This window comes from Glandiceps talaboti, chromosome 10 (genome assembly GCF_964340395.1).
Source record: "Glandiceps talaboti chromosome 10, keGlaTala1.1, whole genome shotgun sequence".
NCBI classification, from domain to species: Eukaryota; Metazoa; Hemichordata; class Enteropneusta; family Spengelidae; genus Glandiceps; species Glandiceps talaboti.
Genome location: NC_135558.1, coordinates 4139925 through 4203702, shown reverse-complemented (window position 1 = coordinate 4203702; position 63778 = coordinate 4139925). Strand labels below are relative to the sequence as shown.

At 35.6% G+C, this 63778-nt stretch overlaps 5 protein-coding genes and 2 long non-coding RNA genes across 8 annotated transcripts; 5 read left to right on the top strand and 2 right to left on the bottom strand.

Annotated features, from left to right (window-relative positions):
- Window positions 1-3220: 3220 nt before the first annotated feature.
- On the top strand, window positions 3221-6120 carry LOC144441276 (histamine N-methyltransferase A-like). Its single transcript, XM_078130835.1, has 3 exons — window positions 3221-3404; window positions 5008-5355; window positions 5768-6120. The coding sequence occupies exons 1-3, from the start codon at window positions 3221-3223 to the stop codon at window positions 6118-6120; spliced, it is 885 nt and encodes a 294-aa protein (XP_077986961.1).
- A 3388-nt stretch (window positions 6121-9508) lies between these two features.
- Window positions 9509-19360, top strand: LOC144440888 (TNF receptor-associated factor 2-like). Its single transcript, XM_078130332.1, has 8 exons — window positions 9509-9604; window positions 11896-12474; window positions 13344-13425; window positions 13916-14014; window positions 16261-16425; window positions 16852-16923; window positions 17181-17267; window positions 17969-19360. Exons 2-8 carry the CDS (start codon window positions 12329-12331, stop codon window positions 18983-18985), a joined length of 1668 nt encoding a protein of 555 aa, XP_077986458.1. The 5' UTR covers window positions 9509-9604; window positions 11896-12328; the 3' UTR covers window positions 18986-19360.
- Window positions 19361-21373: 2013 nt separating this feature from the next.
- LOC144441191 (uncharacterized) lies at window positions 21374-26533 on the bottom strand. The gene is made up of 3 exons (XR_013481231.1): window positions 26341-26533; window positions 22631-22734; window positions 21374-21701 (listed from the first exon to the last, which is right to left on the bottom strand). It is a non-coding gene; the product is annotated as an uncharacterized LOC144441191 (long non-coding RNA).
- A 673-nt stretch (window positions 26534-27206) lies between these two features.
- LOC144441274 (TNF receptor-associated factor 1-like) lies at window positions 27207-28397 on the top strand. Its single transcript, XM_078130834.1, has 2 exons — window positions 27207-27761; window positions 28161-28397. The coding sequence occupies exons 1-2, from the start codon at window positions 27207-27209 to the stop codon at window positions 28395-28397; spliced, it is 792 nt and encodes a 263-aa protein (XP_077986960.1).
- A 7487-nt stretch (window positions 28398-35884) lies between these two features.
- LOC144441383 (uncharacterized) lies at window positions 35885-51926 on the bottom strand. 2 transcript variants are annotated; one of them, XR_013481236.1, is made up of 2 exons: window positions 51597-51926; window positions 35885-36051 (listed from the first exon to the last, which is right to left on the bottom strand). It is a non-coding gene; the product is annotated as an uncharacterized LOC144441383 (long non-coding RNA). The 2 variants fall into 2 exon arrangements; XR_013481235.1 differs by lacking the exon at window positions 51597-51926 and adding an exon at window positions 48099-48232.
- On the top strand, window positions 46951-47760 carry LOC144441382 (TNF receptor-associated factor 1-like). The gene is made up of 2 exons (XM_078130947.1): window positions 46951-47020; window positions 47388-47760. Exons 1-2 carry the CDS (start codon window positions 46952-46954, stop codon window positions 47601-47603), a joined length of 285 nt encoding a protein of 94 aa, XP_077987073.1. The 5' UTR covers window position 46951; the 3' UTR covers window positions 47604-47760.
- A 5900-nt stretch (window positions 51927-57826) lies between the features above and the next one.
- Window positions 57827-63753, top strand: LOC144441273 (CMP-N-acetylneuraminate-poly-alpha-2,8-sialyltransferase-like). The gene is made up of 7 exons (XM_078130833.1): window positions 57827-58003; window positions 59548-59679; window positions 60570-60708; window positions 61060-61175; window positions 61456-61545; window positions 62189-62418; window positions 63521-63753. The coding sequence occupies exons 1-7, from the start codon at window positions 57999-58001 to the stop codon at window positions 63751-63753; spliced, it is 945 nt and encodes a 314-aa protein (XP_077986959.1). The 5' UTR covers window positions 57827-57998.
- Window positions 63754-63778: the final 25 nt, after the last annotated feature.

The following is a 63778-nucleotide window of genomic DNA, read 5'->3' as shown; positions in this document are numbered from 1 at the left end:
GTCTCAACCATCCTCCATTTGTTTTGGTGTTGTTGTTGTAATGTTTGTTTCGAATTGCTCGTTTAATTAGTCCGTTTGCTGTCGGTCGATAAATTTTATCTTGATATGGACAGATCTGAATTTACTGAAACCTAACTACAGACGGATTATCAAAGGTGTAACAAGGTTGTGACCTTGTTAGTGAAATTTAATGACCTGATATCGACTTTAGGGTGACCCTGGTCAAACTTGCTTAATTTTCCACATCCTGAGGTCAGTAATTGTAAAATGTGTTATTATAGATTTATTCACAATTCAGTAAAGTTTTGTTGTACAAATTCATTGTTGTTATGATTTAGTATACTAAGACCAGTTTGAGTAAAACCTGTGACCTATTGTGTGTGTCTGTATCTATCTATCTATCTATCTATCTATCTATCTATCTATCTATCTATCTATCTATCTATCTATCTATCTATCTATCTATCTATCTATCTATCTATCTATCTATCTATCTATCTATCTATCTGTGTGTGTCTGTCTGTCTGTCTGTCTGTCTCTGTATGTGTCTGCTGTGTCTGCTTGTGTCTATCTCTGTGTCTATGTCTGTCTGTGTGTCTGTGTCTGTGTTTGTGTTCTTTCCGATTTCTCCAATGCTTGTGGTACCCGGCCATTCCTGTAAGGGAGTCTTCAGTATTTACAAGGGGAGAGGGTTGGGGGAATTATGGGGGGGGTTTACTTTTTTAGAAAATGGGATTAAGGGACGGGTCACATTTTACTTTGACTCATTGTATTGTCTTTTTGTCATTCCATTGATCGCCAACGGCTCCATATCCCATTGCTGTCATTCGGGTTAGGATTACGGTAAGGGTTAGGGTTTAGGTTAGAGTTAGGGTTAGGTACACATAATATCAGTGTATTTCTGCTGACAACCAATGTAATGAATTAATTGTCAGTTGTGGTGCGAGGAGAGGAGTGGGTCTATAAAGTGTTACACGGGAACAGTTGGGTAAGATAGTACGGATAATGTTGTGGAAATGATGACCTCAATGTCGGGAGTGTGCCAATAAAATCATTGGGCATTGAATTGTGGCCTTCAGCTCAACCAATGAGATCCAAACACATGTATTTATTAATGCAGTGCCTTCACACATATCCAGATGGTGATTGTAGTGGGAAATTATCCAATGCCGTTAAAACTTTAAACATTGGTGGCAGTGGTGGGATTAAATCCTTACCTATGATTCTGGGACTTGTATCCTTTTACATTTCTGACAGCACTTTAACCAACATTTTTAACTACTTTAATAGGGGGAGGGTCATGTTTTAGAGAAAGAAAGTTGAGGGTGGGCCACTTTTTAGCACGACGGAGTCTAGTCGGGAAGGATCACATTTTACGCGACAATCTGATCTTGATTATTCCCCGTCCTTCCCCTTGTTTATTTGTTTGACGACCGACATTTGCTCTAAGTGCGATGCCTTATCATAAAAACCTACTATCTTTGACATTTCATTAAAATGAAACGTCAACTTCAAGATCGATATACAAAGATTTATTGGCATATAATCTCGAGTTGCCATTTCGGACAATGGTGGACAGATGAGATTTACCATGGAAACGGTGACATTGTCCTTGACTGATTATGTACAAAATATAGGCAACTGTGATTCGTATACATACATACTTTTTCGAACTATATATATATAAAACAGTAAACGTGAAACACTGTGTAACGGCTCCTGCGTATCTTACTTGATATTGTTTATTTATACCGCTCTACATAGATATGTATTGGACACTTTTTACTCCAGTATAGACATATTACATATACTGAGTTTATATATACATATATGGATAGTACTCGCCACAACAAAAGTTCCACAGTTCATTAAAAGACAGCTGCAGCTTATGCCAGGTGAAATTGTATTGTTCTGCTGTAGTGACTGGAACACTGTGACAAGTGTTACTCTAACATACCTATATTTATAATTAAAAGTAAATTTCACACTTTTCGCCAAATATTGATTTACTTCACTTTAAAGGTCATTACGCAGTCACGTTCATGACCCGGAGGTCACTATTTATCTTGTGTTATCGTCATTTCAAGTGGGTATATTAAGGTTGTTGTACAGGCTATTTTTCATCCCCATTCTTTACTTAGTAGAAATGTCAAACCTTTGTTAAAAATAAAGATATTGACTCCATATTTTCACAGTTTGTTCTTTATATATTTAACATGTCAGCAAAAACATTAATATATTGTTTGTTTATGTTATGATGAAATTTGATACGTGTGTATATTAATATGTCATATTTTTCTTATTTTTCAATTTTTACAAGGCAATTGTTTTTTTCGGGGTTTTTTTCACCGGTCATCGTAAATAAAAATGTAAAATTCGTATTGTTTAGCTTTGCTGAAATTTAATTCCATTTGGTTGCTATTATCTGTCAAAATTGCAATTTTTGTAAACCTGTATCCCATTCACAATGAAGCGGTGTTCCCTGGCCGTTCAACTGTGGGGAAATTCCAACCTTACGTTTCTTGTCCTTGACCTAATTTATCCAATAAAGAAAACCCGAATTCCCTAGCTTGTATAATAAGCAAATACAATGATTAAGAAAATGAGCACAAAACAGTAAAAAAACCAGAAGAAATGCGCTGTTTTTACAACATTTCACAAACCCTCCGCGCCGTATATAGGAACGCTAGTTGAAAGCATGGCTGTGAATTAGTTTCTTTGGACCCTCTTGTATGTATGGTAATCGTCATATGGTCCATGTCCACCTTTAGACTACTGTAGAGACGCTCTATATAACACACGTCGTACCGTAATAAAGCTTGCTTACTATTTCGAAGCTAGGGAGACAACAAACCGTGAGTATTGCGTATGCGTAGCGTTCTATACGCTCTCAAGGTCAAACAGTCCAATTTGGTCTGTGCAGCCATATATCATCACAGTAACTTAATTCCAAAGGGTTTGTAAGTGAACAAGACACGGTTTCTACTGTTAAGATCTTTATTTCAACGTTTCGGATTCACCCAGGGGGAGAGCACGACTGTCGTGGTGTTAGAGTCCAGCCAGTGAATTTCAACTTGAAGAATACTGAACAACTTGTTTCAAAGACCTTCAAATCTTACAAACGCATCCACTTTTTTCCTTTGTCACGTGTTCAGACCTTATTTGTTGTATGTGTAAACCTTAAATAATATTTGTGTTTCAATTAACAGAACCAAGAGTGATGGAGGAAATGCCAGACATTATCATCAACAACGGTGCATACATTGACAATCACGAAGCCTTGTATGCCAGTGAATTTGAAGAAAGGTGTCATATATATGAACCAGATATGAAGAAATTATTCAAAAATCTGAACACGAGCAAAGAGAAAGAACTACGGGTTCTCGCGGTTGGTACAGGCTGTGGTAAGCAATCATGCGTTATTTACGATACACACATTCACTAATCACGTGGTAAACATACGTTTCATTGAAGAACTATGCTGGGGGGGGGGGTACTCCCGCCTATTGGGTATACTTATGAGTGCCGCCCTTTTGGGTGGGGTTTTTCGCCATTTGGTCTAAAATGGATACTGTGTTTTTAGATAAGGAGTCTAAAATGGGGTCCACTTTACACAATTTTCGATTTTGTTTGGTCTAACATGGAGTCCTGGAAGAACCACATAGTAAATTCTCGATTAGTTCGGAATTTTCCCCAGCTAATTCGCTGGTTGACATTTTCATATCAGTGATTATGTATTTTGGTCTGCAATGGGGTCTTCTAAAAATTTGAATGGTCTAAAATGAGATATTGGTTTTTGCTCAAAATGGGTAGGCTAAAATGGGGTCTGGAGGTTGACAGCATTGGCCGCACACCCCTAGAAGACCTGGCCAGTGGTATCCCCCCGGGACTATGGGCCGCCATCAGAAATTTAACTATTTCCACGTGAGGGTGCCGGAGGGACATAGTCTAGCATCCATGGTATCGGGGTGACCCACACCCAGTGGATGGAATGGATTGAAATTGATGAAGTGTGAACTACAAACGGAATTAATGCATTTTGATATATCGATATACAACTACATTCTGCTATTAGCAGAACGTCTTTGCATGCTTGAAATTTATTTGTAACAGCGAGAGCGCTCTCACTGAGTAGATAAGTCAACAGTCAGAGTTACTATAGTTCTACCATAGAGGGCGTCTTCGAAGGTTGAAGTTGGAAAACAGTGTTAATACTAGTTCTGCAAAATTCTATCCCACCCAACTCCAGTTTATGTATTTAACAACACATTGTAAAAGTTTCACTTTTCAGCCAATTGACATATAAAAGAGCTTAGTTAAAAGAGATGGGGGGGGGGAAGGGTTGTCAGATAGTTTTGTTAGGTGAACGAAGTAAAACATTGGCAGCCGAGATCAGGCCATAATAGTTTATCATCAAATAATCGACCAGAAACCGTTCACCATCTACCATTTGTTAAATCGCCCATATTATGTGAATGTGTAGATATTATGGCCAGGGGCGATCAAAAACTTGAAAACCATCGTTGATGGTCGATTATAACGTAATACAGTCTTAATCTTGCATTAATAATGATAATAATGATAATAATAATCTTTATTTATACTGGATAGTTCTTTAAGTATATAAACACTTATCTCCCTAGAAGTCCAGTGAGGTCCATCCCTCATGGATTCAGTGTTAATACAGGAGGAAATCGGAGTACCTGGGGAAAACCTGCGTTGTTCGGTAGAGTCAAACTGAACGACACTCTTCTTACTTACAGCGTGGTAAATTTAATCAAACCCTGAATGGGTTTGAACCCCGCAGTGATAAGAGGCAAGTGGTTTAACCACTCGGCCACCGACAACGTACCCAATTAAACAGAGTTAGTGTATTTGTGCTAAATACTGCGAGGATCTATACTTCATCATATACTTTGTAAACCCTGTGATGACAACTAAATTTGAAGTATACAGATAATTAGATTTATAGACCACGTGACTGATCTCAATTAATTCTATTTTTAGGAAGCAACGATATTCCGATTCTAAATGTGCTGAGTGGTCTAAATCAAAAGATATCATACACAGTGGTAGATCCTCTAGACCGTCAAATAGAGAGATTCAAGTCAATGGTACAGAGACAAGGTGACAAGTGGAAAGGAGTAACTTATGATTACCACGTCAAAACTATTCAGGATTATGTAAATGAAAGAAAGCAGAGAAATATCGACCAGGATGAAAAGTTTGACATCATACATGCTCTTCACTGTGTTTATTATTTCCCTAAAGATGGGGAGATATTTCGTGAATTGTATGATCTACTTCGTAATCCGGGTACTTTGCTGTTGAGACAGGAATCGCATGGTGAACGAGGTAAAGTATCAATGCTGAATTTGTCTCTGATAGCGTACAATGCTCAGACAATGTTCGGTCGATGCTTAGCCCCCATAGAAAGCTGGATGGTTGACAAGTTGCCAAATGTTCTCTCTGTTCTCCAAGAAAACTTGGAACTCTGCTTGGTACATGTACTATGTATATTCTTAGCCAAGCCTCATTACCGAGTTTGTTACAAATCGCTTCCTTACAATAATAAGAAACCATTTTCAGGTTTTTTGCAAGTAAGAAACACGAACTAGGATTTGTTTAACTATCCAAATAGAAAAAAACAAACAGTAAAGTCGTTTTTATTAATTAAATCTCCTAAGTAAACACCCTTTTCTCATCGACGTGACGACGTGACCACCTTAGTTATTGCTAACAAATACAATCTATTTTGATATTACAGGTGGATGGGTTAAACTATGGTCTTATTATAACCAATTCTACAAGAATTCCATCTATCCATATCTAGACATTGACGTATTGCTTACAAGTATAAGACAACAGCTACATGGCATCGAAATAAACACGTCATACAGAGAGAACAGCCCTATAAATATCACGGAATGTTTCATCGAGGATTCAGAGATTGGTAACAAGATGTTGAGTTGCTTCTTTCAGTGCGAAGATTTCCGCAAAGAAATACGACAGGAAACAGCAAAGTCCTTGCTGAAATATTTGAAAGAAGAATGCAGCATTATCGATGGTGATAAAGTTATACTTCCTGGTTATGAAGTTGATATCATAATTAAGAAATGATGGTGTGCAATGTTTCAGTTTGGTACCCGAGAACTGTGAAACATGGACTAAATTAATCTGTATCATGAACAATGAATGATTAAATTATGGAAAAGATACAGCTTCTCCTATGCTTGGCAATTTGTTGGCATATTGCAGATTATTATAGTAGCATTAGTTTATATTAAAATTGGAATATATATATTATATATATGGGGGTGTATGAGTGTGAGTGAGTGAGTGAGTGGGTGGGTGGGTGGGTGGGTGGGTGAGTGAGTGAGTGAGTGAGTGGGTGGATGGGTGGGTGGGTTCGTGAGTGAGAGGGTGGCTGGGTCGGTGAATAGTGTCTCTAAGTACAACACTTCTAATGTTATTCAGCAATTCCTTATTTGAACTTGAAGGTCAAGGTCAAAATTCAAGATGTACTAACAAAGATTAACTCTGATAATATGGGTGTGGACACTTGAATAACAGCCATGTATTCAACTTTTTGTGTAAGGATTAAAAGAGAATTTAGGTTGTTTGACTTTAAAGATGGCGGACAAGGTCAAAGATCAAACTTATCATTAGAAATCTCATTAATAATTTCGGGGTAGGTACTTCTATTGTCTGTATTATTACTAAACCTTTTGAGGTGTGGGGCCATGTGTGTGCATATTTACCACAAATATGGCAGCCATTTTGCCATAAAAAGTGAAGGTCACAAAATTAAGTGATGTACAAATGATCGTGTAGTGCTTGACATGAGTGCCAGGTTTTGTTGAAATTGAATAATGGGTATCTGAGATATGGTTGTCCACAGACGCTCACACGCACGCACGCACGGACATGGGCTATTTCTATAGCCCCCTTTTCGTTCGGGAGGTGTCAGTTTGGGGATTACTACACTGTGTGTTACATAGAATTCTAGTGAATTTATATAGCATCTTATACTTACTAATGCAATAAATCTGATAAAAATGAATACAAACTTTTCTGGTTAATAATGGCCTTCGAATTGTATAACCTGGTTTAATGTGATTAGTACTATCAATATACAAGGGATTCAATGTGTTTTAAAAAGGAACTAACAAACAAAAAATACTTTTAAGTCATTGCCAGTCTAAATAATGGACTATTGTTGTTGTTGTTATTGTTGGCACACTGTCAACTTATGGCCGACAGGTAAATATTGCTTATAGTTCCTCTTTTCGCGCTACATTCAGGCGTCATATACCTACCAGGTGCAGTTGTACATTACAAATTTGGGTAAGATAATTCACTAATTCACGATTGACATTTAGCGTTAATTTTGCTAACTATCTTAATAGTAATCACAAGTGTTCTGATATATGTGTTATAGAGTCTGTCTTAGCACGGTATGGATAAACTCACTAATCATGACAGCGCTGATATTTAGACAAGCTTTCTGAGACACAGTCAAGCGAGATATGCACTTAAATACCAACAACGAAAGGCAACGCGTTCACACTGTAGTATGAAAATGGTACACAATGAACAAGTATTCGTGAATATTTTCAGTAAGTAAGATATAAAGCACTGTGGTTGATATTTTTTTTAATCACTTTTTGGATCAAGACATTTATCATATTCATAGATCACCGATATAACATTACGACAAACTGCAAATATTTAAATTCTGGGACAACTATATGTCGATATCTGACTGCATACATACATACATACATACATACATACATACATACATACATACATACATACATACATACACAAGAAGTGAGCATGTCCACATTTGCATTGCATTTAGCATTTTGTGAAAGTACACTTTTGATAGTTTTAAACCTTTGTCATCCACTCACTCGTACACTTTACAACAGTGTTTTTAACAGTGTTGAATACTTACTAAGACCCAACGAATCATATCTATATTCTGTGAATTCTGTAAACCTAATAAATTCAACAGATGATAATGTAAGATATGCCAAATGGTGTTTGCATATTGTAGTAGAGGGCGCCCTGTCGTATATGAGAGCCCCATTATGACCACCAAGTGAAGCTGGCAAATATATCATAACTTAGGGAACATAAAACATTGGTTCATGAAATGACGATAAATATATACAAAAATGTAGGGAAAATTATATTAAAATGAAAAAAATTAATTATCTTCATTGTATGAAACCATTGTTTTACAAAATTCAACGCAAAGATTAGAGGTCTATTCGTCAGTGTATTTTTATGCTCTAACCCATGTGCATATTGACCCTCTCATTGCGTCCAGAGACAATGCTGAAAATGAGGGCGCTGTATAGCGCGAACTAACAGTTTCCATAGTTATTTGATCATATATTTTTCTCATCAACTATCACACTTTGTCAAAGAATAATTTCAATATATTATCCTCAGGGTCAGATTTTTTGTCCCCAAGAAACAATTGTCCTCAAGGCGTCCTTTTGTTTTCCAGCCACGCTATCTTTTAAAATACTAAACATGTAGTGTCATGACATTCTTCCGTCATGTCTAAAATGTGATGCCCTCATCACTAAAGTCTCTTATTCTCAGGAAAAATGATAGCAATACCTAGATTGAAACGATATGGCGTAAATTTATAAAAGCACGTCTAAATTCATGATGGGTGAATGGTTAGCGTTAGCTTGGAATCTACAGGTTGCAGGTTCAAGCCCTGTCGCTGCCTGCTGTTTGTTTCTGAGTGGCTAAAGTCCTTGGGCAAGATTTGAACCACAACTGTGCTTCAGTCAACCCAGCTGTATAAATGGGGACCTGGTAGGATGTAGGTTGCAATGTGAAGGCTTTAATCCTATGCGCTTAAACGGCTGCAATGGCTTGTATGCTCCCCGGGGAGCATACGTAGAGGAAGACTAAAGGGCCGTTGTGCCGTTCTGATCCGAGCCAGGGGTAGTAATTGTAAAGTGCTTTGAGCACGGTGTGGGAAAGCGCTATATAAGAACCCAACATTATTATTATTATTGAATTATTGTCTTGACACCCATGTCAGCTATTGCAACAACATTTTCATGTATAAACAGCGTCATGTCTGAACCCAAACACGGTAATGACAAATTCATGACAGCAACAGAAAACAGAGCAAACTATGGTTAAAGATTACCAGGTATAAAGCTGATACTGAGTAAAGCATAAAGCGGAAGCCGGATCCGCGACAGAAAGGTCAGAGCGCAAAGAAACCATCTGAGGGTCAACCACTTTAAAAAGGTTGTAGAGCCTGAGGGTCTGTGTTTGGAGTTCATGGACATGTTTTTATTTTCGAACAGGCCCCTTCTGTTCCTATGAGTCACGCCATAGCCCCTCCCATTAAAGATAACATTTTCCAGATCGAGACACACACAGAGACACACACCAACTCAACCCGATAAAACCCCGCCCCAATCTTGATAGACGTTGCTATAGACCAACCCAAATTCACCAGAACAATCACTTCCCTTTATTTCGTGAGATGTACAATGGTGTATATGTCCATGGACCTGAGGGTTTTACCAGAATGTTAAAATATTACACATGTGCCAATGTGAGTATTCGGATTCCAATTTCTTGATGTATTAAGAAATAGTCCCTCTATCACAGGGACTGTGATTTAGATTACCACAGTACATATGTCCAAATTTCTGTGCCATTACAGCAACAATAACCATAGTTAAATTCAATGTCGTATTCATTTTATTGGTTTTGTTGATGTAAATATATGCATGTACATTGATTCTGATTACTGCGAATTTACCTACAGAAAAGCGAATCATAGTTTAGAAATCGTTGTGTGATTACTGTGCGCTTTTAGGGCCATTGCCAGACAACATGCCATCTCAGACCAGTCATAAAGTAAGCTGATAGGAAATCTCTCTTAGTCTCTGAACTATGCCTACGCAACGGACCATGTGTCGGAATGTCGATCAATAAACAAACGTGTCAGGCGTTCAAAGTACACCTTGGTACACTATGGTACAAGTTGCGGTGCTACAGTGATCTATTAGTCAACCGGTGCCAAAAACGTTGACGTAATCGCCAAACAATTCTGAATGCAATACTTGCTGCTACTGTAATCGTTGGCGAAGAAGTTATAAATGCCAGTTTATAACATGACACTACATAGTTTACAAACATTACTAAGAAAATTACACTTTCGGTTGTAAGATCACAGCGAACAACCACAACGCGCGACTTCCACAATTCCACAACAGAAGGAAACGAGATACCATAAAGTTCCTCATATCTATTTAAGCTTTGCGTCTGGTTTCGGGTCGCCTTAGTTATCTCCTCTAATTGTGCAACTAAATGTTTATATCCGGAATGTTGCATATATTGAAACACGTATTGTGTGTATGATTTCATTACATGTTGTACATTACTCCACAGACAAGCAGGCTGACCCTTGGCCTCATTCCAACACGGCACCGCCTTTAAGCTTTATCCACTGTACATGTGTGTAAATTCAATTGCTAAAATGAAAGTCTGCATGACTTCAATAAAGTGAATGACATATGGTCGTTTATGGAAATATGAACCATTCACAATCCCTCTTGACAAAACAATTGCCATTTATCAAATCTAAAAAATGACATCAAAATAAAAACATTGTGCCGTCGGATTGGGAAACTTTAAAATCCCAAAGCGATACCAAAGTTTGCGATATTTTATTCACTATTAGACGATCACCTTCCAGCGTATCAATTGGTAATTTTGAGCCAAATACGTCATCATATAGTGCAGCCTTATCAGTTGTCAGAAATATATGGCAATTAAAATCAATCTATTATTAAGATTACGGACAATGTTTCAAGTGCGTGATCATGATCAGGCGATAGCTTTATAATATTTCACGCTTGACGAAGACTCTTTGAAGTGTGTGTGTAAATTTTGGCAAACTTTGGAAAAAAAGGCAGGTTGTCAATTCTATCTTTGAATTTGAAAATAATCGTGACTAAAGTGCAGGCTCCGAGTCTTCCAAGCCCTTCCACTCCCGCCACACACTTACTGCACACTAGAGCAGATGGAAGTCAGTTGTTGTTGATTCTGTGTCTGGCTTTCTCAGCTTACTCACATTACTCTAATTAAAGATCAATCATTAAGTTAGCAATTAGAATTATGGAAAATAGTGCTCCATGGGATACAAATAGACACGTTTGATAATAAAGTGCCCCATACATAATCCATAGATTTTAAAACGAAAATTGATTGAATTTTGGAATGTATACTAAATAAACTTTATTTTCCATCAAAGACGATGTGATTTATATTATAACTGTAACAGAACATAAAGATGCAACACGTAATCGAACCCCTCGTATAAGGCGACCCTTCCTCTTGGTCAGTTGTAAATCCTCCCAACCCCTGATCCTCATAAACACTGATCTGAAGGGTCATAAATACACTGAGTTTGGTTGGTTGAAACCTAGGAAAATGTATGTAGAACTTTGCGCTTGTGCGACGCATGAGTTTGGTAAAGCTTTTGTGACGACATACATGTAGACCTATCAGTTGGTCCATCATTATATGAGTGGTTTTATTTCCTTGTGATTTTGGTTTCTCATATTAAATATGATATATATTTTGATTATGACTTCTTAGGTTTCAAATCTTGTTATTTATACATTTATGACAGTAAGTTCTACATACACTTTAATCCCTAGTTTAGTAGTTATACCGCCTTCACATTCTATTGTCACATTTCACGCCTTCACATTCTATTGTCATATTTCACGCCTTCACATTCTATTGTCATATTTCATATGTGATACTGTCTTTCACATATACAATAGCTTACATTACTGACTTGTGAATGATACATCTTATTGCCTATTGCAGGTATAAATGGTTTAATTGGAATTTATGGTCCAAAAGTTGTAATTGTGTCATCGTGGATATTTTGAAAGACTTGGCGAATCTAGAGATATTTTGCTCAACACTATTTTCAACCACGGAAGTGTGCATTCTTTGTGTTTGGACTGATCTCCATTTATTCAACATACTCACGGAAAGAGAAGGTGTCCTACTTAAGCAAAGGACGAAACGGTTACACTTCACGCTATATACTCACATACATATACAAACGGCCACTACAGATACTGACAACAGGAGAATAATTTCATCATTTCAGATTGTTTTTAAAGCATTACAGACGTTTATTCAATCGTATTCCTTTATTTTATTATTATATTCACTGCCGCAAAAAGTGAAGAAGAAAAACAGAACTATTTTCTCGTTTTTTTATAACTCATATAATTGCTAGTGAACGACGATGCCCGGATATTCCAAATCAATTCTATCAACTGGAGATCAGGACAATAAATATAACTGCATTCATTGCAATCTTCTCTTGAGAGACCCACATCAAAGTTATTGCGGTCACAGGCTTTGTATGACGTGCATCGATGAACTAATGAGGTACAGTAAATCTTACTACATGTACATTTGTATATTCATTTTTGCCTCTCCACTCGTTCTGGCGTTGTCCGATTGGGGCTACAAGTACAGGACAACAGGTTATTAACATTCATCCGTCAGCTGTTTATACATCACTTCGACAATTTGCTACGTACTGAAGTCCCAACCCAAATTACGCCCTCATCGGTTTCTTAAGACTAAACACTTGCAGTGAACTTGCAATTTTGTTTGTTCACTAGTTTTGCATTGAATGGTCCCCGTGGGGGATTAGTCTTCTATACAGTATAATAGCAAATTATCAAAGTGATATGTTAACAGACAATTTAGGGAAGTCAGACTGTGAGAGATACTATGGCCGAGTTATTCCAAATCTTACACAAATATGAATACTATAGGGATAATGTGCACGAAAATTTGTTTTACAACATTATCGAATTTAATCGAATGATGGCCATATTTATATATATCATGTTTTACTACAGCCCAAAAATTGTAACACATAGACTCCGTTTGAATGTCTATCCTTATATTACCAGTTACAAACTTTCTTCTAAAATCTTGACCGTAACCGAAACCATCATGATCAATCATCGAAATTGTGCCATTGCATGAATAATGTACACTTTGTAATATGTAATTATTATGTAATATCACTGTCTATATTGAAAGATATTTGTGAAGGAGCCCGTCAACGTCAGGGCAGAGATTAGACTTGAAGTCAAACGTTCTCATCAAGATGGCAACTGACTGACACAATTAATGTCTACCGGGCTATTTGAAACTAGGGATAATGTAGTGTTACTCTTACTGGTATATGGCAGACATAATTACTTTCTTTAATATACTGTTGTTGTTTTTTAATATATCAGGGGAACTGGAGTTCATGAATGTCCAATATGTGGCCCGGATGAAGAAATTAGTACGGAAGACAGTATGATTGCAATAGAGAGGGTATTAAAAATCATTATTCATTTGTTTATACTCGCAAGTAGTTCTTAAAACTATTATCCTGCCTCCTATTACCAAAGCCTGTATGCTGTTCCTGCTCCCTTTTAACACAACTGAATACATTTGAATAATTTAGGCAATACATACCTATCTACCCACCTGCCTGGCTTTATTATGTCTGTAAGACTGTCATAAACCCAGGAAACTATGGACAGATTGCGATATTGGTGAGGTTGTGCACTGGTGGATCTAGATAGGAGAAACTCAATCCATTATGATATTCTCTGCGATGTTAAAATTTATACGAAGAACTCGAAATGGTCTAACAAGATAACTAGGTGTTAGTTGGAATATCACAATATAAACAGGTAGACACAGGGTTGATGGAACTAAAGAATGTCGATAACACAAGACTCTAAATAATAACACAGACAACCATGAAGCGCTTACTTGGGATTTATTGAAATTAAGCAAATCTTTGAATTCTTTTCAGATATTCAGAGATAACGGAATTAAGAGAGAGATGAGAACGTTGAAGACGAAGTGTGCCAATGTCGGTTGTACATGGAAAGGTGTTTTCCATGAATATGAGGTAATTAAAACCCATTCATTACCATACCCGTTGGTATATTTGAAACAAATATTGTGTGAAACTGGTCTGAAGTTGAAACACGTTCTATTCGCGAATAAAAACAAGTGTATAACATTAAGAATTCCGATACGCATATCATTTTCTTTAGTCGACAGATAAAATATGAAAGTAAAAGTTAATAATTTGCTCTTAAAAGGGGGAATAAATGTACCCAGCGAGGTGATGTATGGGTGCATATGGACCTTGAAAGTGAATTTGCAAATCTGCTTCAAAATAGTGACAGAACACACAATAGCTACCAAATTGCATGCAGATACTGTATATTGGACATGTATTTATTTGTAATATAATATTTTATTGTTTAGGTGAATTTAAAAATTAACCAATCGAGAAAATATCTTGAAATCGATATTTGCAGATCTCCATACCAATCCATACAAAGTTCAGTCTGATGACTTTTCATATGATTATCTTACAACAAGTCATAAAACTTGATATAGAGCCTATAGACATACTTAAACTATTTGACATCGACTTGTTTAAAAATATTCGTACTTTGTAACGGTCACATGAAATTCTACACCTACTCGTACAATGTACTCGTGCGTTATTGTCTAATGGTCTATCGCATGACCTGCAAATGTCTGCCATGGATTGGCAACTGACGACACTAAATATTTTCATTTTTTATAAGTTTTGTAAATATTGAATGCATTTTAGTCTTTTCCAATTTCTGAGTATCTGTAAATGGGGTAATCATGTAGACATCTCAAATAAATAAATAAATAAATCTCAAATAAATAAACAATACACAAAACCATTAATTTCAAAGATTATACAATTGAATTTGACAATAACTCGTCAAGTATCGATTACATTTTTAGAGGCTGAACCGATTAAAACTCTCAAATTTGTGGGTACCACGCCAGACATGCCAATAATGTCTCACATCGCTATAAGTTCCGCTGACTCACTATCAAAAGATTAAAATATCAAAGTTCTATTATCGTACCACCAAATGTCAGTGTGTTGACGTGGACACTACATTAATTTTGTTAATGTTAGTCAGGTGGTCACTAACAATCAATAAATAGTTTACTATTAGACGTTGTTCGTTTGTAAAGTGACCAAAGTTTTAAAATTTCAGATAACTGTGCAACTTAAACATTACGTCAGTTCAATACTTGATGATTTGTCGGTCAAAGTGTTAAACAGACTTTATGTGTGCTAAAATTGAAATCATCTCGTCAGTAAAATTCACCACAGAAAACTTAGTTAGTTTAACGTATAGGTAGTTAAAACAGTTGAGTTTCGATAAAAACACTTGGTCATAAACAATTTACTTCAAAATGCTCATATAACAAATGTGTACATGAAGTTCTAAACTAGATGTAAACTTTCAAATATAGAATTACTTTGTGGTGTTTACTAGACTAGTATACAACATATTTTAGGATAGGAAAGAGCGATCAATGATAAACTCTTATTTATGTTAAGGAGAGCTTGCATACCAAACTGCTGACAAATGAATATTAATATACACTAGTCTTGCATCATGCACAGACACATCAAGACCAACACATGGACTTGTATAGAGTGTAAATGCGTAAATTACACTTTTCTCTAACAAAACTTTAGGAGAACTTACAGAACGTAAACAAATCTAAAATGTGGGTCCAACTCAGCACGAAAACTGCCAATCAACACTTTCACCACAAACACTTCTAGACACAATCAACACTTTCGTCATCCACAAAGACTTCTAGACATAGACTTTCTCAAGTCTATTTTGAGTCCTCTACGTATTGTTTCATGAACTATTTTAATATGATGTGTGTTTTTTGTAAAATTTGTCATTCCATTTAAGGAATTCTTTTAGTGGTCTGAGTCAATACGCATGATGTGGTGGTGTGGCTGTGTCTGCACACGTAACGTTTAAAGTCTAAAGTTTTCTGCTAAGTCACATAAGACAGGCTAATTAGATGTTATTCCCCAATATTTGCTTCTTTCAGCCAAGGATTATATGTTAATTGTGATTATCTGTTAATTAGTGTGTAGAGCCAAGACCATGAACCTTTGTATATTTAAGCTTGTTAAAAAGAACACGCAGACAAAACACCATAATATGGATGAATATAAAGCAAAATCTCTCTCTCTCTCTCTCTCTCTCTCTCTCTCTCTCTCTCTCTCTCTCTCTCTCTCTCTCTCTCTCTCTCTCTCTCTCTCTCTCTCTCTCTCTCATACAGAAACACGAAGTGAAATGTGACTACGCTTTAATACAGTGTTCTAATAAAGGATGTGAAGAAAAGGCACGACGGTGTGATCTTGACTATCACCTAAAGATTAGTTGCTGTGTAAGAGAAGTGGAATGTAGTCATTGTCGTAGACGTCTACAATTCAAAAACATGGAGGTAAGAATATCATTTACTAGTTCATTTAGTTATCCTGTGTTGTACATTCACTGTCACATTGGTTGTATGAACATAGTAATAAATAGAATATAAAATATTTTTCGGTGGTGGCGCTACAATAAACAACGGTTATGGTTGTATAATTCAGTCTTTGCAATCTGACATACCGTTGCACTATTTATTTGACGTACTTCGAAATAAAATAGAAGCGAATTTAAGAACTATGTATGGTTGAGAAGCTTAGGTGAGAATCTAAGATGGATTAATGAGGGTTAATTTTGAAATCTACATTATTATCTAGAAGTGAAGAATGTTTAATTGATTCAAATTAAAAGTACAGTTTTATGAAGTTCAGGATGCTAAACACATTTTATTTTTGCCTTCGGTACGCTACTATAATAACACTTATGAATCCTTGTATTACAGAATCATCTTGTTGAGTGTCCAATGGCACCAACGCCATGTGGTTTCTGTGGGAAGAAGATCATACGCGAGAAGGTAATAAACTGTGTAGAGCACGTGACACAGACAAACAGACAGAGACACAGCACGTGACACAGACACAGACAAACAGACAGAGACACAGAGAGACACATGCACTCACACACACGCCCGCACGCACGCACACGCACACACACACACACACATGAATGTCATTTATTTCTTGATTTACTCATCTTTTTCCATTAGCAGTTTTTTATCCATTTGTTGTAAGTGAAGTTATTCACGACTCTTGTTCTCTTTTATGAGCACAGATGAAAGAACACACCGACTTCAGGAGAGGTGACTGTCCACGGAAAATGGCGCCTTGTAAATATGATATGATTGGTTGTACTACCTTGGTAAGTGTTATCAGCAAAACAATATAAACCAAAGTTTTATCCGCATAATGCTGATATTTACGGTGAACACATTTACCTAATTGCTAATAAGTGTCGGTATACATTGTAATTAACTTACCTTCTCTTTTATTATGAATTTTAATATTAAATTGTCATTTTAAATTCCTTAAATCCATTATCGCTATTCGAGCAAACATATCGAAAAATTGATAGATTATGATCTATATGAAAAAGGCGTTAGGTATCCATGTCTGTTATTAATTTCTTGATTCGATATATTTTCCATATACCAACACGTGATAGGCCCTGTAATGTGCAACATTAATTCTGTGTAATCATTTTCTTCGAAGCAACTATCTCGCCGCATATCGTGTATAGTAGAGTGGTCTTCGGCGGTCCTGACCGTGAATCGGTAGTCATAACGCGCTTGATAGAAGAATCACTTGTAACGTTCCACTTGTTCAAAATAAAGCAAGAGTTTTGAAAGTGGTTATAGATCAAGATAAATAACCCTACAAAGTAGTGAAAACGCAACGCTGCCTTGTTGTGACGTCACAGTCTTACTGCAATGTTTGATTTCAAGCATTTCATGATAAATTTTAAGGAGACACACTCGGTAAATGTGTAGATAATACCCTGAAGGGTGAAATTTGCATGCAGACATACTGTCAATTATGACCTCTGTTTCTATCTATTTGCAGGTTGAGCTCGGGAAAGAGGATATCCATGCATCTGATGATATAGGACATCATCTTGAATTGATCTTCCAAGAGGTCTCCAAATTTAACACTTTCCGTGAGTCGATTGAATCCAACTTGGGTGGAATAAAGCGACTTACAGTAACGGTTCATCACCAAGCAGAAATGCTCAACACATTGCAGCGACAAATAAGCATGTTGGAAAAAGATCTAAAGGAACGATCCCAGGTAGCAACAAATCAATCACCCAATGGTTTACATTTGCAAAGATATGAACACTTACTCAAGAAGCTGACCCAATCAAACGGAGAATTGCAAAATAAAAGCGTGGTCCTTGAAAAGAAGGTATCGACCTATGAAGAAATAGTCGCAGTGTTAAACACAGAAGTCGAAAGAAGTGCTGAAATTGTGCAAGCCATGAAGAATGATGATAGGAAAATACGGGAATGGTTGGAAGCCCTGGAGAAAAAAACTAAGGCCCAGGATAGAATCATAGCTCTAAAAGACGTCACTCTGGCTGAGCAAGATCTTCGAATTCAATCTCTTGAGATGACTAGCTACGACGGTATCCTCAATTGGAAGATCTCTCAATTCGGAAGGAAGAGACGTGATGCAATATCCGGTAGGACGCTATCTATCTACTCACCTTACTTCTTTACTGGTCGCTATGGTTACAAGATGTGTGCCCGAATTTACCTAAATGGTGATGGAATGGGTAAAGGCAACCATGTGTCACTGTTTTTTGTCATCATGAAGGGAGAATACGACGCTGTCCTTAAATGGCCATTTAAACAGAAGGTCACCTTTATGTGGATAGACCAGAACAACAGGGAACATATGATAGATGCGTTCAGACCAGACCCTACATCGTCTTCATTCAAACGTCCAACTGGGGATATGAACATCGCGTCTGGGTGTCCACTTTTCATGCCTCTCAACATTATCGAAAGTGGAAGACAAGCTCTGGTGAAAGATGACACTGCTTTCATACGTATTAGTGTTGATACAAGTGACTTGTAGGAATCAGGACAATCAGGACAACGACAAAGCCTTCTTCACATCCTGGCTCCTCGTGCCGAAGGTGGGCAACGGCTGAAGTGTTGATACAATGAGGCGTATTCATCGCTGTGATATATTATCAAGTGAGGTTTCCTGACATACCACACGTTTACGTCTGCAGGACGATTGCCATGCTACCAAATACGTACAGTTGTTACAGAGCAGCGTACGTTGAGTAACACGTAGGCTGTCAAGCAGAAAATGATGACGTTTTGAAGGTATAAACGGTCGCCACTGATTTACAATATATCACTTACTTCGCCACAATACGGTTCATTGTTTAGCTGAAGCTGGCTAAATGGATGTAGACGATGACAGCGACGACAGTAGTCCCGCCCCCCCCCCCCCCCCCCGTAGAAATCCATAACGAATAGTAGAGACATAAATGTATATCCATTTTCAGGTACTATTAACGCCACCCTATGTCTGTCCGAATGAGATGGCTTTGTACCACCAGCCCATGTCTGCTCAAATGAGATGGCTTTATAATATTACCCCCACCCCATGTGTGCTCAAATGAGATGGCTTTGTACTATTACCTCCACCCCATATCTACCCAAGGCCAAATGAGATAGCTTTGTAGGATTACCCCACCCCAAAAGGACCTGCTTCCATTTTCAGTTATCGTAATTTGTTTTAATATATGAAGATGCATGTCGTTTTGTTTTAGAGTTATAAAGGTCAACATTATACACATTATAAATTTAAACGCAAGAACTGATATTCAGACAGTAATCGTTAACAATATTAATGTTATAGTTAGCAATTGCACTAGGTTATACTTCGTTTTAGTCGCTTAGCTAATTATTGTAGTGAGTATATGAATAGAACTTTCTATAGCCAAAACCATGAATGTGCTTGGCTTGGCCTGTCAGAATTTAATGTAAACTGATTTGCTTTGAGCATACCATCATTACAGACTGATAGAACGAAGTAAGTGTGCCAATCATTCGACACCATTCATAATAAAGTAAAGTGAGCAGCGTAAATGTTCTACCTATTATATGTATGTTAATATTACAAATCCATCTTCTAGAACGTTTACACCTTGAAGTATTCCCAACTTGTCTTTAATTTACCAGTATGTTTTCGACAGTTAATCTGCTAATAAAGAAACCAGCATGTTAGCATCAACATGATCTGATTGTGTCTTTGTCTTGTTAAGTCGTTTTGCTTTTGAGTAGTATGTACTTCAGATTGCATTTCTTCTGTAGGCTATTAATGGTTTGTCATGCAATAATGATTTGAGGACAGTTACTTTCTTAGTATTTCACGGACTTTTAGTCTGTAGATAATGTCCTTTCAAAATGTTCGATCGCAATCAATCATTATTTAGATGTTTTCATTTCGTTTAGTTTTCACGTCCTTTTTGTGATACTTGACGAGCGTTAGAGAGGACGAACAGACATACTAATTATAGAAAGAAAACGGACCATCTATTCATATTTTCCAACACAAACACACACACACACACACACATACATACATACATACATACATACATACATACATACATACATACATACATACATACATACATACATACCTACCTACCTACCTACCTACCTACCTACCTACATACCTACATACATACATACATACATACATACATACATACATACATACATACATACATACATGTAAACATACATACATGCACATATCCATGCATGCATGCATGTATATGGATGGATGGATGGATGGACGGATGGATGCATGAAATCCGATATCTCTATTTCCTGCCTGGCCGATGGTTGGCGCTCTTTACTGTTGTGGTCAGTGAATTACGAATTTTGCTTCGATATGTGAATACCTTCCTATTCATTTCTGTAACGATTTTGTTGTTATTATTCTTTCAGATATGACATTGAAATTTGCTATTCTAAGTTTACTTCCGCTGTGTATAACATGAATTTCTTTCTTTTTTCCATCTATGAGTAGGTGGACGTAATGTCAACGAAAATGTCTATGGAGACCAAAGCATGAACAGTCGTGACGTAGATATTGCCTGAAAGCTCAATATATAGCATCGTCAATAAAGTAGGCATAATGTACATATTCACTTTTGTGAAATTATTTGAAGACTCGATATTATACTACTCTCATCACAGAAAGCTGAGAGCTCTCGGTATAGTATTTGGTGTTGCTGGTTGTATGAAATTGGTTTACAAAAAATCAGCATGATCTCATCAAGTACATGCACCAAGTATGATTCTTGTATATATGTTTCTGTATTGTTCTCTAGTGTTCTGACAACGAAAGGAACTATTTTCATCACATCTATTGTGCAATGATTCACACACTCAAGATTTAAACAGGACAAACTATTTCACAGAAAATAACTGCTTGTCTTTATTGAAATGTGCTAATTTAGTTTTTGTCTTCTTTTTATTGATATACAGGTATAAATTGAACATCAAGTGGGAAAGGTTGTTCCAGCCACCAGTTTCAGTATGGACATATACAAATACAAAACTACTAACTGTTTGTCATCTTCAATGATTTCAATGTTATATCAGTTACAAGATACATGCTCACAGTCAATTAAAAATTAATGTTGTTTAACGTTACATGCCAATTTTTAATAAAGTTCTCTGAAAAGTTATAAAATATCATCCCCTCCACCGAGACTGGTTGACGTGGGATACTACTTCGAACCATTTGCGTCATTGCCAACCTGGAGAAAAGAAATAACCAAGTATAAACTTTGTGCCTCTCATTATGAAAGAGAAGAGAAACTTTTGAATGTTGTTGATGAAATGCAATTTCATTGAAAAATGAAGGAAATAAGATAGTGTCTTCGCTTCATAAACATACTAACTCATACTAAAATGAGAAACCAAGATGTAAATAAATAAATAAATGTTATTTATTGTAATGGTTCATCTACCTGATCCAATATATGAAATACTATTATATTTGTATTTTGATTTGACAGACAGACAGACAGGCAGGCAGGCAGGCAGGCAGGCAGGCAGGCAGGCAGGCAGGCAGGCAGGCAGGCAGGCAGACAGACAGACAGACAGACAGACAGACAGACAGACAGACAGACAGACAGGCAGGCATGCATACATACATACATACATACATACATACATACATACATACATACATACATACATACATACATACATACATACATACATACATACGAAGACGACTTTCTCCTTAGAGTTAGTAAACAGTTAGTTTCAGACTTTAAATGTGGTACATACTTTCGAATTTAAAAAATTATATCTAGAGCCATCATTTGTAGAACTCCCAAGGGAAACGTCACTACTGCAAATCTTTCATTTTATATTACACACTTCTCTTATCGTGATTGATCGCTATTGTACAGTTACTGCAGTAACACATCCTGATTGTCATATGTGCCCACATCTCATTAAAGTTCATGGTGTGTATTTTGATGAGAATATATGGGTAGACATTTAGGGTGGTGTAGACACTGGCCTTGGATGAATGGCTTTAATTGTACCGAGAGATCTGAGAAAACATATGACTACAAATAAAAATCAATTGGAATAATTCCCTGTAAATCTTTTAAGCATCGTAATTATTTGGACGCATATCGTCTTCCCTTAACCCTTCCACGTGATGACTTACCTGAATATCACGTGATGACAAGTAGCTCTCATCTTCAGAATGATATTAATTAGACATTGCATGTGATGGATTTCTTGTCTCACTCACTGGGTCAAGAAAGTATACTGAAATTAAGTGAATAATAAAGAACTAATAAGTAATCAGGACAGAATTTTGCTTTGCTTTCATTGACTGTTGTTATTGACTTGTTTTTTGTCGATCAGGATGAACCTCGACACTCTAGTGTAACTCTATTCAAGTCAGGGGGCAGATATTCTTTCCCTCAAAATTATTCACAAAGATGGTTGCAGCTGAATACTACTTTTGGCAAAATTAACTCGTTTCAAATTTCATCGTTAGTTTGTATTTAGATATCTTGTCGAGCTAGGCAATTTGAAATGGTTTGGGACATATTTCTGATTCTGTACTCATATGAGTTAGCTTGAACAGATATGAACAGATAAAGTACTTCACTCGTCAGAAGCATGCATACATAAAGGAAGAGGAAAATATTGTGTTGACATTTGATGCATCATAACCCCTAATACTTGTAAATCTCCATGGCAACTGAAATGGACACGAGAATACAGTTACATTTTTTCTCAAGTAAGACTTTGAATTCGGGTGTTTCAGTATGGTCAAATCCGGTAGGTTGCAGAGTCTGAATGTAAAATTAAAAACTGTGATAAATATGGACCGTGGAGAATTTTAGGGAAGTGTGTCAACGTGATTCGGTGTTTTTAATAAAGTAGCGAAAAAGAAAAGATTTGGAAGTTCAGAAAATGATTCCTCCAGTGTTCATAAAAAATAGATGTTTGAAATTGAATTCATTTACATACCAATTGAATACATCGACATACATCTAATCATTTTAACTGATATTTTGCTCATAGCATGTACTAGACTGTATAAAATGACATTCCTTGACTTGATCTGAATTAACAATAGTTACAGATAAAGAGTGTTCTCGGCTGATACATTTATTCTCTATTTCAATTTAAATAGCATATCAGGTGACTGCAAAGCGGCACAATCAGTCTATCAGGTGACTGCTAAGCGGCATAATGTGCCTATCAAGTGACTGCCAAGCGGCACAATGTGCCTATCAAGTGACTGCAAAGCGGCACAATGTTTCATGATATGTCTCAGCAGCGCAATAAAAATTAATACCAGGGACTTGTTCATTTATTTTGACATAGAGCTCAGAGACCATTATAAACAATTTAATATCACTTTAATTTACTAAAAATCTAAAGATTGAAGACGTTAGCTCTTGGCATGAATTTTAAAATTTACAGATATTGACGAGTTGAAAATTTAGCATTCTCAAGATATTATCCATACACTCGCATCTGTCTTTATCCATGATAGATTTATTCACGTGACATCCTATGTAAAGGTGTATACATGTAAACAAGGACCAGCAGCGTTTCAGCTGATTTGTCACATACGTTTAATAGTCAAAACAAAGACAAATCACCAATATATACAAGAATAAATACGACCTTCAATGGTAGACTTGGGAGAGTATGACACTTGAAAAATAAACAACCCATTGTGAATGGAAATCCAGCTGCCGAAGGGTGTATATAATAGTTTGTTATCAAACGTTTATAATCATTTCTCTCTATTTTTTTCTAATTCAACACAGACTCAACATCAGACTATCTAAAATTAAAACAACAATGACGTTCATGGTTTGTTCCATTTTGCTATAGGGGCATAGGCTGGCTTACGAAAATGGTTCAATAAAAGCTGCAGTTGTTCAATACTTTCAATACGAACTATGTTTTGATTCATAAATATAATTTTGTACCATATATTGATTTGAAAATTACCCTCGTCTTTATTTGTATGATACAAATATCTGAGTTGCAGCCCCCCTCCCCCTCCCACCACCACTACCACGAACAAACAGTTGAACGAACCTCTCTTTACAATATGTCTACCAGACTGATTTGATGCCTTCAGTTGTTTCTGAACAAATTTCGGCTATATTGGACATATTTGCACTCTCAATATCTAGGGTAAATAAACAGGTAGGAAAAACATTTTGGCTAGATATTAATTGTTTACTAAAATACAAGAACATGTCGTTAAATGTGTAGTATTTGATGATTTTCGGATGAAATTTGCGACGCTGCAAATAGGCGACTGTTTTCACGATGGCGATGTAGGCAATCATTCTCTAATCTACGAAGAATTACCGACTTACATATTTATGAAATTAACACAAAAACAACAAGACAATTGATAATTTCAGATGGCTATTCGAATTGATATTGAAATAATGGGAATCTAATTTTCACATACGAGTGAATATTGTTCATGTATCCGACCCGCCCATGGAAATTCCCATCATGTTATGTCTTTGTGACATTTATTGACTGTCGAGCCACAATTCCAACCAGCTGAGTCTAATGACACGACAACATACTCGACTTGTGTCTTGTGATTACTGAATCATACCGGTAAGAATAATTTAATTTGTATTTGAAATAGAAAACAAACGTGTGTTACGTTTGACTATAACTTATAAATTGACCGTCAGCCGAACCTAATCTCGATGCGGCAAGCAGTAATCGAATAATCATTAATTTAAGGAAAACAACATATTTATTAGTTATCATAAACTAACATACATTTAGGTCATACATTTCAGTTTGGTCATTTAGTATATATGTCAACAAAAAACGACAAAAATCACCGAAAAACTAAACATATTTATGGCTATCTAGGTTTGCTTATAGCAAAATAATGGGGACTTCCCCATCACGTGACCAATCAGGTGATCGTACGCAAATTAGTGAACTTTGGAAGAGGTCATTGACATTAGTACTTCAGACCACAACGTTGGTATTCAAGACGTGTCGTCATTTTACCCTTAAAGGACTAAATAATAATCACAAGTATTGAAATGTAAGTTCCTCGTACCAAAACGACAACTAAACAATTCTAAGTACGCTACAATAGACATCGTTCGACCTAACCTCACCTTACTAAGGTATTATTCTCATCATAATAAATCAACTGTCTACAATTAGAATTCTTATCACATGAACGAAACTATTGTCAAAAACCGTCTTTTGTTGATATTCTATGTTATTTGACGTATTGTCGGAAAGGGTCAGTTAAGCCACCTTGTCGACAATACAAATTTTCGATTACTTAATCACAGTCATGGGATATCATGTCATATTTAGAAGGCTGTCAAAGAATCGAAATCTTAGTATATTTGGATTGACAATTACCTTCCTGATTTACACGGATTTGATATTCAATTTTAGTTTTGTTTAGACGCTTTGGGCCAACATGTGTGGTCTACAGTCTAAGTTGTTACACAGGTATCTCATCGATGTTTTGGTATGAAATCAATAATAGTTAAACAATTATAGATTTACATGGTCTGAACAAGGTGTACATGAGATTTATTACACAGTCTACCCAAATGAATTTCAAAGTCCGGTGAAACATACTGTGAAGACAGGAGTACATGTCGTCGTATTCTATATCTCTTCACATGCTACATAACAGTTCATTACACTTTATTTTACTTTCAGAAGTTTGACATTGAAATCTAAACAATATATCTATTATGTAAACCTAAACAACGAACACCACAATTGCGTATTTACCGAAAATAGTTTACATTATCAGTAATTTTAACATGTACAATGTATAATTAGGCCCATTGGTATTTGAAACCCGAGATTGGCTTGTGGAGTACGTACCTTACAACTTCATTTTGACGGTGGTGAAATGTTACAATGTTACGGAACATTGCAACAGTCATGTCTTCAGACCACGTACGGTTGTGTCTTTATCAACATGTACCAAACGATAAGAAAAAATAAAACTGAGGCGTACTTGTACTTGCTTCAAGTGTTTGACGTCAGTCTGTAATATAACCCGATGTATTACGACGCAGATTTAACAAATGTCAGAGGTGTCTATATGGTGATTTAATGACGTCAAGCATCGGTGCTAGCTCGGGACGCTTTTATAAGTATGTGATCGAATATACAATGTAGGGTCACCTATTGTAAACATAAAACACGCCACAAGGACACGACTTATTGTTATGTACATAATAAAAACGTTCACTTGTACATGTAGGACTTTGCCTGAAGATAAGTCTTTCATTGCAGGCCTATAGTGGTCTGAGATATGATATATTACACACTGTGAACTCTTGCAATGTCAATTAAGTTTAGTGAAACTTCGCGTCAAAGTCACGATTATTCGTCTTCTAGAATAGTGTCATCTCTCACATTGCATAACAGCGAGATAGATCTGTTCAATATACTATTTTTAAAAAAGTCGCAGAATATATCCGGTCACTGAGCTGGCAATCAGATTTAAATTCATTCTAGTTTTCAAAGGAAATACAAAGTTAGTAAGACAGTCTGTAAACTTATTGAGAAATTTTGATATTGAGGTTAATTTGTAAATAATTGTTGAAAAACATATGTAAATTATTTTGCTAAGTCTCGGGAAATGATAACTATTATCATTTAGTTAATCAACACCTAAACACAATTAAAGTGTTCGTTTTAAAATCTATTTTTTTCTTCTTCGTTTCTTTGCAGATAGAAAGATGGATGACAAAGCTCAAAAAGGTTTACAAAATGGTCTTGTCTCAAATGATGATGTCCTGCAAACTGCAGAATCCAGAGTAAACGATTTAATGCATCGATCAAGTGCACTTGTTGACGAATCTATGGTTATGAAGGCTAAAGCTGATAGAAATACCGAAAGATCGAAATCATTACGGGATGAGTTCTGTGATGACAGGGAAACAATAAAGGCGTTGGAAAAGAAGATAAACTGTCGCTGGCCCATAATTGCAGTCCAAACCATTAAACGAGCGAAAATCGGAATGCGTTTGGAATCTCTGGAAACGGCATCATATGATGGCACAATGATATGGCCTGTTACGTCGTTTGCTGAACGCCGTCAAGAGGCTATCGATGGTTTAACGTCATCTATCTTGTCACCTTGTTTCTTCACCAAACAAAGTGGTTACAAGATGTGTCTGATGTTACATATAAATGGAGATGATATCGGTAGAGACATCTACGTTTCACTTCATTTAGTAGTAATGAGAGGAGATTATGACCCACTGCTAAAATGGCCATTTGTTCCAAAAGAGGTGAGATTTTGTTAGTACTCCTTCCAAAATGATTACAGCTTTGTCAAATCAAACGTTACTTGTCTTAATAGTTCTAAATACTGTGGTGTTGACATACTGATAAATATTAGTTGTTTTTATCATTTCGCTATATACATGCATGAAGGAAGTGTCGCCACATTTATTTAGAGTGTACGTTAAAGTGAAGAACTCCGATATTCGGTAGCTAAGATCAATTTGATTTAGTGTCATTTCATTGAGCAATGTAAAGGGACATTTAATACATTTCATCGCAATTGTTCATGAATGCTCGATAAATGTGGCAATGAATAGAAAAGACGTTTCAATTAATATCATTACGAGTTGAACAATTTAAACAGAAGCAAGTTTTTATCCATCCGGACTTTTATTTGTTTATAGGTCACTTTTACCCTCTTGAACCAGGTGAAGAAAGACGGTAACATCAGAAAAATATGTGTACCAGGTGATGCTGAGTTTAAACATGATGGTGGTGATGGGATTCGTCGTCCACCGAAGGATAGACGGGTCGTTTGCGGTTTCCCGCTTTTTTATCCATTGTCCTGGCTGGACGACAAAATACAGGAGTTCGTCGTTGAAGATAGCATGTTTTTAAAAGTTAGAGTTGATATGGAGTAGTAATGATATATATGAATAGGAATAGGTAAATTGAAATGTACCAGACAGACAGACAGACAGACAGACAGACAGACAGACAGACAGACAGACAGACAGACAGACAGACAGACAGACAGACAGACAGACAGACAGACAGACAGACAGACAGACAGACAGACAGACAGACATATTATTCAAGCATATTAGTTTGTTTTGAAGTAGGATTCCTTCTTGTTTTGTATACAGTTTTCATTATATCTGTGAAGATGCACTAGCTCCAGCTGGAACGACTTTTTCAAACGGGGTTTTGTTAGTTATAATGACTTACTCGTAATATCGTACACCCTACAACAATACGCATTCACTTTTGTGCAGCTGTACATATAATATAATACAATAAATCCAATCTAATAGATTTTCTGAGTCATGAGTAACTTAAATCGTAAAGGTTCCATGATATTACGTCATCATTATTGAAGGATTATGGGTAAACTCTGTATTGGGTTTAATCATTTATACCGTTGTATTGTGTAATCATGGGGCATGGTGTAGGCATTTTCGTGTATTGCCCCAAGTATGGAAGGTTTATCCCACCCACAGGGGCGTGTAATATTTCAAAGATTGTTGTTTTCCAGGTCTACAGACTAAATATAACAACCTTTTGATTAATATATATTCCTACATGTAATATTTCTTCGTAGTATAGACATTGATACATTTGTAGCAGCAAGATTCGTACGATATTTTCCTAAGAAAACGACATTCTAAGCAATAAGAAAACAACAATTTATGAAATATTACACGCCCCTGTGATCTCACCCTATCCCACGGACGCACGTAGTGCAATTGTACCATGAAATCAACGTGTTTAGTAGAATATAGTTGTACGGTACTGTAGCTTAGTGTCGTGCGCCCTCAACGGCATTTGTAGACATGTGTCAGGTTACTGCGTATAATTATGTATAGCTTGAAAATGTTGTTCACCAGAACATGAATATAGCGTCAAACCAGCATGTAGAATCAATGGGCAAGTCTCTGTGTTAAGACTAGGGCAACGGAGCGTCAAATTTAGCTTGTATTGTGTGATGTCCTGACTATTACGTATTAATTTACACGTGGTTTTGAATTCTAAAAAAGACCCTATGTGTCTTAGAAAGCTCGATGATGAAACATTTAGTTTTTATGAGTAATTTGAATAATCAAATATCATGAGAAAGCAAGTTTCAAATTTCATACACAGTTGTAGATACATCACCAATATTTAAACATACAATCAAAGCTTGTCGTTGGAGTGTTTAGTTGATATGAGTTATTTGCATATTTCAATACGTGTACGATAATGCTTGGTGATGTAGTCTTTAATTCTAATGAGTAATTTGCATGATTGATGATTTTTTGGCAATTAGGCAATATCTTTTCAATTCAAACTACAAATTTCGTGTAAATACATTGATAACAACTAAGTCCATGTGCATTATAGAGCTTACATTCGTAGCTTAGCCTTTTAATGAGTCATTTGCATAATTAATTATTTTGGTAATTAGGCAAAATCTTAATAGTGCAAGCTTCAAAAATTTGGTATATTCAACGATGCAAACTTTTTTTGAGCTTTTTGCATTATTAATGGTTTTTGGTAATTAAGCAATATCCTAAGACTATATGCTTAAAATTTCATATAATTTGGCACGCATGACAAAGCACATATACCTGATTAGCTTATCATTTTTTAATTGTTTAACTTTCATTCAGTTGTTTTCAAAATTAACGATTTTCGGTAATTTCATCATATAGTTTTGATGTATAGATTGTCCCATTGGTGACACATAACAAAGGATAAGATAACACCATATCTCTACGCAAGGCATTCAGTTTACTGACCCTATGTAATGTGCCCAATCACAGAAGGTTTTTTATTCGTCATGTTTATATCCGTCACTTGGTAATTGCATAGGAATAACTTCAAATTTAGCATTTTTCGCAGTGTCAACAAATAAAAAAAATGACGCAATGGAGATATTTTTCCTGGACTTTAATTTGCAATATTTTTTTTGTGTGGTTGCGTAGCAACGTACAGTGTTGTAATCACTATTGTGACAAGAAAATGGAGATAAAGAACAGAGATAAATTGAAAACTCACCAATGCCAACAATACGTTAACGTTGATGTAGAATCTTTTCCCGCTAATATTGTGAATGCTATAAAAGATAATTATGTCATCTTGTTTGAGTAAATTATCATCACAGTATTCTAATGTAATTTCTCCCACCTTGTTTGATTCATTCTTAATGTTTTTAATGCGTCTGTACTCTTTAAAATCAACGCAAAGAAAATGGCATTGTGCCATTGAATACGATCGTAGTTATATGCCGCAAGAGGGTGACACAGTTAGCGAACGTTCACCCTATTTTAAATTGCATTTAAACAAAATTCCAGTCAACATGAATTATTGATACTTACAGCAATCAATATATAGCATTGAGGTAATAACATTGTGCCAGATGTTACATGCAGAGTACATTATGTCATTGTATGAACAAAATGTAGTTCTTTTGTTACCGAATTTGCCAACAGAAAATGTTTGGATTATGTTTTTATTCAAGAAAAACATTAATGCACACTAAAATGTGTTTTTCTTTGCTTGCCTCATTGTTTATTTCAGTATGATAATTGAAAATATTAGGAACTGGTAATTTACATATTTGGTCATGTGAAACATGAATAGGCAAATACAACTGAATCGAACATTTTCATTCCAAATACAAATGGGTGATTAAACCAATTGAAAATGTACTTCCTTCTTCAAAATATTGAGTTCTTTTTATAAACTATGAGAAATATAATGAACAAGAGAATTTCTAATATTGTTTAAACAAGACAAGGAAATTTTCTCAGAGGTATGTGTCAAGAGAAGAATGCGTTGCATCGATAAACTATTTTCGCTTCTTATATAGTCGTTGACATCGGAGGTGGCTACGTCCTTTATTTATAATGAATCTCTATTTTCTTAACTAAATAAATGTCGGTAGCAGAGTGAATGAAACACCTGTCTCTTACCACTGCGGTGTCGAGGTTCCGTTAAATTTTCGTGTGATTATTAAAATATGCCACACTGTAAGAAAGAACAGTATAGTTCGTTTTGACTCTACGGAACAACGTACGCAGGTACTAGGTTCTCCCCGGGGCATTCCGAATTCCACGACGCTGAACGCTCATCCTTTTATAGGGCTATGGGTGGTGGATACTTTATGAATAAATAAACAAACAATCTAATATGTGAATAAGTGAAATAACTACATATATCAGATGGACAATAAGAAAACGAAGATTACCTACCGTTGATAAGTGTCCTTGGCAAATGATGGTAACATTTTATACGAAGAATTATTCAATGTAACAGTTATGAATAGAACCATATAATATATACTTTCCACAAGCATGTATGTATGTATGTAGCGGACTATACCATTAAGGGGAGAACACCTTTACAGGTAGTTGAATTGAATGTGTGAAGTCATGACGTAGACACTTGTTACCATAGCAATTGGAAAACAGAGCTTGAATCATCCAAATAGTGACCAATATACGAATGTGTTTTGTTGAACTTGAAACCTAAACTTGTAGAATAATAATCAATTTGACGCATACATTGGTATTTTGGATACCATATTAAATGACACATAAACAAGGCCGAACGTGAAATAACGTGTAACGATAAATTAGATATTCAAAACATGTAAAAACGCCTTCCGTTCTATTTTGGGATGTTATTGTCTTAGCAAATGTGATAACGTTTACATCATAATCTTCAAGTTTTGATTATCTCTTTCAAAACTTACAATTTCCAAATGAAAATACTGCAAAACAGTAATTGTTATCCAAGGTTTTTGAAATGTTGCATTTTTATCAGCAAAATATTTTAAAAAAAAAGTGTAAGAAAATATAAACCCAAAATAGATCAGACAAACAGATTTTCAAAACCCCGTCATTTCATCCCGTTATATGACTGCCATATCATTCGATTGTATAAAACATGACAAATTTGAAGTTGTTGGGTTTTAGGGTTTTTTTTCATTAGACTAATCATGTGTAATTTGACCCCAGTTGACATGGTTGGCTAATTCATGCGCCCATCAATTACCCTACTCGAAGTATGTAATTAGTAAATGCCAATGAAGTCGTCATCCGGGATATTTCACCATCTGAATATCACAAAGTAAACGTTAATCTTGTCCTGTATGTGTGGACTAGTGGTTGTTACTAAGTAAAGTAAGGAAGTGACGTAATTACAACCGTTGTATGAAATGCAACAAGTGCATTCATTCGCTAGATTAGACTCAAGTGATACACATGTATATGTGTATGGGTCTCAGTATTCGTTCGTCTCTTTAATGTTTATTTGCTTGTTTACATTGACGTTGCTATGACATTTCTGTGGTGATATTTAACATTTTGATTGTTTTTTTTAAAGAAATTATTGTCTTCAGGACTTGGCCACTACTTACGAGAAATTTCTTAAATTAATTTTAAAAATTTCCTAATGACTCGAGTCTCAAATTTGATATTGCTTTTCACGTTTCAAACTCTGCGGACAAGCTTCAACCTTTAATAATAACTTGCACTAATATATTAAACAAAGATTCAACCAAATTCAGTGGCGTTGTCCATAATATCTGACAATTCTGTTGATATCCCTAGTTGATCAAAATGAACATTCCGTGAGCAAATATCAGTTAGGATCAATGGCAGTTAAAGTTACACCGCCAGACGCCCTCTATGGTTGTATACGTATTAAGGCTGCAAAAACTCAAAAAAGAATGAAGAACATGTAAATTACATAACTTGAACCATGTAAATGACAATATATATAGTATTAGTGATGATACCTTTTTGGAATCTAGTATTTGAAGCGACTATGTAGCTTTCGTCCGAATGACTGAGACATCGTTCGGAAGAAGTCCATTATGCTCTGCTACTAATATTCTATCTATCTATCTATCTATCTATCTATCTATCTATCTATCTATCTATCTATCTATCTATCTATCTATCTATCTATCTATCTATGTATCTATGTATCTATCTATCTATCTATCTATCTATCTATCTATCTATCTATCTATATAATATATATATATATATATATATATATATATATATATATATATGTAGTACTGGAACTCTTTCTTGGGTGTAACTCGGAGTTTCACGCATATTGCGATCATCAGACACTGATGTGTCTGATGATCGCAATATGCGTGAAACTCCGAGTTACACCCAAGAAAGAGTTCCAGTACTACCAAAACTATTACGCTCTGCCACTGCGGTATAGAGCACTGTCTTAGCAGATTGATACTCACCGAGTTATATATATATGTATATATATATAGCTTTTGATAGTGTTTGGCGGAAAGAACTCTATTATAAATTATTCAATAATAATATTAATGGTAAGTGTTATCACCTCGTTAAAGATATGTATAATGATGTAAAACACTGAAATTAAATGATGCTCTTACAAGACAATTTAAATCATGTAGAGGTGTCAGACAAAGATGTAATATGAGCCCTATACTCTTTAATATAGTTGTAAATGACCTACCAGATATTTTTGATGAACACTGTACACCTGTGAAATTAGGTCAAGTCTTAACTGTTTAATGTATGCGGATGACCTAGTTCTTTTGTCAGAAACAGCAGAAGGCCTCCAGAACTGTTTTGATAAACTGTCATCATAATGCAATCAATGGTATCTCGAAGTCAATACTGACAAAACAAAAGTGATTATTTTCTCATTACAAGTATTTAGGATTTTATCAATAAGATGATCATAAAGTACTGGAAAAGGGTCTGCACTAAAAAAGAAGACAGTCTTGTACGCGAGGCTGTAATGTATAACACAGATGATAGAACAACTTGGGCAGCCAATATTCAAAAGATAAGTGGGATTGAAAACTTCAAAAACTTTTGGAATAATAATTCTCCACAAATTTTACATAAATTAATGGATAAATGTGATTCAGAATATATATGGAAGTGGAAACAAGAAGTGAGAGCAGATAGGCCTTCTAACAGAGGGAACAATAAGCTGCGCACATATTGTAAATTTAAAACCGAATTTAAAATGTAAAAATAAAGATACTATGAATCCTGAATATAGAAAGTTTATATGTAAATAAAGAATAAGCAATTATAATCTCATGATTGAGAAAGGAAGACATTTACAAATGCACCAAGTATGGCCGAAAGTAGAAAATTTAATTCAATTATGAATAACAGTGCGGCTGCAATACAGCTGGCAACAAATTACACCCCCTCGACTACATAAAATGTAAAATATGGACAAAGATTTTATTTTGTTACTTTCAGCTGTAAGTAATGTTCTTTTTTGTTGGTTGTTTGTAACATGTGAAGTTTAATCCTGTATTTATGTTTCTTTATATTGGCAGTGTTCTTTTTTAAACAAAGAATGCATCAACAAAATGAATATGAATACATACACACACACATACATACATACATACATACATACATACATACATACATACATACATACATACATACATACATACATACATACATACATACATACATACATACATACATACATTCATACATACATACATACGTACGTACGTACGTACGTACGTACGTACGTACGTACGTACGTACGTACGTACATACATACATACATACATACATACATACATACATACATACATACATACATACATACATACATACATACATACATACATTCATACATACATACATACATACATACATACATACATGCATGCATGCATGCATGCATGCATGCATACACACACATACATACATACATACATACATACACACACACATACATACATACATACATACATACATACATACACACACATACATACATACATACATACATACATACATACATACATACATACATACACACATACACACACATACATACATACATACATACATACATACATACATACATACACACATACATACATACATACATACATACACACACATACATCATACATACATACATACATACATACATACATACATACATACATACATGCATACACACATACATCATACATACATACATACATACATACATACATACATACATAAATACATACATACATACATACATACATACATACATGCATGCATGCATGCATGCATACATACACACACACACACACACATACATACATACATACATACATACATACATACATACATACATACACACATACACACATACATACATATATACATACATACATACATACATACATACATACATACATACATACATACACACATACATCATACATAGATACATACATACATACATACATACATACATACATACATACACACACACAAACAAACAAACAAACAAACAAACAAACAAACAAACAAACAAACAAACAAACAAACAAACAAACACATTTATTGTTTTGTTTTCATAATTTTATTTCATTCCTCTTTTAGTGTAGATATGTTCAAGAAATCCACTGTACAATTGTAAAATTTCAATAATCCCATATTTGATGATAAAAATGGCAATCCCATAGATGGTTCTCATTGTTTCCAGAAGAGTTTATGGTTCCAAAATTATGACAGGTCCAGGAGATAATGTAATGCCTTATATCACCTGGAAGAGAACATAATAAGAAAGTATATTAGCATATATGCGAGTGAGGAAGAAATGTAATCTGGAATGATAGTACTCTTTAGTGCAACACTATTATTGATAACGTATGAAGAAAATACATTAACTGATGGGGACCACCCCTGAAATAAACAAAATAATCATTTCAATCTGTACGTAAATGTAATTGTTTTTTAAATAATCATATCAACTATAAGTTATTCTTAATTAGTATGGTTATTTGGTTCCAGTCACATAGATTATGTCACTGTAATAAGGGTGACAGATAGAAAGTGAAAGAGTGGTTAAATCTTAAACTTATAATGAACACTGACACAACAGGTAGGCAGGTGGGCAGGAGGTGGAAAGGACATGCACAAACAAAGACAATGGAAAAAAACTGAGACAGACAGACAGACAGACAGACAGACAGACAGACAGACAGACAGACAGACAGACAGACAGACAGACAGACAGACAGACAGACAGACAGACAGACAGACAGACAGACAGACAGACAGATAGATAGACAGACAGTATTGGGATGTCCTCTTGTTACTGGTTTGTTTTCCTGGATGATTCCTGTTCTTGGCATAATATCGATGGATTTATTCCTGATCTAGTACATCAAATGATGGCTTTGAAATTATTATGAGGTTTTAGTGTTAGTAAGTTCTGTTTCATAACAAGGTCTGTGGCGCTACTTGTGTGACTGAAGTCCTGGTAAATTCTCTGTGTTGAGCTATTTCAAGTTTGCTTGATAGGTTCTGTTGATGTGGATCCCAAACTGGTCAGGCATATCACATAGTTGGACGTACAAGTCCTTTGTAACAACAGGTGTGGACAGTGATAGGACAGCCGCTAATTTTATGGTAGAGAAAGGTATATACTTTGTTCGTTTTAGCTGAGACTGAGGTGATGTGTTTATCACAATGAAGGATTTCAGCCAGGTCACTCCAATGTATTGGCACTTGATATACAAGTTAATTCTTTCACTCTAAAATCAAATCGTCCTTTCAGTTTTATTGTGGTGTAAGGAACACCCGGCTGCTACATAGACAGTGTACGTTAGCTTGTTTGTTGTTTTCTTTTAAATGTTTTGCCCACCAACGTGATGGTAATATAATATTCCAACTTGTCAACAAATGCGCCAATTACAGGTTCATGAAATGCCATGATCAATTAAACTGTTATTTAGGTTAACATTTGATTCATGTTTTGTTAACAAGCAGTAGTTTTATGCACTTAACCATACAAAGACCTCCTCTCCCTTCTCAGTGTACTCTTTAACAAAATATGTATTGGCAAAAACAACCACAGAATTACCATGACAGTGTGAACTATTTCATGTCACAGACCATTCAATTGGATATATACTATATAGTAGAAAACGCCCCAGGGAGACAAATTTGATGATTCCAAAGGTTTTAGACGAATGAACTTAGTATTGCAGGCTGTATATTTATTTTATTCCTTTACTTTCTACTCGGAAATTGATAGCCAATATTATACAAAGATAAAATCACTAATAAATGTGGGTCATAGGTCGAACAGCTGATAAGATTGTCGACTACGACTAATATACACATGCGCAGATTGCTGACGCCATTTTATCAGAATTTTACAGTGAACAGAATTGTAAAGAATATTTTATATCCCGGTGAGTTTTTATTGCAAATGCTCAGATTTATCATGTTTGACGGATATCACAGAATTACCTAACATTAGTACATAAACCACCAAATTATGACAGTTGAAATACGCAGATTTCTTGAAATACGGTATGGATATCACGAACCAGCCATTGTCAATGGTATCGTTTGGTTCTGGTAAGAGGGGTCAAGTGTCAAGTGTTGTTTAATCTTAGCCTGACCAATTGCATTATTACTACTTTTCGATTATAAAATTTACACAGCAAAGAATGCCACACATGAAAGGCATTATGTATTATGTATATTCAATTTATTTCAGGAGTGCGATATTTGGTGCTGGATGATTTTGAAAGACCACCGACATGAGTTCATATTCGACAGACCAGAAAGACGATGGAAACAATGATGACGAGTACAACTTCAGTTCTTACACAAGATGTCGAGAATCTAAAAATCTTGCATCAAGTGTAAGTAACTTAATTTTAAAGATTAAAAATATATGCTGCATGGAATATGAAGACAGTGTTAAGATTCCAATGTTCCAAAAATTATATGTGGCTTTTCCTCCTATGTATGTTGTGTAAATACTCCAGGCCATCAATTAAGCAGATCTAAGCAGTAATTATGATACAATTTAAACTATAATTACCAGCATCATATTTTCGAAGGTGCTACTATACATATTTCAGTTATATCCTCCCCTCATAAATGTTTCAGAGGCTTTAGTATATTTGTTCATTTGTCATGTTACAGGACTTTTCACAACCAAGTGATGGTGTGTTACAGCCAGGATACAATGAAAACATCGAAGCAATGGTTCTTGGTGACACCCCGGTTAATGACCATGTTAAAATGGATGGTGCTACGAAAGATGTCAGTAACGACAGTCCGGATAGTTCGCCACCAAGGAAACGGAAGAAAATGGCTTAATGGCCTATACTTTAAGTGTAGAACAGGGATTGGACAGCAGTCAATACTTTTAAGGCTATCCCATTATCAAAATTATTACAAATCAGTGAAAATCCTCGAAACTAAAGGAATACTCTACACAGAACTGGTTTGATTTAAACGTTGAAATAGATCGAGAAAGCAACCATAACAATTCCAAAGAATCAAGCCAGGCAGTCAATAATATGTTCATTCCTAGTGCCTTAATTCAAAATATCTAACAGAAAGATAACAATTTCTATCGTTTAGTTCCAGATTTTCGAGGTTTGACAATGTAGGTCAAGCAAGACAGTACCAAGTGCTGGTTGGATGGGTGACAAAACGTTATATTGTATTGAAAGTAATCATGTTGATGTCAAGTGTTGTGTAAGAATTGTGGACAATATGTCTGATCATTTCAGTTATAATATTGGTTTTAGGCAGGGTTTCATGCTGAGTCCGGGTTTTTTTGTGGACTTCAAGCACATAATGCATTCAGAGGTCAAGGTGTCTAAATTAATTAATTGCATGGTCTTTTGCTTGTTTGTAAATGTGTAGTATTTTCTCTTGTTCAGCTGCAGACATGGTTGAGACAAGGCAGCAACCAAATAGTATTACTGAACAATCTTACAAGAAAACATGATTACACAAATTCTAAACCATGCAACTGAAGTCCGGGATATAAATACTACTTACATATAGATAAAATGTAGTTAGTTAAAGTTTTTATGTAGGAAACGTACTAGTGACGAACAATACTCAGAGGAAACTGCAATTTGTATAAGCTTCCTCTCCATGTCTATGGTGTAACAAGATGAGAAAAGATGATTTGAAAAAACCTATTCATATGAATTGTTCCTAGATTGTTGTATCAACTGAATATGGGTGGAAAAGGAAACTGAAGTTCAAATGTTTGCCTGTTTAATACTATAAACCTATGGATTTCAGTATGCTTAGATGGCACATTTATCCCATTTATATGTCATAGATAGGATGGGCTTGCCATCTCATTGAGACAGCTGAGAATATAAAAAAATCTCCCCTGTAGTGTCTTGGTTTATGATTTATGACTGCAATTACATATATGGACAAACTTTGCATATTAAGAATAGGTCAACATACATGTCATGAAGAGTTCCTTTATCTTTACATCCCTAAAGACACCCACCGAATTTAACAACAAACTCTCTTGCAAACTGTCTTGTTTTCGATTTCAAATTTTCAACCAAAAGTCATTTATCATAACTTATATACATTTTAAGAACGTGGTCATTATGTCTTGAAGATTTCTACATCTAGACACTCCAAGAACTTCACTAGAATTGTGACTATTCTGCATGGTCCGGTAATGTTTTTAGCCAAATCTCTTATCTATGGTGAGAATCTTTTGATTTGAATAATTTCCCAACTGGACACCTTAAGTCATATAATGCCAAATCTATCGGCCCAGCTTTTTTTTTTTTTTACTTTGTCATTTATGCATGTACACATACACACATAACACATACACATTTCACCAAGTCTATAGCACTACTGAACATAATATAAGTTCAGTCGACATAAGAATTGCAACCTATAATTCAAACATTTTCTTAAGTATTTTGCCAATACTTTGAAAAGAACGGGACATATTCAGTCCCAGGTGTTTTCTTCATTGATACTATTACAAGGCTATTTGTCACCTATGTAAGTTTAACTCGTTTAAAAATGGATAAACTCTATAGGCACTGTTATTTGCATTCCAACGATAAACTTTCTGTTTTCTTTGTCTTCTGTAATCAGTGAAAACATGGTATATAAACACAACCTACAAATGTATAATGTTTTAATTTCTCTGAAAACAAGCAATATAATATAGTACTTATTGAAATGCGTACAGATTTATTACTTCTTTTGTTATTCTATTAATTCCTATACAGTGATGTTATGATTTAATTGTCCCTTCATTGTGTTTCATGTAATTATGATTTCAGTTATCATTGTAGGATTTCATTTGATCAGGTAGTGATTGTCTTATAATATGTAAAAATATATGCTATATTTGGTAAATGCTGATGATGAACTGGAAGGTAGGCTAGATTTGATCAAAGCCAAAACTCAGACTAAAAGTTGTCTATGTTCAACACATGGTGCATATTTCATGTATTTCAAAGCATATTCACTGTATCTGATCAATGAACTGAAAGACTATGCTGACTTGAAATACTTGCATAGTTCATTGGAGCTTAACAATTTCACAACTCTCTCTTCTAGAATACTATTAAATTGCACTTTGATTGATTGTCTGACATTGTTGTAGTTTAATTCATCCATTGAAAACAATATGAAATTAAATCCAGACAAAACAAAAGACATGATAATCTCATTTAAGAAAGACCAACGAGAAATTCCCCTCACCAAAATAAATGATACAGTCGTCGAAAGAATCACTGTTCAGAAACTTCTCGGGGTAATGATAAATAATACTCTTTCATGGTCAGATCATGTTGATTATATATACAGTAAAGCATCTAAACGGTTGTATTTTCTTACTCTACTCAAGAGATCAGGATTGAGTACTAAGCACTTATTGCTGTACTATACCTCAATTATACGACCAGTGGTAGAATACGCTTGTCCACTGTGGCATAATGCACTTACAAGTGATCAAGCACAACAAATTGAGATGGTACAAAAAAGAGCATTCCGGATTATTTTTCCTCAGACATATCCGGAATGTGTCCCTACCAATATCAAAACTCTAACGCTGAGGAGAGATACAATATGCCAATCAATTTTGTGGAAAATATGTATTAGTAATGACAAATTAAATTACTTGATCAATCCAACCTCAACAAGGAAGACCCGTCACTCAAAAAAATATAGTATTCCCAGATGTAGAACCGAACGATTCAAAAACAGTTTCATACTATACGCTTTGTACAATTACAAATGATGGCTTGACAGAATGTCTTTGAGCTTGTATAGACCTTTTTAACAGTAATCAGTATATTTTTATGTCTTACCTTTCTTTAGCTTTGTAACCTTTCATTAGGAATCATTCTTAAACATTTTAGCCTTGCTGTCTGTACTCTTTTAGTCAGTGTTTTCCTGTGTTTTTGCGATTTTAAATTGTATGATTTCAACCCCCTCTTTGTGTTTGGTTGCAAAATAAAGATAATAATAATATTTGTGAATTGAACACTAAAAATATATGACATACCAAGACATACACCGTGTTCGATGAAGTCATTAATCAAGCCAACCACCCATTCAGTACAATGGCAGACACAGCTCACTGAGATTGTTATTGCTTGTATATAGCCACACAAATGAAAAAGACATTACTGGCTTTACATACAAATTTGCCTCAAGGGATGTCCAATGCAGTAAGATTGAAATTAGACTATAGGCCTCTTTTGCAACGACCTCGAAATGAGTGAATTAAACTGCCATTTACTCAAGAAGTAAAGAAAGAATGAATGAAAATAGTCAATGGAACATGCTTTTCATGGAGGAGTTAACACGTGTTCATTGATTGCAGGGGAGGCATGGAAAACGCCCTGACCTGCTGATGACGCTTCTTGTATTCTTCCGAAACAGTGAAATTTGGCTTAAGTGGTCAAAGTTGACAGGAGAGGTGGAAAAAATTCAATCCCCTCCTCTCCTTCCATCTTCTCAAGGTGTGAGGGGGTCCTCTTTTCCTCTCCAAGCCATCACCCTACACTTTATATCTTAACCCATGAATGCATTATGTATGCATGCATGTATGTCTTACTTCCTGTAATATATAAATGACCATTCTTAAACCTATAGTAATCTTTGGCAAAGATTACTTAGAGTCCTCCCATGCCATGAAAATGAAATGCCATGTTTTAGTTGTATTTGTGACAAAAAATACACTCACTCTAAATGATTGTTTTCCAAATTGATCCTCCACTTCAAGTGCTAAGACATACCTTATTTGAAATATTCACAACAATTTCTAAATCGTTTCAGTAATAAACTTATGTTGATGACCATGCATAGGTATATTTCAATATTTTCCTTCTTAGTTTAATTTTCAAACTTGCTTCACATGTTACTAAACTCTTTTAATCAAACTATTTTTAAGTGGTCACATTAACCAAAGTCAATGGCAATATGGTTGGAGTGACGATAGGTTTTTTAATGGTCAGTACCATTTTACAAGAGGAGAGCAGGGGGATGGGGTAGTTACCAAATGAATGTGATAAATAACCCCACAAATTAAAATCTGTGCTTATGTTTACTATTCAAATAAAAGGGCCAACATTTGCTTTGATATGCCAAGAATAACTGTTTCTGAATCGATATTCCTTTTTGAACATCTCTTCCTTTTCCTGTCTGTCGCCCCATCAATAAATAATAATAAAACCCAGTATGCCTAGCCTCATTCTCGCTTTTGCAATATGGCCGCTTTGTGTTGTCTGGTCTAGGAAAGGTCTGCGTCTTTGTAGCTGGATAGCACTTAGTATTCTCACGTAAGCAAAATAAACACAGGTAAGTTAAACATTATCTGCATAAATGCTAATCCAGCATAAAAAGGTTCATGTTTTTGTTGTACCTTTATAAATTTTGTTCGTCGGAGTCAGTTCTATGTCATCCGTAAGGTTATGATAAAATAAACTAGACCACTATTTCATCGACTTTAAAGACTAAGGCCATCTAAATATTCATCTTAATATCCTAAATTGTGTATAGTATGTACACAAATCAATGTGATTGCAGAGATGACAGGTTTGCCGGGTACATAAAAGATCCCAAACAGATATTAAACTGATCCAACATGTTCCGGTAGAGTAGGGCTCATTCATCGAGATCATATGCCCCGAGAATTTCCTCTTTGACAGCCGATAAGCTTACGTGCCGGGGAACAGAATGTTTATCTCATTTGGTCAAGTCAACCGTATAATATCAATCAATACTTAACACACTAAACCAGCAAAGTAAGTCATGTAATAGACGGATTTATTTGAATTCATCGTAATTTGCAGGATATTTCCGATGGGCGAAAATTCGTTCGAATTGTTCACCACTCATGTCGACATGTCGACACTTGGCCAGGCCGAACGACTATATAGGATAGGGAGAGATTATAGACAACGATTGAGAGTAGTCGGATTATTTCAATTCCCTAATATGAATGGCCCACGTACAAATTTGTGACAATTATAATTGATTCAATAAATTGAAAAAAATGGTATTGGCAAAAAAAAACACAGGTCCGACTTGGACTTCCCCTATCTTGGTCATGTTATCAAGTCAGGTGTTCATTCCTCGTTAGGTTAAAGGTCAGCATGTGCTTGACTGTACTGGCCAAGCGCGCGCTCCTATAATAGTTGTGAGTAATTAAATGGGATCTGACACGAAAATATACCATGAGTTCAAGAAAGTGCCAAATCGGATTTGGCAAAACCAGATCTGACCAAAAAAACTGTAGTTTTTTTTTACCAATCTTGAATATATCACCAGTCAGATAATAACATTTTCGAGTGTAGTTCATCATGCGCTGTGCAGTACAGGTCAACCACTCCTTTTGCGACAACAGAGTATAGTGCCAACCGAATTTGAATTGTTGTTGGAATATAATACATACACGGGTAAGATTTGTACCACTGCACAGAGTTAATGCTTGACAGTAAATACCTTGGTAGACATGGCGAACAATGAAATATGAGGCTAGGCTGTGTACAAAGTACAATGGCTATTATACATCAAAGTAAGTAGCCGCAATTCAGGTGTCCCAGACTCTGTATTCAAAGAATGTACACAACAGTAGGCTTTGGTATACAAACTGAATTGTCTAAAATTGGGTGGACCTGACACATACATTGTGCGTTTTTCAAAAAGAAGAAGTCGCTACCAAGGACCACATTAATATAGTGGTCCAAGAATGTTAAGATAACTTAAACACAAAATCAAATGAATTATATATAACACGATTGGAACTATTTTGGGATAATTGGATATCAGGTAAATTTGGCAAAAACTCCTATTTAAATCATAATTGAACTTTAGTTTATCACAAATAATATAATTTCATGGTGTAGTTAGGAATTTACATTTCCAAGTTAATGGTTATTGATTTGAATATATTGATTTGAATCTGTCGGTCCGTTTAAAATCACAGGATCCGCTTTGTCATGACACGTTGACATGTACGTGTATATGACATGCCCTAATGTCGACAGAGGAGAAAAGTTGAGCTTGTGTATGGTTCGGAGAACTGTGTCTTGAAGCTTATCAAACCTTAGTTTTGCCAGCCACATCGATTGGCTCGAAACAATTGTAAACCTATGATATGACAAGAAGTGATATGTTTAGGTAGCTACATTAGAGTGGTGATTTGTTTTCAAATCCACCTTATGTGACGCATGTCAAGAAATGATATTAGAGTATTTGATTTGTAAAGTCTTTAAAAAGCTACAGTGTGAATATTGCAGTAATGGTAGTTAAAGGAACAGTCTGTTACTGATTAGATAACTTTCGTTAGTTTCCAGGTTAATTCTTTTAAAATAAAGTTTATGACGTGTGAATTTTTGTTTGGCACACCACCTCTCCCCATCCAATCATTTGTATCTATGATTAGAACCGGTAGGGCCTAAACTATCTTTAAACAATAGTTAACTATCATAACAGACTCGCAAATTTTGACTGAACTGGAGAACTATTTTCACATACCTTATACCAATTTCAATAGAGAGTTAACAGTATGAGAATTACTGGCCCGGAAGGAGGAAAAAGTTTGCTGAGTGTATAACTCGAGCAAATATATCCATTTCCTTACAGTTCATGAGACACCCATATCACAACTTGGGCTACATACCGATTGTGTTAAATATCACAGTCCAGTATGAGAATAAACATCACGTGACGTCTTAATTGTAATTTACAGCAGTTTTCTGTCTGAAACGGTTGAGCATGCGTATGGCTTATCTCCCTAAGCACAATGTCTATTGTACTATTGTCTCAAACTATGCCAATATACGTCATAGATGTGACCCCAGTGAATCAGCATGTGACCTCCTGTAATACATAAATTATCACTCTTGTAATCATGTACATTGCCCTGTACCTGTTCTCTAGGTAATGCTAACACCGGGCAAGTTGGACACCCCACTATGCCCCACCGTGAATGGCCATGGCTTCAGGTATAACACGAAAACAAAATTAGACAGTGTCATACTAATACAGCTCAAAGCTCTGGCAAGGCATGCTTTTTAAGAGGAAACCTTGCCAAAGTGAGTCCCGCCAATATTTAGGTAATTCTTGTCATCTATATAAAATGTTTATCTTGCGTCCCCCCCCCCCCATTACCCTTAAAATTTCGACATTTCAATGTGGAATCAAAAGAAATGAAACTCAGCTTTGTCTTGAAATTAATTCAAATTCTACTAAATAACTGCCATCAATAAGTGCACGTTACAAATTAAAATAAAATTTGTATAACATTTTTTAAATATTTGTAAAAATGGTATCTATCATTAAAAACCTATCAGCACTTCAAAATTTAGTGTACCCAAAATCTGCGTAAGATTCCGAAATAGCAATCTTTCTTTAAACAAAAAATATCAACTGCAAACTGCGTGATATATTGATACATCACATCGATTTGTATGGCACTATTGATTGATATTTTCATTTCATTAAATGGAAAGTCATTATCAATCAATCAATCAATCAATCAGCAAAGTTTATATAGCGACAAAATCCAAAAACATTGTTTTGCTCTATGACGCTCAATGGCTAAACCACACTGTATGCTTTGGAGAATAATAAGACTCATACCTACTCCCGTTTTCAAACTTGTATCCGTTTGGTTTCTTTACAGTGCCTCTAAGATGTCTGGTGACTACAAGAGTGCTAAGAGTACATTCAACCACGTCGTCTCAGCTACTGGTGAAATGAGTATTATTATCATAAATCTAGAACTCTTTATTTCGACTAAACTCCAGGACCAACTCAGCAATCTCAGAGCAAAGTCCAGCGTTAACGCAGAAAGAGTGAAAGCATTAGAAGAGGAGTCCAAAATAATTCAAGACAGAATGAAAGCAATGAAAAGAAAAGTTAATGGCAGATATGCTGTGCTTGCAGTCCAAACCGCTTGGAAAGCAGGTCTACAAATGCGTTTAAAGGCTCTAGAAACTGTTACATACGACGGTACCATGATCATCATAGTCAACGACTTTACAAAACGTCGACAACGAGCCATTGAGGGCACAACACCTGCAATTGTCTCCTCCTGCTTCTATACCAGTCGCTATGGCTACAAGATGTGTGCTATGCTATATCTGAATGGAGATGAGATTGGAAGAGGTATATATATGTCCATCTATCTGGTTGTCATGCAAGGCGACTATGATGATCTACTGGAGTGGCCTTTTACACAAAAGGTTAGGATTATTTATTAAGGCTTATGTCATTGTTACGTTTTGCAAAGCGAGGAAAGAAAAAGTGCACATTCAACGATTCTTAACTGACCACTGAGGGCGCCACAGAGAAAATGCGAGAGTTTGATTCGTAGTTATAAAAAAATCGAACAATTAATTGAGTTTCGTTATTAGAAGTTCGTTTCCTATAGATCTGCTGTACTTAAGTATATTAAAATGGGTTTATCATAAATGTATATTGCATTGGGTAATTCATCTTCAATAATTACAACTCTAAAGCAGCTGAATTAAAGTAGAATTAGTTTAGGAGAAAACGTAAATGTTCTTAAACTGTACAACATAGACAATAATTTAAATCTATTTTTCACAGGTCACTTTCACCTTAATTGACCAAGAGAACGGAGAAAATATCCAGGAGGTCCATCAGCCGAAAAACGCAGTTGAAGGTCGTCGACCCAGTAAAGACGATGCCATAGCTTACGGTTCTCCGTTATTCGTTAAGTTATCTCAATTCAACGACAATATCGACCGTTTTGTAAAAGATGATATGTTTGTAAAGATTAAGGTTGATACAACTGGACTGTAGTGTAATGTATTATGAAGAACAGATTTAGCTGTAACATAGTGTAGCTAACTAGATCCCTGGTGTTCCCTGTAGACTAGTTGAAATATACGTCGTCTTAATACACTCTTTGGTTTACTGCTTGCACTGGCCTCAGACCTTAAGTGGTGTGAGCACTGGCACAACCCAATTTGATTATAAAGCTATGTTAAATGGGTTTGTTATTCAATGAGTACTCGCACTATATACGGTATATGTAGCTTGGCAGAACTATTCATTTGCTTAAGAGTGTACTAGAAATGGAAATTGAATACATAATAGTAATAAATATATGCTTTCCTGAATATTAATATCACGAGTAATAGCACTATACATGTATACCGTTATTCTGAGTATATCGTATTGTTCAGATAAGACAGTCTGTTAGAGTAGGCATCGACATGACACACCTGTTTGCATCAGACGAACACGGTAACGCTGGAAGGAATGTCTCGCTCTAAATATCATAACAATTCTTACCGGCTTTCTGTTCTGTCCTCGTACTGGTGTTATCGATTGTTTGTGATTCCGTCATATCGTACTGAGTTTAAAGTTCTTAAAAATCGAGATTCAACTTATTATCCCAAATAACGTCCTCTGAACACATACTACCGTCAGCGTCTGAGGCATACTGTACTGACGCGTTCGTTTCGATACTGTCGAAACAGTTGTTCTACCCACCGTTGGATACAGTGTGTGACTCTTTATGACTCATTTAGGGTTACTTTGCAAACGTAAAACTATTGTTAGAAATGTCATATGGTACGTTATGTTTCATCTCACTTCAAGTATTCCTGAGGTCAAAGTTCAATTTCTTTTTTCTCTACTAGCATGAGAAAAACTCATCACCCGTGTCGTCATTTACCTGAAGACACAAACCATAGAATGCAGCAAACAAAGACTTCTTGTTCTGGTTATGATCTCACGCGTTCTTACCACAAACCACAGACAACTTGTCTGTGCACAAACAAGTTTCTTACAAGACAAGTTGTCTGAGGTTCTACCTATAAACGAACTGATACAGTGTGTAAAAGTGTCCTTCGTTTCGTATGTACGAGTTTATGTTTGACAATAATCGTACAATTACATTAATTCAAGTTTTGCTTCAAAACAATGTAATAAATATGCAGATTAAAAGGGGCGACATTTTAATTATTTTGTGTATTGCTGGTTTGTGCTGGAACACGTCAGTGCTTAATTTTTGGAGTGGAAATTTCCTTTCAAAACCGTCACTGTCTGCTATTTATAAGAGTGCATCTTCGTTATGCTTCGATTACATCGCTTCAGGCGTCTAAAAAATGTTTGGTATTTATATGTTCATTTGAAAAATTGCCCAAAAGTCTAGCAATAATAATCATTCCTGAATTTATTCGAAAATCTTCAGTTTAAATATTACTTGATATGATTTTATGATATGGAAAATATTCATGAAATATTTTTAGACAGTCATACCAGCTGTTCGCTTCCATATCGACCATTTGACCCAAATAGTACTACAAGTGAAACATCAATATGACAAGCTAGCTGTGCTTGGTTGATAGATTGACTTCATTTCACCAGAACCAAAAGTCATCAATATGTTATGGTAAAAATGACAGACTTGTAAATAGATATTCACATCTTAAACGCGTACTGTTATAGTGTTAGCTACATAGAATTTGAAGCAATGAAAAAACATTATTCTACTGGTTTAATCTACACCCATAGACGTTGGAGAGAGATTAATCACAGACACTGCCTATGGATAACAAGTGGTCATATATTCCACGAGAAGTGAGTGACCTATCACGAAGACGTTCATGGCAAGTAACTCGCTCCTCGCGACTCCCAGTCGCGATTTCGCCGCTCGGGTGCACATCGTGCACCTCACAGAGAGACGAATGTCATGGCAGCGAGACTGTGCTATACCTTATAGTACTCACAATGTAACTATATCTCAGAAGAGCCATAAAGGTGGCGTGTTGAAAAGAGCAGGGTCTGGTCTATAACTACACGTTACCGTATCTAAGTTTTGATAATGTTAACCTATTTTAGGCACTCCAAATGTAACAGACTGTATATAAATTGACATTTTGCTTTCGCCGAAGGTGCAGCTGTGGACCGTCCTACAAGGCTAGACGGATTTATTTATAAGCACCAACTGCCGTTACTATTATATTCTTTGGTTTGAGAATGTGTCATAAAATACTCACGAGACTCTGAATGTTTTATAGGGTAATAATTTTGGGACTATGACGTATTGATAGCAGGAATTTGAAATGAAATAGTTATGTTTCACTTCAACTCTCGGATATAATGGAACGAGTTGACTAATTCAGCTGAACTTTCCATTACTGTATGAGTTATAGAAATATACTTGATATCAAAATTAAACATAACTTATAAATTAACAGTTAATTCTCTTCAACTCTCGGGTAAAGTAATGAAACTATACTAGTTGACGGCATACTCATTTCCCATTACTGTATGAGTTATAGAAATATACTTGACATCAACAAATAACATGTAAATTAACAGTGTTTCTCTTCTCTTATCCTACTCATTGCTGACAGTGTTAAATGCTATCGTCAAATGAGATGTTTCAATTCCTGATTTCAATCCAACATAATACAACCAGGATTGCCAAGGTTCCTCTATATACTATTACACATACAAACATTTAATACAATTGCTAATTGTTGACTTACATGGATACATGTACGTTCTATATCGTTTTAATGTTGTGGGAAGATACCTTCAGAATGTAGTTTTCTGCAAAATACCATGTAAATAACTACCGTGGATTTTTTTTTTCTCCACTATAAGCACATTGATAATAACTACGTTTTTAATTCATTAACACGCGCGGTCGCCATGGTAATGTACCTGAAACTACCTGTTGAGAGCGAGGACCTTACCATATATTCTTCAGTTCCACACATTGACAGATTTGAATGAGGGAGTAGCGAATAGTGTTTGTAACAACGTCAACAGAAAATGTCAATATAATCTCATTTCAATAGTAAAATGTCATGGAGATTCCTATGAACCGTCAATTATCTGAAATATTACGTGTCACATAAAGGTGCATACGATGTCAAATTCTTGACAACGTCAGCAGAACGGTAAAGCTGTCATTTATTCTACACCACAGGATTACTGGTATAAAATCAATTTACATTTGCGCAAACTGCTGTCATTATTCATCAAGTGTAATGGCTTATAAGGCCTAAAAAATTGTTTGTTTCCGGTTACTCGACCCCACCTAGCCTTTTTACGCCGATCATAAACCTTTTTTACGTATTTGAGAAAAAAAAATAAACTCGCGAAATCTGTGAAGTCTCGCAATAAATATATAGTGGATGCGGAAACTGACATCAACTTAAAAAGACAATATAAAACTGTTCTTCCAATCTGTAATGGCTGCACATCTGATGAGAAGAAACCGATAACACACACAGAGACGGGACAACGGAAAACATAACTACCTGAACGAGACACTCACAATTTAAAACAAATATATATATATATATATATATATATATATATATATATATATATATATATATATATATATATATATATATATATATATATATATATATATATATTTATATATATATATTTTATCTACCCTACCTATTCTAAAATTGAGCGTAATTGGAACCACACAATTTTTTTGTTAGGCCTAACTGTATTCAGGCGTAAAAAATTCCCCAATGCAAACCCATGTGAGGACATTTTCAAACCACATAGCGGTGAGCTAATACCAGTAATCCGCCTGGCAAACAGCTGAAACACATAAATAAACATGGAACTGCGCGCAGTACAAGGAGCAAAACATGTTTCGCTTCAACTTTTGGTTAAAAGACAGCTAATATAGAACCACTAATGCAATATCCAGAAATACATCAAATTCCGTATTCTTTTTTTTATAAATTTCGGTCAACTACAAATAAAACAGGTGAACTTTTACCGAATGTGTAGAAAAATACTTACATCAAATTCTTGAATTTGGTACATGTTGATAGTGGTGTCCAAATCTTTCAATTTATGAATTTCCTTTTCCACCATGAAATAAGAAAACGCAATTAAAAAGTTGAGTTCACTCTCTGTATGTTGATTACCAGAACACATTTATACACTTTAGTATTAAACTGTACAATAAAGTATAATTTATTCCAACAGCCGTCCTGTCAAACTGCCAAAGAAATTAGAAGATGCCACTATGTTGCAGGGGTGACTGGGTAGTACTAGATGAGTAGTGACGATCCTTAGGTCACAAATATTTTCCGACTGAATGCAGAATTATACCAGCGCCAGTAATATCAAATAAAAATCGGGGAAAGTAATGGTAATTTTGTGTGTTTTGACTAATATTTCGAACAGAGAACAATGACGTAGACATGTGTTGTTGTGACATAGACGTGCGTAGTCGTGACGTAGAACGACCAGAGTATATATTCCATATTTTTTTGTTGAATCTGACTCGTGTATGGTATAATACTTGTTGAATGCTATATTCATTTAACCTGTGTTACCATACTACTGCTGCTACCTAATACTTTCATATACATTGCTTTGTAGGTTTGAGTCATAATGTTCCAAATGAAATTTGACATGTTAAAACCTACCATCCGTGACTGACACATAAACAACACAATAGATTTACAGTGAAACTATAGACAATACATCAATACACGGTGCGTACAATATCAAACCTAGTTTGTAATTCATCGAGTTACAAACACAGACTTGATAAATGTTGTTTCATTGAATTAAAAATCGAAAATAAATACCCAGTCCTAATCCATCTGGCCAATTTAACGTGTCACTCTCTGTACGGTGTGATGATAAATTCATCACATACATGTAAAAGAACGCTGATATTCACAGCCTAATTACATATATAAACATGCTCTTATTTGTAATATAAAACCTGCTGGTAGTTCGTTTACCCTAAACAATGAGTTGAATTCGCAGAATGTCACAGCAACCTATTATGTGTACGTGTAGACAGTGGTGACAAACGCTAGTTTTAAAGTCAACTTTAAGGTCAACTTTGACTGTACATGACTGTATATTACATAATGCATTTACGTAGTAATGGATAAATTCTACATATACCAGGTAAAAAATGTCATGATTTTACGTTTATAAATACTGTACAGATAAATACAAGTAATAAATTGAAACACTTGCTTCTACCATAGATAGTGGAGGGGCCTCCACTGTCCATGGTCTACGATTACATTAAATTTATGTCTCGCGTGGTCGCATATCGCGCATATCGTATACGTGATCATTATTTTTCTGCCGACTATTTGTGTTCGGTGGGACTTTCCAGTTATGTATATGGTAACTATGACAACAACTGTACTCAGGATATTGGATTCTATATATGGATTTGTTATATTGTTTGAAAAGTGTTGTTATACTCAATAGTGTTGTATGACTAGCATTTATCGTTGAATGGGTACTATGCTTCATTAAATCCTATTACTAAATTGGTTGACATAGCAACGATCTAATTCGGTGTTATCGAACTTTGTCGTCGAGTTACATGACTATGGAAGCCTACTTGTATGTTGTAAATATAACCGAGTGTACACAATAGTAAAGTAGTAATGTATTGCCCTCTGTGGAATCCAATATTTGTAGCATATTATGTTAAAGGAGACTGCGTTCCAGGAAATAAAGGTAATTTTCGGCATAAACCTTGGGTTCTGGGTGCACAGTCATTACGTGTTTTTGGATCGTCAACATTACGCTCGATTTTAGAGAAATATTAACTTGAACTTGTGCCCCATTCCAGGATCCTTGCTGTGGGCTAACGTTGTTCATTTTCAATTAGCAGAATGAAAATGTCATCAGTAACAAAGTTTAAACATTGGAACTATCGAATTATTCATTAAAGGAGCACACGTTGAGTTAATACGTTTTAGGGCATAGTTTTTGGTACACATTCAAAACGTAGTGAAAGTATTCTACTTAACCATTAATTGCAATTGACGGAACTCAAACATGGTATTACGTTATAACTTATTTATAAACGATCCGATGATTTATTGTATGTGTCAAATAAACGATCCGATGATTTATTGTATGTGTGAAAATAATGTGCAGTATAAGTATAGTATTTTGTATACAAGTACATTGGATGTACGTACATCTGTTGTTTTACCACTGTGTGTTATCGAGATGAAAGTTCTGTCATTGATTACAATAAATCATAAAATATGTCGCACAACATAGAAATATACGAGGCAGCAACGTATAACTCATTTAATCCATTAGCATGTTTCATTATATAATAAAATTAATTTTTCTATAATTCATTTTTTCTTATTTCATATCAGGTTTGAAGCCTTTAGTCTCTGTGTATTCATATTTGTTCTAATAAACTACTGATCTCATCATCCACAAATGATCAGCAAAACACTGGGCTGTCGCACTCAACACAACGTAATCGATTGGAACTCTGCAAATATCATCGACGTACAACAGAACAGGTTAGCCAGGCAAATTAGAGAATCTCTCCACATGGAAAATGGGATATGAACAGGAACGGGGGTGGGGGGGATACCGATCAACTTTACGATGACGTGTCATTGCCACAACGTGAGCCACCTTACGTTAAAACCAGTAAACTACAACCTGAACAGGGAAAACGTACTGAATACCATCATTACGATTCCATGCTTACAGTCACTATTCCAAAATTCCAGTAGATTACCACAAGTATTTTTTTTATACATAGATGCATTCGCATGGGTCTTTTAAATACTTTACCATTAACTGTTACCATTTTAATATGAAGCTGACGCTAATGATACCTGAACATGTCGAAAGAAATCGTTCAATACGGACAGCGCCACTGACGACGGATAATGAAAAGTGGTCATCATTTGTTTTTTACTTACACAACTTGATATCGGAGTGTCGGATTCAGTGGTCGGTTTTTTTTAAAAAACTCCCCCAGCAAAAATGTGACTATGTCCTTTAGTAAAGTAAGGCGTTTCCTTGGACAGACAATAAACTACGACACTGCCTTCGTATCTATAAAAGTGAGCAATTCAAAAGAAACTTGCAAATAAAATTTGGCATAACAATGTTCAACTGTTACAACCAAACATATTACACGTGCTATGAATAGGTAAAACACTTCTCTACGTCGAGTAATTATCACCTACTTTGGTAGTTAAATTGTATAAGCAATCTTAACATGCATAAATTTCTTTAAATTTGTTATAGTCATTAATAATAATCAACTTCCTTGATTGACTTGTTTTCTTGTTTCCTTACATATATTCTGCATGGTTTCAAGAAAGTCATTTGAATTCATAAAAGTGCTATCTCCCTTCAACCAACAATCATTGGTATATCTGAACTGATGAAAGTGAGTGTTATTCAGACACAAATACAGTTGTCCCTTTTCCCCCCCCCTCTCCCTCTCTCTCTCCCTCCCCCCCCCCCCACTCTCCACTCTTAATGCCCCTTTCCCCACTCTCCACTCTTCCCACCACCACATCCAAGCTTTAAATTAAATTAATGTCTAAGGGGGACTTAACTGGGGATGCAGGACAGTGCCGTAGCCTGCGGGGGGGGGGGGGCAAGGGGGGCAGCTGCCCCCCCCCCCTGAGATTTTGGAAAAAAGAAAGAAAAAAGCTACTTTTTGAATACATAGCGATGCTATTAAAATCGTTATTTACGTGACGATTCCTAGCATGCGCGGTTTAAATGGATAGTTCACTAAAGTGACTGTACACTGACTCCTCGCTAATATGTATCTTATATCTCTATTGTACGCTGGCTTAAGTTTGAATAAAAATGTGTCCAGTTAAAAATTGTAACTTTTTGCAGCAAATCAAAAATTCTTTGTGCGGGAGTACAAAATAAGTGCGCACGTGCACTGTGCATTTTCCGCGAGTAACAGTAGTCTTGAAAGTCTCCTTCATTTGAAGATAGCAAGTCGCAATTATAATGTCAGCGAGTGAAACTCAAAAAAAAGACGGAAAAAGTCGTTCAACGTGAGGTCGCCTGTTATGCTGCATGCAGTACTAGTGACTCCGAAGATGCGCTCGATCTCATTTACATATTGTTCCTTATATTAAAACATTTCATACTGATAAAACGGCAGATCTCTTTTAATTATAATATTTGGTGGACCTGAAAAACTATTAAACTAGGTACGCAGTTTAAGATCCACTATTTGAAGATATTTCTTTCAATAATTGTGTTCGACGTTGTCATTGGTTAAAATGTTGTTTGATATAATTATCTCATTGCACACTGACACTAGCGTTATTCCGCAATTCATTTTGAAGCGACAATTTGCTATGGAAAGAATGGCCTTAAGCTTGAATTTGTAAACTGTACCTTCGACATCAAAATCCAAACTTCAATTTCCATTATAATGATAATGGCAAGGAGAATTCACCGAGTTCACCTTAGGTTCAGACATAAACGAGGCCATAACAGTTTTGGAAGTACTAGTTGGCTAAAGAAAATGATTATTTTGTTGTGTTACTTATTTGAGAAAGCACCATCCATTTTTTTTACTTTGAATGTGACATCTTTTCGGCAACTACTTTGAAATATACGACATTAGGCCAGAAAAAAATGAAAAAGCTGTTCAACCTACCCAAATTTTTTTCTGGTGATGGGCAATATATCGTCATGCGGGCTTCGCATTTTTTTCAAATTAAGGACATTTCTTTATATTTTCTGAATAGTACATGTAACAATATACATTTGAGTCTATTCCAAATTATATAATATCTTATACAGTACTAGTGGTTTACTTGGCTCTGATGTTGCATACAAGCATGAATTGAGATTAAATATCCAATGTGCACTAAAAAGAATTGAACAAAAGTTTACGACCATTGGGCCATCAAAAGTCTGAAAGTCTTGAAATGTTTTGCTCTTTATTCAGGATTTTTTGGAACCAAATTAAACTTCAGGAGAAGTCATTTACCATGTGCACATCCGCATAATATCTTTCAGCTTTGCCACAACACAATACACTTCCAGATAATATGTAGTGCATAGCATAATTGTTTCAATTCTGGTATTTTATTATGTCTATGGTTTGACATTTTATGCCTCTAAATGGCCTCCTGCACTGTCTTAACCTTGGAGTTGTCTCCTTCCAGTGCATCATTGTACCATATGATTTTATATCTCCACTGTAGTGTAGGTGACGGAAGGGGTGGCTAAAATAATGCTCGAGTTTCAATTGGTGGGGCTTTAACATTTTTTGAGAAGAGAGGGTGAGAGGAACTACACCATTTGTTTAACCGTACATTTCCTAACTGTAGCTATGCAGAAAAATTGCATGAGATAGTATCAAGATGACTGAATAAGTTCTATCTAAACTTGACCTGAAATATTTTGCTATCATTATATATGATTTGTTTTATCCTTGTCAAGCATTGTGAAAAAATGAAATCGACCTACTTACCCAATGTGATGGGTTAGGTTACCCGTTGACCAGCATTTTATATTTTTTCTCTGACCTTACATATGATCTTTAATTGCGTATGCTAAAATAGATATTATGTAAATTGCATGCAAATTTATGTAAATTAGCATTTTCTAAATTTTAAATGCATAATTGCACCAAGACAAAGTTCTTCCCCCTTGGCAATTTGGTCAGGCTACGGCCCTGCAGGACATTTGTAATTTTGAGTTGAATATCATTTTAGAAATCAGAAAGGAGCTAGTTATGGTTTGAAATAGAATTGAGTAGAGATAAAAACCCTGATCTATTGAGTGGTTGAGAAAAGGGAGTGTCACTCTTAGACTTAAATCACTATTGTGAAGGCATTGATATAAAGAGACACAATCGAAAATGAGCGAACTTCAGATTTGGAGGGAGAATTCAAGGATATCATTTTATTGACGATCGTCGCAAACTGAACCAATCAACCGAGCCTTTTCATTGAGTTCTATAATAACCCAATAACCTTGACCGTCTCGAATGCTTTTAATTCTGAAACCTTTAACCGGGGTCGCATTGGGAAATTAATTGTGTTGGTTTCAATTCTTCCCCTAGCTATAGCTCACTTACTCTCAGCACAATGCTATTCAATCCACCGTGACGTATCGCGTGACACTGTATAAAATAACTCCCAGCTCCACATTGAGGTCAGGCCATATACTAGTATACGTTAACTCTAAGTGTACTGAATTACAAGTATGTCTGTCTGTAGCAAGACATTTTCTTCACCGATATCACGTATTATTGTGAACCTTGGTAGAAGACACTTGAATCTGTGTTTTGTTGTAATCCTATTATTAACTGCTGTGGTACTGTTGGCTCCACACTTTTATCGGTTTTCGACCTCATGGGTATCAAAGAATTTCAACGTGCCTATTGAAGACATTTCAAATCATATGAGGTAAGTCTCGAAATTTGAATTATCATGTGCAGTCGATAATTGTGATGAATTCTTGATTTTAGTTCTTATAAATTATATATCATAATGTGTATGTATCAAATTACAACATCCATTTACACGTCATCTTTCAATATTTTCGGTCAAAATATTCACAGACGTACACAATTTATTTTGAATATTATAGATTATGGTAGCGCATTCATTGAAAATCGTCATATCGGCCACCTGTCGACTCTAAACAGGCGTATAGCCGCCATTCTTTTATTTGAAGAGAAAGTGTACGCTATGTACATGTACGCGTGCACTGACCCGAATTCCACATATCATTCATCAGCTTAGGTTTGGCCTCAGACCACTATGCGCATGCGTGTCTGAGGTTAGGCTAGCCTAACACATAAACAAATGGTTCTACAGTTCTACTTGTCGTTCTTTACAAAATACTTTTCGACTGACATTTACTGAATAGAAATCATGCAGTTGAAAACGTCCTCAAAGTTCAAATTCAGAAACCAGAAATTGTGTTGCTGCCTTGTCATAATAATTAGCATGTAAAGGCATACAATATTTATAATTTAATCTCATAGAAAGTGTAAAGGTGACCTTGAAGGTAAAACTGTTTATACAGATGTGATGTTGCCATGGTATATAATGTAAAAGCATGGAGAACGCTGCCATTGTCAATGAGAGTGGTGAATACTACACTGTTTAGTCTCAAACTAAAATAAATGAACTCCTGCTCATATTTCGGTAGCGTATTGGTTTAAAATCATTATTTGTGGTGAACTTTCTCTTTTCAACAACATTTCTACAATCACCAATGAAAACAATTCCCCCCCCCCCTATCTGATTAAAATCTGATGTGTTGAAAGCGGCCGAATGTCTTTATTTACCTCCATTTCCATCGTGTTGTGACGTTTGTTTTATTCCGGGTGATCACCGCCTTTCCACACTGTAAATTTATATATTAGTGCCTACATAGTGTGGACGATGAAATATTAACTCCATACTGTCAGGTTTCCATCGGATATTTTCATGTAGATATATAGTTTCGGCGGTGTTCTCTTTTTCAACATCTTTTCATTGAAACATGAATGGATAGATTTCAAAGTACTCCATTTATTATTAATTATAATTACCACGCAGAATCTCTCACGTCAGGCTGTATGACTAGATTTATTGCAAATGCTTTGGTGTACCTGCTATTGCAATCAAATAAACGGAATATAACATGCCATTAAATATATCGATACAAGCGAATGTTTTACAGTTGTGCAAATCACAATACAGAATTTACACACAAAAAAAAATCATTTTTATCACTGATCCAAGCCTTTTGAAATCAGAATATTAAATCCTTGTTAGTCCAACTGCTAAATACTGTTCATTGTTTTATGTCAGTCTGTTATTTTCTTTATCGAAAGATCAGGTCACTAAAAGAAGTGAATGGTCGTGATATTTATGGCTCGTCTATTTGCCAAATGTATACATCTGGGAACGAGGACTATAAATTTATTACACTCTGATCATCTTTATTTTTCTAACAGAGAAACACCAAATAAACAATCATTTACCAAAGAACTGACATCAGAGGAGAAAGATATGGTGAAAGGCTTTCAGAAGACGGTGGAGAAACTGGAAACATGGGAGAAAAATTCCACAAATATGCAATTACTAAGGTAATCTAACCTATCAAATTGAACTAGCAAACCAAAAATGTGATAAATAAAATGATTATTGCAAGAATACAAATTTAAACCGTGAACTAAGCTCAACTTTAAAATACTCACTGTCTTTTTAGTCCCTGGGTGATTAAAGGTTGAGATCCTTCCAGAAAATAAAGATATTTCCCTAAATTTTGGGTTCAGCAGAGTCGTTTTATGATTTAAGATCGCATTACTTTTTGCACGATGGCTAAGAAACACCAAACAGAAACCTGTTCCACGGTCAGTGGTCCAGTGCATCATGGGAGTTATCCTACATGCATATGTATTAGATGAACAGTGAGTATTATGACTTTATCTGAAGGTAAGAATCACTTAGGAGTCATGACTAGTTTTGTTTTCACTTCATTCATATGTATATCTGCTAACTTCCATAAGGTAACACTGGATCACTGTTCAGTCACAGAACAAAGAATGTGAAATAAGATTCAATTATGTGTTTCTTGGCAATCGTGCGAAATTGCCGTGACGTGAAATAATAAAACGACTCTCCGGAAACCAACCTTTGCGAAAATGCCTATATTCCTTGGAGTGGTGCTCGCCTTTAAGCAAAGAGAAGTTATAAGCTTTATTTTTGCTTATGTATGTACATGTACTTTTCCTGTCTATAACGGGCTCGATTTGTACACGCTATAAAGACGGCGCTAGTATGTTTTTTGAAAACTATGCGACCGTTTAAAATTGTTGTGATTGTAAAATATTTCTGTCATTTTATCGAAACCAGTATACAAACTATCTCTCTAGAATACTAGAACACAATAATGTGAGTTCCAATCTCTCATTTGTCGGACTCTTTTACTCCTGTATACAACGAATCGTCTATATATGAACACTTGGTTTTTCAGGGAAGAGCTTCTAAGAGGAATGAATAGATCTTACTTTATGTTGACTCAAGACAATACGAAGATTGGCATGAAATACCATAATAGCGAACGTAGTGATCCAGTTGAAATTGATCACTCCAAATACGATCTTCTTCCGAAGGTATGTTATTTATTTATTTATTTATCACCATCACACCTTCATCACCATCATCATCACCACCACCAGCACCACCACCCCCTCCCACCATCATCATCATCATCACCACCACCATCACCACCACCATCATCATCACCACCACCACTATCATCACCACCATCATCATCATCATCATCACCACTACCACCACCACCACCACCACCATCACCATCACCATCACCACCATCATCATCATCACCACCACCACCACCACCATCACCACCACCACCATCACCATCCCACCACCCCACCATCTTAAGAATTCAAGGACTTGGAAGTATTTTGTAATTGTTCATTGATGCATTTGCTTCCTAGGTATCACCATTCAAAACAAACCTATATTACAAAACATGTTGCATTGTGGGTAATGGAGGCATTTTAAAAAATAGCAGCTGTGGTAAGGAAATTGATAGCTTCGACTTTGTTTTCAGGTAAGTTGATATTGACAGCTAAATGCAAAATCACTAGATAGCTCAAATAAAAAATGTGTCATTTTACATTAAAGTGCGCCACCATCAGGCTGTTTGTAGAAGCAAAATTCATATACAAATTTGATTAGAACGACCAGGCGGAAGAAACACGGAAGGATATCTATTCACCGAATATGCCAAATGTTATGCCATACTTTTTAGAAATGCTGTAAATTATTACTAGAATTATAAAAGGCAAGATGTTAATAGATTTCATACTGATCAACTTTAACTTTTACAGGGCAAATCTACAGCCGATTCAAAACTTTATATCCGATGCTGGTAGGAAGATTAATTTGACAACCATTAATCCGATATTGATGGAACACGGGTACAGTAACTGTTAACTTTATCAATTCGTGTAAACATTAAAAACCCATGTTATGAGAACTCGTTGACTTTGACAGATAATTCTCGACAGGACAGTTATCAAATAAAATTGAATATAAGCACAGTGAAACTGTATTTTTTTTTCTTAGCAGCTAGCTGCCTCGTATAAAATTAGTAGAGTAGAGTGGTTCATTACGTCACGTTGACAGACGTCAGTATGCATGGAAATGAAATGAGATAGTCAGAAAGACAGTGAGATCGACAGCTAAGAAGACAGACAGACAGACAGACAGACAGACAGACAGACAGACAGACAGACAGACAGACAGACAGACAGACAGACAGACAGACAGACAGACAGACGGACGGACGGACGGACGGACAGACAGAGACAGACAGGCAGACAGACAGACAGACAGACAGACAGACAGACAGACAGACAGACAGACAGACAGACAGACAGACAGACAGACAGACAGACAGACAGATTGACAGACAGACTGACTGACTGACTGACTGACTGACTGACTGACTGACTGACTGACATTGACTGACTGATAGATACTGACGGACAGGCGGAAGAGTACATCTGACACACATATATAGAAAGACAGACAGATGATAATATAAACATTTCTTTTCAGATTTCATAATCTTGAAAATAAAGGGAACGTCAGCAAATTTCTAGAAGTCATACAAGATTATCCAGGCTTCCTCCTGTACATACCTAACAGTGTGGTAGCTCCAACCAGTACAGCTTTTACAATGGCTTCACACCTTCATTCAAACAAGAAAGTTCAGTTACTTCTCAATGATGTAGAGTATGACGAAAAACTCCAATCACTTTGGAAATTGGAGAAAACAATATCCACAGGTAACCAACGTTTGATTCTAAATCTGTCAGGTAACTTGATCACGTGGATAATTAAACTAATGTACACAGCTGGCACATAGCTGTGCTCTTCTTCCTAGTGCTAGGATATGAAAGGTTCCCTGTGTATTACGTATGCAAACCGAAAAAAAAAATATCTATTGAATTTGTGTACAGAATCAGTTCACAATATAAATAACATTCGATATCACAAACGATTTTGGCGCCTGTCAGTCGCTCTGAATATTCCTGTATTTATGTCCCGTTCTTGCTGGTAAATCAAAGTTGACAACATTTTGTTTGGTAAGCATGGGGGGGGGGGTGCGTTAAATACTGTGCTGCGAGTGAAGACTGAAAAGGCGCTAACTAAAACTCGGGCTGTGTAAGGGTTGTGTGCTTAGGTTTCTGACAACTTTATTACAACTAAACTCAGAGTGGTGATATAATTTCAAACTTTTATGTCGAAATTAAAAGATGTTATTATTATAGAAATATAAACAGGAATAAGAAGTATCATGTGTTGTACTAACCAAACCACTATCAATAAATTACCACTTCGTAGCTATCGTACACGTACTGGTACACATAGTCTGTATACTACAGATTCAATGTCTATCGCAATGTACGGCCATTTTGTTTTTAGGTAAGTTGTATTAGACGCTCATATTCAAAATAAGCACAAAATCAGGGTGTCGTCGCCGTAATAGTTTATGCGCTTCTTACTTTTTGCATTTGCAAACGACAACTGAGCTTGTACAAAACTCAATAGAATTATCTTTGTTGTGGGGAGGAGAATTTTTTTTTTTTTTTTTTTTTTTTTGTTTGTTTGTTTGTTTGTTTGTTTGCTTTTGTGTTGTTTGTTTGTTTGTGTATGTATGTATGTATGTATGTATGTTTGTTTGTTTGTTTGTTTGTTTGTTTGTTTGTTTGTTTGTTTGTTTGTTTGTTTGTTTGTTTGTGGAGGTTCATATCTTGACCAGTTCATTGCAGATTGTCATATGGATTTCCCTTATGTGTAGTATGTACAGTAATATCATAATGCAGTCGTAGGACTACGGAGAATTGGACAAATAAATCTGGTATATTATTTCATTTCTTATTTCAGGATCGGTACTAGTAAGTCTTGGAGTACAATTTTGCAAAGAGATCCACTTGTACGGGTTTTGGCCTTTCCAATTAGACCATCATGGACGACGGTCACCTTTACATTATTCGGAAGATTGGTCATGGGCACAGTACACGTATAATCACGACTTTTCCAAAGAATTCAAGTTTTTACTCTCTCTACACGAACGAGGAGTCATTAGGTTACACGTAGACAGTTGCCGCCGTGACTGATTATTTTTTTAATTTCTTTTGCCCA

Bases quoted from the DNA above. Each gene is read 5' to 3' on its own strand.
- LOC144441276 (XM_078130835.1), top strand. From the start codon at position 3,221: ATGGAGGAAATGCCAGACATTATCATCAACAACGGTGCATACATTGAC. The intron at 3,405-5,007 runs GTAAGCAATCAT...TTCTATTTTTAG, and splicing joins CGCGGTTGGTACAGGCTGTG to GAAGCAACGATATTCCGATT. The intron at 5,356-5,767 runs GTAAAGTATCAA...TTGATATTACAG, and splicing joins GGAATCGCATGGTGAACGAG to GTGGATGGGTTAAACTATGG.
- LOC144440888 (XM_078130332.1), top strand. From the start codon at position 12,329: ATGCCCGGATATTCCAAATCAATTCTATCAACTGGAGATCAGGACAAT. The intron at 12,475-13,343 runs GTACAGTAAATC...TTAATATATCAG, and splicing joins TGCATCGATGAACTAATGAG to GGGAACTGGAGTTCATGAAT. The intron at 17,268-17,968 runs GTAAGTGTTATC...ATCTATTTGCAG, and splicing joins TGATTGGTTGTACTACCTTG to GTTGAGCTCGGGAAAGAGGA.
- LOC144441274 (XM_078130834.1), top strand. From the start codon at position 27,207: ATGGATGACAAAGCTCAAAAAGGTTTACAAAATGGTCTTGTCTCAAAT. The intron at 27,762-28,160 runs GTGAGATTTTGT...ATTTGTTTATAG, and splicing joins GGCCATTTGTTCCAAAAGAG to GTCACTTTTACCCTCTTGAA.
- LOC144441382 (XM_078130947.1), top strand. From the start codon at position 46,952: ATGTCCATCTATCTGGTTGTCATGCAAGGCGACTATGATGATCTACTG. The intron at 47,021-47,387 runs GTTAGGATTATT...TATTTTTCACAG, and splicing joins AGTGGCCTTTTACACAAAAG to GTCACTTTCACCTTAATTGA.
- LOC144441273 (XM_078130833.1), top strand. The intron at 61,546-62,188 runs GTACAGTAACTG...ATTTCTTTTCAG, and splicing joins CCGATATTGATGGAACACGG to ATTTCATAATCTTGAAAATA. The intron at 62,419-63,520 runs GTAACCAACGTT...TTCTTATTTCAG, and splicing joins GGAGAAAACAATATCCACAG to GATCGGTACTAGTAAGTCTT.